This window comes from Neolamprologus multifasciatus, chromosome 12 (assembly GCF_963576455.1).
Source record: "Neolamprologus multifasciatus chromosome 12, fNeoMul1.2, whole genome shotgun sequence".
Lineage (NCBI taxonomy): Eukaryota > Metazoa > Chordata > Actinopteri > Cichliformes > Cichlidae > Neolamprologus > Neolamprologus multifasciatus.
The window spans coordinates 19,824,664-19,875,670 of record NC_140450.1 but is presented as its reverse complement, the minus strand read 5'-3'; the positions used below and the strand labels follow the sequence as shown (position 1 = coordinate 19,875,670).

The window sequence follows — 51,007 nt, the reverse complement described above, 5'->3', positions numbered from 1 at the left end:
TGATCTAAGGACGCAGCATGTTGCACTTAAATGACAGAGGTACTGGTGCAGCTGGTTATAACCCTGGTAAAATGTGAATCTGTTAATGCAAAACCCATGTAGGATTGCTGGTTGGGCCAGTCAAAGCAATAAATAAGTAAATTATTAATTTCCTGACACTATTAAGACTAGACTAATTGAAGGTGGTTTATTAATATCCTTATGGGGGGAAAAAGGGAGGGGAAAAGTCAGCTGCAAAATATAACAGAAAAAGGTGAACACACTCATAAAAAGTGTCGTAAAACTGATCCATGGTGGTAAATAGCTTCCAATGAGGAAGTTATATTGGAAGTAATAACTTCCAATGAGGAAGTTATTTACCACATAATAAGGTCGCAAAATTTAAGTAGTATGTTAAACTACAGTCAAGGTAAAGAGAAGTATGCCCTCAGTTAAGTTTTAACTTATTTTCAGAATATGAGAAAAATAACCTGGTCTTCCAGACAAATGACCTTGCATTTGACTCTGGAGTACTTTGATAGGAAGAGGAGCTCATGGTCAACTCAGTGACTCCAAGGTGTCCAGATCCATGCTTGATAGTTGCAGATATGGTGCGTTTCGTCTTCACCAAACACGGTCTCATCTGTCCAAAGGACATTGTTCTGTGATGATGAGATTTCTTTTTAGAGAGAAAATGCATTCTCATGGCAACCCTTCCAAAACAGCCTTTTTCTAAAAGAATAAACTGTCTGCTACTTAATCTTCTTAATTTCTATGGAAGTAATAAGGCTATACCACTGCTGTGTTTTCACTTGCTTGAGGTTGTATTTACCCAATTACATTTTTTTTCATTTAATTGTACTTTTGTATTATTATTTTTGCTTTGATAGTAAAACCCTGCAATTTATTGAGGGTGTACTTTCGTTTAACCTGAGATTCTGTAACTTTAACCTTTCTAGAAGCTTCTGGTGCGTTCTTCCTCGAGCCAAGAATGTGAGATCAAAAATAAAGATAGTTCTTAAAAAAACATCAGATAGCTGTAGGTATGTATGCCTACTCGGATCCTTTCAGCAGTCGGTCCGGAACACTGATAACAAAAGAGTCCCTTATCTCAAATTCAGTGGAGCCAAATATGAGACAACCAAAACCATCTCAGGAAGATTTGACTGGATTGTTTTCTGTTAAATATTTGTGATTTCAAGTAATGTTTTACATCATGGCATGATTGCACAGTCACTTTAAAAAAAAATCTTGTGCAGTCTTAGCTTAGTATTTTAACAGTTGTTTGTTTGTCATTTCTTTTCTTTGCTTTTGTCTAAAGATAATGTGCAGTTTTTTATTTTGCAAAAGTAACTACTACTAGAATGAGTTACTCTACATAAAGTGAAACTATCTAGAGGTGACAGAGTGTTTGTGATGCGGGTTTTGAAAAACAGCCCTGTGACTTTGTAATTACATAATTTTATATGATGTGGAACATGATTACTGTGACCTGAAATGACTGCTCTTGCTCATCTAATCTACTGAATATTTCCACAACATTTCCGGGTGTCTTTTAGTTGACAAATGAGTGTTTGTCAGTGTAATTGCACGGCATGATCTGAACATTAAAATCTTTTTATTTTAATGCACCGTTAACATGGCATGCACAAAAATGTATTTGCTTACCAAAAAAGAATCTTTACACCACATTATTAGGTACGCCTGTTCAGCTGCAATTTGAAGAAAATATCTAGTCACCCGATTATATAGCAGCATCTGCATGCAGGCATTTAGACATGGTCAAGATGATCTGCCGATGTTCAAAATAAGCAACAAAAAGAAGAAGAAAGGTGATTTAAGTGACTTTGAACATGGCATAGTTGTTGCTGCTAGACTGTAATTCAGTAATTCAGAAACTGCTGATCTACCCAGCCACCTGTGGGTTTTAGAGAGAATGGCCTAAAAAAGAGAAAATATACATTGAGTGGCAGTTCACTGCATAAAAATATTTTTATGCCAGAAGTCAGAGATGAATGGCAAGACTGGTTTGAGCTGATCAGAAGGAAAAAGTAAGTCAGATAAAACCAAGTATGCAGAAGAGCATCTCTGAATGTCAAACTCTGAAGCAGATGGGCTAGAGCAGCAGAAGACCACACCAGGTGTTGCTGCTGCAACATTCAGCTGGCAGGGTCACAATTTAGTGTAAACAACATGAAAGCATGAATCCATACTGCTTTGTATCAACAGTTCAGGCTGCTGATGGTGGTGCGATGGTGTGGGGGATCGTTTCTTGGCACAAATTGGATACCAAACGAGGATCGTTTTTAAACCCATAGCCCTACAGTTCACCAATCTTCTGATGGCTGATTATATCATTCCAACTGAGCACCTTAGGGACGTGGTGGAACAGGATATTCTCATTATGAATGTGCAGCTGACCAATCTGCAGCAATTATGTGATGGTATCATCTTAATATGGGCCAAAGTCTCAAAAGGAATGCTCCCTGTTGAATCTATGCTATCTTTGATTAAAGCAGTTCTGTCATTTTTATTGTTCAGTTTATTGAAAGGCTTTTAACATTTTATTTCATCTGCCTGTTCAGGGTAAAACCTCCCACAGCATCTGCTAACACCTTCTCATAAAAACACATTATAATTGCACCCTGACCATGTGTGTCATCTGAGTTCAGGAAGCCGCTCTCAGATCACTGCTTCCTTGTACTCTAGTGTAGAACAAAGAAATGCTAAAAATCCTTCATTCCCTCGGCTATAACACCTTCTTTGTTCAATTTTAGTTCATTTTATTCTATTTAATTATTGTATTGTTAATTTTTATTCTTTTTTAAACATTATTGTTTGTTGAGCTTTGCCTTGACATGCTACAGTATTTATTGCTTGGTGTTTAAGGACTCTAGATTATCTGAATCTGAAAATGGGGTTCAATCCAGTACTAGCAAGCTCTACCTAGTGACTGAGTGAAATATAGAATAGTTTTGTCTCTGTTACTCTACCTTATTAAATGTGCTAATTTGCCATTTAGAAATACAACAATTTAGACTGATCTGAAGAGCGGCAGTTTGGCAGGACTGCAGAACCCACTGTGTCTGTGCAGACCCCACAGGTCTGCACAGAAACTACACAGTGTTCTGTCAATTATGTAATGTGAGGCATGTTCACTATCTAACATCTGTGTAGCACAAAAGTTATCAAAAGAGCTGATGCAGCCGTGGAAAACTAGTTACATAATTGTCAATGAAAGTCCCCAGATACCAACATAAAGCTTCACATGTACAGTTCTTCATGAAAAACAACATATCACCATTATTCAGCAGTGATCTGACACCAAAAATGGCAGTTTAGACAAACACCCACATTAGATGACGAGTCTTTGCTATTGTCTCACTGAATGAGGACCTGCAACACCTGCATCCCCGTTTGGTGACATTTTACATTCTCAAAAGCTTTCAGCTACTTTCAGCATTTCTGCTGCTTTGATTTCCTCACCAACTGTCACTCAGCACTGGATCCTCACAGGGCTGCATTCTCAGCCCCTTGCAGTTTGCCCTGCACACATATGACTGTACACCAATCCAACCAACCAACACCATCTTCAAGTATGCCGATGACACCATCGTAGTTGGGCCCATCTCTGATGGAGATGAGACAGCATACAAGGTGGAGGTAGAGAATTTGTCCTGCTGGTGCTCAGAAAATGGCCTGAAGCTAAACGTCCGCAAAATGAAAGAACTCCTCATGGCATCATGGCAACACCATGGCCCTGGTAAAGAAGGCACAGCAGCACCTGCACCACCTGCACCGCTTCTGTGTCCATTCAGATCAAGTCATTTCTTCGCACTAATTACAAGCACTTCGCAACCCTTTCCTTTTAATGTGTGCCTTTTCTATTGTTTTGTGTATATTCCTATTGTTTTGTACATATACATATAATTTTGCATATATTCCTGTGGTTTGCTATTTATTCCTTCAGTATTACTATTTATATTTTATTCCTGCACAGTTGCTGTGGAACACTCACAAATTCATTGTACATATACAATGACAATAAAGAGGTATTTGTGAGAGGATAAGGCTCACTTGTTAAACATAAAAACAGTAGCAGTCACAAATTCATTCAAATTCTTCAGAAAAGAGCAACTGAGAAGAAAAACAAATAGATGCAGGTATTAAAGAACAGAAGTTTGGATAATTAGCAATAGTTTGAACGTGTCTGCTTGATAGACATCTGATCAGTTCGTTGTGTTGCACACGTCACTCACATTTCCGCATTCATAGATCATACAAGAGATCAGAGTTTATATAATGTTTTCTCATGAGTTATGTAATGTTTCGAAGTGCTGATTGAACTTATGTAACGCTGATCTGGTGACTGCGTCAGCCTCTCCTTGTCCTCAGTTGGGCGTCATAGGTCACAAGGTTGCTGTGCTTTTGAAAGAAAATGAAACATATGTGGTCATGTGACCTGATAGTTATCTTTGGTCTGCATCTGTGCATATGTTGAGTAAACAGAATGAGATGCTTTGATTGCACTTTATGTATCAAAACATCAAAAAAAAAAAAGTCACCTGGCCCGTCTGGGTCTTAGATTAGATTAAAACAACCTCAAACGAGCAACATTTTTACAGTGCTATTTTTTACATTATTTAATAAGCCAAAATGCAAAAGCAGTGTGTGAAACAAATAAGTGCGACCTCAGTGCTTCCATAGACATCGGGAGGGTAAAAAGCATCTAGGTTGAGCGTATCAACTGCCTCTATAAAAGCTTTTTCAGATGTGTGTTAACACAACGCCCAGAAAGAGATCAGAAGTGAACTTAGTGAAACAATTGTTGCTGCCCATCAATCTGAGGAGGGTTACAAGGCCATTTCCAAATATATAGATATAAGAAAGATTTTTCACAAGTGAAAAACATTCAAGACAATTTGCAGCCTTCCCAGCAGTGGTGTTCCAGCAAATTCACCCTAACGTCAGGCCTTACAATGCTCAGAGCAACTACATCTCACATTCTACAGGCCTTACTTAGTATGTTAAATGTTAAAGTTCATGACTGTGCAATTAGAAAAAGACTGAACGAGTCTGACTTGTTTAAAAGGGTTGCCATGACAAAGCATCTTTTGTCTAAAAAAGGACATGACAGCATGACCTAGGTTCACAGAGTTGCATAAGAAAAAAACAACGAGACTTCTGGAACAATTTCCCTCCTATAGAGGTGACCAACTTGGAGAGGTTTTTCCTACATGCACCGCAGCAATGTTGGTGAACCCAAACACAGCGTGTCAGCACAAAAACCTCATACTAAATATCAGCACGGTGGTGGAGGAATGATGATTTGGGCTTATTCTCCAGCCTCAGGATCTTGGCACTTTGCAGTTGACCATAAACTCCTCAGTATACCAAAATATTCTAGAGTCAAATGTTTGGTCATGTGTCTGACAGCTCAATTCCAACAACACCATGAGCCAGTCAAAGCTCGCAAACCTCAATGAATGAAGCAACGTTGTGTAGAAGAGTGGGCCAAAAATCCTCCACAATAATGTGAGACACTGACAAAGTCATACAGAAAACAATTACTACAGGTAATCGCTGCCAAAAATGGTTTTACACGCCACTAAACAACTGGGTGCACTTTTTGTGTCTTTGGGCTTGTTGGATGGATGGAAATAATGACACAGTGTGTGACATGTGTTCACCTGAAGTTGCATTTGTCTAATTGTTAGACTTGGTAATGGATGGATCATTTTTCATTATGTTCTGATATATAAAACCACAAAAATGACAGAAGCTGCATTTTATTTTTAACCATGACTGTATAACACAGAAATACTTCAAATCTAAAACTTTGCAGTAATAGCTGTTTTGTTTAAAACACTTAAGCTTCTTTTCATTTGTGGTATGAGTACTGCTGCATAGAGAACAAACTGGAACACTAGTAGCTTCAACACAAGCACTGTAGGTATGCAGATTTTACAGTCATGTGACCTGATTAACCTCAATCCTATCAAATTGGGTACACTGTCAAACCCGCATTTCACGTGTTCTTTATACTACCCTAAAATAAAATAAAAATACCTATAATTTGCGAGTTTGGGACCTATCCAGTTCAATCGGTATCACACAGTATATCGATATGCAAGGTACACCAAGCTTCGAAGAATGCTTGATTTAAAATAAAAATGACAACTGAAGTTTGAATGGCTGGATTTCTGTCAGTTCTTTTATACATGGAGCCAAACAACCAAACAGTCCTGCTTTACCTTCCCACTGTAAGGATCGGGCATCTGGGTTTTACATGAATACATCCAAACATAGTCAGTACCAGTATCAATCAATCTCGGACTGTAAGAGCATGAATTAGGGCCAGTAGAAACATTTACAGCAGAGCTATGATGGCCTCTGGTGGTGCAGCGGAGAAGTATCATTGATGACTTCCGGTTGTTTAAAGCTTCCAGGTTTCCAGGCTGCTCTAGTGCCTGCTGTTTTCATACTGCCATTTGTCTGCACATCAGAGAACATGCACTGACTCAGAAACCAATTAGATCAATGTTCTGTTCATCCACAAACCCTTCCTGGTCGCCGGGCAGACTTTAAGTTTGATTGTAAACAGATCTTATACTTTTCTTAATACTGAGCGAGCTTTAGTGTGATTTTATATTCTATTTGGATCTGTCCCTACATAACCCTAAACTGTGAGATTCTCTTTTACTTAAGTCATGTACGTAAGACTCAATGGTGCAAACTTATTTCATAGAGTTACTTTAATTAAATTCACTACGGCTGTCAGTGATGGTCTGAAGAGGCGTATTCACAGAAGGATGCACAGACGTCTTCAGGCTAGGCACCAGCACCCTGTCTGCCATTAGGTTTCAGGATGAAATCTTTTGATTGTCATAAAAACTTCTGAGTATCATTTGGTTTTGGTTGTTTGACTTTATGTAATGATTTGGTATCCTTTCATTACTAACACATTACCCAGTCCATATTTGCATAGATATTCAGCATACTTTTCTTTTTAACCACTGAGATCTGATGTGTTTTCGAAGTGTTTCTTAAACGTTTTTGAGCAGTATATAAACTATACAAACCTTTTGGAGGAAGAAAAAAAACCTTTATTATTTATATTTTTATTCAAATGAAGAGCAACAAAATGATAAAAGCATCTACAGCATTTCATTAATGTGCAACAAAAACAAAGACAGTCTGACTGGCTTTACTGCACATGTGGTCCTCTACCGTAGCCCTATCATCACACACTATGATTGCCAGGACTCTGACAGAAAATGAAACATGAAAATCAAACTCTCTGGCTGATGTAACAAGACAGTAAGGCCTTTCTAAACAGACAAAGGAAAATGAGCCAAAATCATCAGGAGGATAAAAATGCAAGGATTCCAAAATATTTCTGTAAAGTCATTATAGATATAATGGAATAAATAAAGGGGGAAACTTTACTGGTAAAATGTAACCAAATCGGTACCATCTCAGTTCTTCACAGTGCTCCGTACACCATCATTCTCACCTATTCACAGGAATAGTTGCATTCTCCGAAATAAAAAAGACCACCATTACCAGCAACTGTGCACAGACGCCTTCGTAACAACAGTCTGTACTACTGTTTGGACATTGCGTTTTTTTGTGGGGTTTTTTACATCAATGGAACAAACAATATTATGACCACCAAAAAAGAGATGCAGGCCTCCTGAATGTAATGATGATCACATTTCACCTGCCAATCATGGCAAGCAATAGAGTGAATAAGTACCGCTTTGGCTGAGGGTACAGCTGTACTTAAATAACATCTTGTTGCAAAACTGGAGGAGCTATCTCAAGACAATAAATAGTGAACATACAGAGGTGGTTAACACTGGACCAACTTTAAACTTTCTGCATTCCTATTTTTGGCTGACAAGTAACAGCTTACCGGGCAAACTATCAACATGGATTGTTCTTCTGTATACTTTGGATACTTAAATATGCACATTAGCCCTTAAAAACACAACATTCATGAGCAAATGACCTCAAGGTGTTGTCTCAAATCAAGAGATGCAGTAAAACACTCTAAGCAAGACTCCTGATCAGGTAGATGTGTACAGTTCCTCTTTTTACACACACACACACACACACACACACACACACACACACACACACACACACACACACACACACACACACACACACACACACACACACACACACACACACACACACACACACACACACACACACACACACACACACACACACACACACACACACACACACACACACACACACACACACACACACACACACACACACACACACACACACACACACACACACACACACACACACACACACACACACACACACACACACAAATTCTTAAAACGTTTAAAGTTAAGATGCTTAAAACGGTACATCCAAAACTGCAAGGGAAAAGGATCCAAAACTGCAAGGGAAAAGGCTTTGGGGTTGAGCATATTTACACTATAATTACAACTTTACAAGCACATAGAGCCAAAGAGTGAGTCTGTAAAGTGACTTCATTGCAGGCAAGTGATCCAAATTAAAAAATTAAATAAAAAAAAGCTTGTTGATTAAAGCTTGGCTGGGATTAAAGTTGGGGGAGAAAGAAAGGAAGGAAGAAATGAATGTTTAGCTCCAGTGTGCACTGCCTGCTCTCACCTAAGACACAATGGCTATTATTTTAAACCTGCACTATTTTTTGTACATCATCTACAGTACACAGTGGGATATTTTTTTCAGTACATTCATTCAATACCAACACACTGGCATCTACTCATCAACGAACAAATCTTGTAGCCCAACCATGACTAGTATAGCAAACACTTGGGATCGCATGAATAATTAGTACAGGCTGACAGGTAGATATTCTTCCAACAAAAAGACACGTGGTTACTTTAACTGTAAGGGTAATCCCATCTATCAAGTAACATTAATTTAAATTCATCATTGCTGAGAAATCCCTGACAGCTGCATCTTCACATACACAGTAATATTGACATTAATCATACTATTGAGTTTATTTTAAAGTGGCCGTTTTACAGCTCATGATGAAAGGTGCCTGAGAGGTGGTTGGGCCAAAGGAGTGTGGGTGAAAGCATGATTGTCTGCTCAGGCGTGAGGTTTAGATGAGAACTGCGGAAGAGGTTTGGTCAACAGCATAAAACATGAGGAGTGTGTATTGCATCTGACGACCCCCTGTCACAATCACACACACACAATCAGAGCCACCCTGAGCTATCATGTACAACTTACAGGACCAATCTCAAAAATTAAAAAAACCTGTCCAACCAGCTAGAGCACAACCACTGATTAGCGCTCTGGTCTGGATGAGGGGAGGTAAAGGACACAGTCCTAAGATAGTGCAAATACTGTTGTCTCAAAGAAACAGCCCAGTTGCTTGTTACTGGGGTGGAGACTTGTTGGAGCATCTGTGTTACAGCCATCTTCGGAGTGTAGGCAGGTTCCTGTCCATCCAGCGCTGATTCAGCTTTATGGTTTCCAAAGCTTCCTGTACGCTCCTCATCTGAGAGCCACGCTCCTTCAGACCAGAGAAGAAAGCCTGCACCTATAAGACGTCAAAACACACAAGCTCAGCTCACGAAACAAGTACACTGAGAGGCAAACAAATGCATTCTCATAAAAAATGACTTAAGGACATACTTTATTAAGTTGTGCCTGTGTGGAGGACTGGGAGGTAACAGATTTGATGATTGTCTGGATGGCAAAGGAGCCAATAGGGAACCTGCAGCCCAAAAGACAAAATTGTTGAATTTTCAGGTGAAATTATCTCAAAATGCTTTACCAGAGGAAACTCTGAGACTAACTTACTTCTCTATGAGGCGGTCCCAGTTCTCTTGTATGAAGTTCCAGGCAAACAAACAACCAGCAAAGCTCTGACACATAGTGCTGATAACCAAAGGCAACTCCTGAGTCTGAATGAGACTTCCGCTCAGACCAGACAACAGAATCCTAGAAAGAAACCAAGCGTGTCAAAATGACCCTGATTGTAACCACACAGCGTGGGGATCAAACAATCTTTAGTATAAAGAAGTACATTTTGAAAGCTTTAAGTTGGGATAGAGGAGAATTTTAAAAAACTGAAGCCATAAACCAAAGTGTAATGCTCTTTGCCACTCTCCCTTAAAAATGTGCCAGAAAACAGAACATAGTATTACTTCAAAATAACTGGGACGTCTGTGGTCATTACAATTCCCAGATCAAAGTGAAAATGCACAAAATCTTCATTTGCTGACTTCTTGTTGAAATCTAGAAACATTTTTTATACTTTCACTCCTGTATAATAATGCTGGTATTATCACAAAAGGCTTAACAATACATTCTATTGAAAATTCAGGGGAGTTAATGACTTTACTGTAAAGCCATCCAGTGGGTCGAATTGGACCCTTTGGTGTTTGACATACGTTTGACACCACTGCCGTACAGCTCAAAGGTTTATAACTATTATATTAAAAGGTTTTAAAACAAATAACTTCTAATAACCAAATCTCAACCTTTTAATAACAACATTTTCACGACTTGTTAAATATCCATGATAAATAAATGCAGATGTACAGAGAGACAGTGTCTGCAGTCTAGCAGATGCTGCGATTCACCAGTCACATCAATCTATGATCTATGTCCCTGCTCTCGCTTATGATCACAAGCTCTGAGTAGTGACCAAAAGAATAAGACCGATGCAAGCAGCAGAAATGATCTTTCTTTGAAGGCTGTCTGGGCTCTTCCATGGAGACAGGACTCAGTGTAGAGCTGCTACTCCTCTGTTTTGAAAGATGCCAGCAGAGGTGACTAGGATCCCTTCTGGGCCCCTTTTGGATGAGATGTTTTGTGCCTGTCCTACCAGTAAGAGCCCCTGGGGCAGACCAAGGACATGCTGGAGAGATTACATCTGGGAGCAACTGAGTTTACACCAGAAGAGCTGGTGGAGCAAGGTCTGTGCTTCTCTGCGTAGGCTGCTGTTTATTCACACCCGCATGGATGGAAATAAATGGATGGACTTACTGAAAAAGACATCAGCTACATTCTAACATAATCTAGCATCCCCAAAATACAGTCTAATCAACTTATTGAAGATCAGTTTATTTAGATGTGTGGGGCACCATTATACATTACAGTATAATGATGCCCCAAACGCAGAATAAGTTTGAAGTAATTTAATAACAGTTTTCCACCTGCTGAGTCAGTAAACATCAAGACTGCTTATGCCAGAAACAAAAAAACAAACTATAAATACTTCGCAGGGTCAGTAACAATTTTTACATGTAAACTACAGTAATATAACTACAGCACTGACAAGGTGAGTAACTGTGAGACCTTGAGTATGTCAAACTTTTGCTCTGGTGGAATCAAGTGAAGTCATTTTGGCATCGCAGGACTTTGACTTGCAGATGAAATTAATGGGCGGGGAAACGGAGTGTAGACTTTGTTAAAACAGCGCATAATTAACAAATGCAAAAACAAAAAAAAAACTTACTGTACTAAACGTTGTGGGTTCTGAGTGGATGCTAGGCCCTTTAGCATTTTCCGCTTCTCTGAATCGTACGTGGCATGCGCATATATGTTGAAAAGAGCGTCCCAGGTTTCATCAGACTGGCCAGCCACTGTAAATATAGTCTGCTGCAGATCACCGGGAATCCTATGACAATAAATACAAAAGAAACAGACTTTTACTTTTGCTACTCAATTCTAATTTTCTGATTCCATTAGGTCCCATCACCTTCCATAGAGATTGAAAATGTGGCGTAAAACCGCAAAGGATTCTGGGTACGAGTGGCAAGCGGTACTAGCACACGCAGGCTTTCACATGAAAACAGTCACACAGTGATAAGAAGAAACACAAAGAATGGCAAGATGCTGTTGTATTATTAACTGCAATAGCCGGTCGCATAACAGCCATGGGAAGCCGACGGGTAAAGAGATCGGTTGTTATTGGATTACGTCGTGGAAGAGAAATTGTTTAAGCCATGTTTCCGAAGTAACAACGAGCCGACGGATGGCCTGGATTGCAGCCATTCGAAGACCAAATATAACGTCCCAGAACACATGTTAGTCTGCTCCAAGCATTTCTACAAAAGTAAGTCTTCTGTTGTAGTTATTACGTAATTTATCATAACATAATTGTTGATGTAGGTTACAAATAAGTCTTATATTGATTTTAACTGAATTCGTTGCGCTATGCTGCTTTGTTCAATGTGGCTTTGCGGGCTAATGTTTGTTGTGTTTTGTAGGAAAATCAGCCTACAAAATGCTGGAATGCGATCCAGACTGGGCACCCTCTATCAACCTGAGTCATACTGAGTTTAAAGCTGCTACAACAGCCAGATTTGATCGGTTAAAAGAGAGAGCTCAAAACAGCCATGAAAAGTCCCAAATATATGTGCCCAAGTGTTGTATTGAAGCAATCAAGTGATGAATAACTGTTTTCCAGTATGTTGTTTTGATATGTTTTTTTGGCATTGTTGATTTGTTTTTCAGCGAAGCAGCTAATAAAGCATTATGGAATACAATGTTGTGTCTTTCCTGTAAGATTCTATAATAGAATGAAACAATAATGCCAGTTATAAATAAAGACAATGAATTGAATGAATTCTTATTTTATTTCTATTAGATCTGAAAATGTTGTGTAATACTACAACCTGAAACGACAAATAGATTGTGGTGGCCTGTACAGGAGATAAAGAAAAAATGTAACAGCTGTGAAATGATATAGTCCAAATCACCAAAGTAAACTGGACCTGGGTTTGTTGCAGGGATTTGAAGTTTTTAAACATTTTGTGAGTGCATACACTCACACTTAGGACCATATAATAATAAATATGTGCGTGATGAAAGTCGGGCAGCACACTAACATCCTTACTCCACTCTGTATGCTCGTATGGGTCTGACCCTTTCACTCCTTAGATTTTTTTCCTCTTACTTTTTTTTGCCTTTTCGTCAAGTCTGTCTTTGTACGGACCTGCCGTGTTCACCGTCGTTTTGTACACAACAGTTTTGGGGGAAAATAAAATGCAAGTAGGGATTAAAACCGCAGAATTAATGATTACCGGTGCTGGAAATACTAGCTCTTGATGCAGTGTTTTGATTTTGTTGCCACTCCTACCCACAATGCAATGCGCGAAAGTCACGTGGTCTGTCAATCTCTATTTCTAAAATGATGTTTGACTAATACTGTTCACAGTGTTACCAGCTTGAAACGAAGCAGAGTAAGACAATGAAATGTTTGTTGTGCTCTGGACGTACCTGAGGGTACCGTTTGACTGCATGTACTTTTTGAACAGGGACGTGGCCTGCTGGGTGCAGTTTTCATCATTCAGACTACAGGCCATCTCCAGCAGAGCAGAGCGCAGCTCCTGTTTGGACACATTCTCTTCTTCTTCCCATGTTTGATTGGCCATCAGATTACGAAATTTGATCATAATAAAATTCTGTCAAAAAAAAAAAACCAAACAAAACAAACCCCAAAACAAAACACATTCATTAGCATGATAAAGCCAAAACGCAGATGAACTAGGAAAAAGACATGCTCTGACCTTATCAAAGATACGTTATGTGTCAAATCAAAGTCTGATTTTTTTAGCAAATTAAAGTTTTATCACGTAATATGACGTAAAAAAAAAAAAGAAGAATTAATGTTAAAAGATGTACATTAATAGTAAAATTAAAGAACGTAATACTGGCCGTTTTGTGAAATGTAACAATTGTGTCAATCGTGTTGAAGTCACTGCTGCTAGAAGAAGCAGGAGGAATTGTGAAGTGTACAGGGCTATACTCTCTGCTCAGATCCAGAGAAATGCGGCAAAACTGATCAGAAAACTCTTAACAGTATAAATGGATGACAAACCAAAGTACATCGCAAAATCAGTCCAAGAAAAACGAGACATTCTTCAATGGCCAAGACATTCAGCTGATCTCAATCAAATAGAACAATTTTTCAGTCAAACTGAAAAAGAAGACAGAGCGACCCACAAATAAGCAGCGGCTGAAGGTGGCTGCAGTAAAGGCTTAGCAGAACATCTTAAGGGAGAAAACACACCAACTGGGGATACCTGTGAGTCCTAGACTTCAGGCAGGACTGCAAAGGACTTTTAGCCAAGTATTGAAAACTACCCTTAGATACAATTAATGTAAAGTGTTTTATTAAACCCCCTGAATTAAAGATTCAAGTCTGCACTTCAATCACATCTTGGCAGTTTGATTTAAAATCCATTGTTTGGGAGTCAGAAGCAAAACTTTAAAAATTCTGTCTTTACTGAAAATCGAATTTCTTGGGTGTGAGTTCAATACCTTCATGCGGGATGCAAGATTAGACTCCTGTCTTTTTTCAAGCTGTCGGTAGATATTATTGAGCTGTAAAAGGGCCTCTGTCACAGGAGAAGTCTCAGTGTCCGCTGAGACATATTTCAGTAGATTTAGGACCTGCCGGAAGGGCACACGTCCCAATCTAGTGACGACACGGGACAAACGAGGAACAGCGTAGCATCAAAGTGAAGCAGAAGAAATTAAAAAAAGACTTTCATCACTAAATACAATTAAAAGACTTTGATACCTGGAGAGAGCAAAGATGTTATGTATAAGTGAAGCACGGTCCTCGTGTGTAAGAACGCCGACATTTGAGATCAAAGCTTGAGTAAGAGCAGACCAACCATCCTTTCCATAGTCCACTATGTAGAAGCCTGTATTTTTGTAGTTCAACTTCAGCCAAGTTACATTTTTTGACAGCTTAAATGTGTCTGAAAATACAAAAAAACAAACAAACCCCAAAACAAAACAAATAAACACATGAATACACTTAAAACTTTTCATTCGAGAGCAGCTCAGCCAAGAACAATTAGAATAGGTTTCTGTTTTAGTCTTTTACCTGATTTATTTTTCAGAGTGAAAACTTGTCTGCACTCAGGGGCCAAACTACAGCTGTCGTTCACGTACGTCACTGGAATATTCCACAAGCTAAACAGAGTGCACACTACAGTTAGCACGGTGGTGTCCTTATGATTTATGTGTGTCTGTCTGTGTGTGTGGTAATGTGTAACCCACCTTGACGTATGCGTGGTATTGTCAGATGTGAGCAAGAAGTGCTCCTGTGTGAGTGTCACCTGGTTTCCCATGAGGTTTACAGTGACCAGTGGGAAGCCTTTCTGTGATGTCCATGATGTCATCATCTGCGATACATTCATGTGGTGCGTGGACTTATCGGTCTGAGGATAGGAAGGGGAATATTTGATCTGTGTGTGCAGCCAAATGTCACGCTTTCATTTTTTCCCCACACATGAGAATTAGTGTAGAAGGGGACTCATTGTTTGCAGCTATATTCTCAAAATTTGTGGAAACAATTACAATTTCTAGTATCCAAATGGCAACAAAGTGTACACTACTCACAGAATCTATCCAAAAACATCTATTTGATGAACAGATCAAAGATAAACTCTAAACTATGAGAGACTTGTTGATCAAGTTGTTAGCATTGTGGCAGACAATAAGATGACTAAGCAGATGAAAGCATCAACTTTAACTGAGGTCATTAGGTTGAAACACTCTTGTCACAATTATATAGTCTTTGCGTCTGTCTTGTGCTCTGCCATCAAAAGGGAATAAGCAAGAGAACAAGCAAGGGAACTATTCTATGTAGAGCATATTAGCTACATTTGAATTATAGGTTGACTGCAATACCTCAGCAAAGAGTAATCAGAATAAAAATATCTATTTAAAAAAAGAAGTTCTAAATAATCTCCACTATGAGACTATTTACCAAGTTAGAAAACAAGTTAATATAACATATCTATATTTAACAGGGCTATTTTCAAAAGGCCTTATAAGAGCCTACTCAGGACTCATATGTAATCATCTGTATCTTGCATAGTTGCAATGCTATCCACTAACAAAATCTTTCCTTATATGCAAAGACATAAACAATGTAAGTACAGATAAAGCACTTGTAGTTGCTGCTACAGTAGATTAGAGCCCAGCAGGCATTATCTATTTACTATTTTGATATCAGCAAGTATAATGTTGATAGATGACAAGTAAAAAAAGTAAAGCAGGGACATGAGAAACACTCTTTAACCAGGTTATGAGTGTTGGTGTTACATAGTTTGTTCACCAGAGGGCACTATGCATCTTCCTTTTGGTAACATGGGTGTTTGGAACTAGGATACATCCTGGTGACTAATTTTCTAGCCGTTTAAATGAGAGAGAAAAACTTTGTTTACTCAACGAGCCCAAAGGTCAGAACCTTCTTACAAATATTTCATTTGTATTTTAAGGGCTATATGAACCCATTAATCATATTTCTTATTAGAAAATCATGTTTTAAATGTTGCTTAAAGGTGCGGCACTTTACATTCTGTATAATGTAGTAAATATGCACAATATCAGATTAACATACAGCCTTTGGCTAGCCATAGCAGAACTAGCAGCAGTAGCCTCAGTTTCTTCCTGTCTAGCTTCTACACTCCAGTTTACTCCAGTTTATTCTGGCAAAGCCAACCTACAGCTGCTCATGCTTTACTATAAAGTACTACAGATAAGCGCAGGCAGCACTCTGGCAGCCATCTGTTTTATTTTCCCCTCGTTCATTTACAATTTCCTTTCACGGACACAAAGAGAGGTGTGTGCAGCCAACTGTAAAGGCTGCAGTCTGACAGTGCCCAGTGGTTGTGTAACATCTTTGACAATATCTTACGTTTAAAAAAATAAGAATGCGACATATAACCAACTCCTATTTCTAGCAGCAACGTTTGAACTTCTAGTCAAATAGTCATGCACATCTCTTAACACAACAACCAGCTGATCCAAGCAGATTTAGGGAGAGTGTAAATGAGTAAATAAATAGGTGTTGTGTGACAGAAAGAAAAAAAATCTGATTTTTAAATCAACAAATATTGGTATTGGTCTTAAAAATACTGTATTGGTCAGGCTCTATGGTAAATTTTACCAAGGCTACATTTTGCCACAATCACACTTCACAAAGGGAAAAAATAACCAGCCACTGTGTCAGTAAAAACACACATATGCATGAACATAAAATACACAACACTAATACCTGTGTGAGGCTGTTCCAGAGGTCATCAGTGTCTGTATTTAATCCACTGAACTGTTTGAGATATTCAATGATACCCTTTCTGAACTGTTGATCTCCAGGGAAGGAAGCATTCAGCATTAGAAGAATGGATGCACCCTGGAAGACAAAGAATAATAAACTAGCAATAAACTATTAAGAATTCATGTGAGGGTCACTATTTCCTTAAATAAACAGCTAGAAATCAAAGTTAAGTGAATTAATGAACAGCATGTGATGTACTTATAAGTCAGAGTTTACCTTTTCATAAGAGACAGAGTCAAACATCTCCTCTACTTGTTCTGTTGTATTAACATCTGTCGACACAGCGTGCGAGGAATTTAGTGCATCTTTGTCTAGGGCTCTGAACCGCACTGAGAGGAATAAATTACCCTGCAAACAAACAGGACATACTGCATATGTAGGAGCACACAACATTATCTGATTTAAAACTATGACAAATAATTTGGCAAGCTATACGGCAGAACGCACAGTTTCCAGGTCAGGCGACACTTCCTGCAGTGACATGTACTCCATGTAAGTGGCAAAGCCTTCGTTGAGCCACAGGTCATTCCACCATCTCATAGTCACCAGGTTTCCAAACCACTGCAAAACAAAAAAACATTGGACATGTGAACATATTCACTGTTTCTTTTCACAGATACAAACACAAACAAAAGTACCTGATGAGCAAGCTCATGTGCTATGACAGAAGCCACCACTTGTTTTTCCAGGAGAGAAGACTTTTTGCCCACTAACAAAGTGGTTTCCCGAAAAGTGATTAGCCCCCAGTTCTCCATGGCTCCTGCCAGGAAGTCAGGAATAGCTACCAAGTCTGACAACAGAGAAAGACAGCATATGGGGTTGTGTAAAAAAGGGACAGGGCGAGAACAGTTACATAGGATAAAGCACAGAGTGTGTATAATTAAATATCCATTGGTTTACTCACCTAGTTTTTTGAGAGGGTAATTAATGTCAAAGAAGTTATTGTAAAACTCCAGCAGTTTAGAGGTTATGGTCAGAGCATACTCAGTGTGCCCATTTTTCTCTGGTACAGAGTAGACTGACACCTAACACAAACAATAAAAGGTATTTATATTTATACACATATATATATATATAGTTTATCAACAACAGCACAGCCTCACTGAAAAATACATTAAAAAAAAAATATTTGCAGAGGCTGAACTGAAACAGAAAAATATTTCTCTGCTAGACCTACCTGGGTTTCTGAAACATTTTTGGTGTTAGGGGTGAAGTCAGCAACGATGAAGGCCACCAGGTAAGTGCTCATGTTAACACTGGTCTTTTCAAACTCATCCTGCACAAGGCCATTGGAGAGATTTGTGGATTTTGCCTGAAATACACAAAACAAGGATGTATTGAAGTCCTCTGCAATAAATCAGTATTGTTGACTTATTGTGGATGAATACAGCAGTGCAGCACACCATCTGGTAGTATTGACTGTACCCCCACCGTGACCTGAGAAGCCATAGTGGTTACAAGAATTACAAAGTCTTCAGGACAGGATATTATTATATTTATGCTTTGTAAACTGTGGTTACATAGTGACAAAGCACAATTTTAAGTTTACTGCAACTGACAGTATCTTAAGAAATCGAAACTCTGCGAACTCTGTAATACTGTAATACAGACAAACCCATCATGTAAGCCTCCTCAGAAGAAAGCATATTTCATTTTGTACATCCAAGCGGGTATGTAACAGCTGGCATTAATTTAAAATTGTCACCATTCGGCATCTGTACAAAAAAAGAAGAATCACTTCTTCAAAAGCCAAACCTATTAGGATGTTAAACTCTCATGCTACTGTAACCAAATGTAATTCAAACCTTGTGTCAGTTTTAACACATTTAAATCTAGTCAGATACTGCCAAAAATAACAAATGAACAAGTGAATTAAAATAATTCAGTAGAATGTTTCAACCATTAGTATCATAATGCAAAACTCATTAATTTTAAATTACCTTGGGCATGTTTGAAAGAGTCATGTAGGTTTTTTTTCTGCTGATTTTAATCAGGAATGTAGCTTTGAAAGCTGGTTCATCAAAACAAGGGAAGGCCTTCCTGGCCGACAGCGGCTCAAACTGTGTTGCTGCTAGGACCCTGGGGAAAAGAGGGGATGAACATGACCATGCTGGAAATGTTTAAACTCCATAAAACATTTTCTTTCTGTATTTGTTATTTTTAAAGCACTCATTTGTTAGACTGTGGCAATGAGCTGAGCTGACTCCATAGTCTGTACTTATGGCAGAACCAATTCAATTGTTCCTATATAGCACCAATTCACAACAATAGTCGCATTAATGCGAAGTATATTTTAACTGTAAGACCCTACAGTATTAGAAAAAAACTACAACAAGACATCCCCATGTGAGCAAACGCTTGACAACAGTAGGAAAGAAAAAACCCTTTTAACAGGAAGAAACCTCCAGCAGAACCAGGCTCGGGAAATGTCAACCATCTGCCACTCCAAGTTGAGAGTGAAGGGAAATGGTAGACAGCAGAGAGAAACAGGTCAAAAGAAAAACTATAAGAGAAAAGGCTGGAGTTTTATAAGTACTAATGATTAAATGCACTAGTAGTGTATAAACACACAGGGAGTGAAAAGAAATGAGTGAAGATGAACTTGTCAGTGCATCATGGGAAGCCCCCAGTAGCCTACGCTTAGTACAGTATGAGTCAGGGTCATTTGACCCAGGCTTGACTGTAATCTTTATCAAAAAAGAAAGCTTTGAACCTAATCTTAAAACCTAAAAGTAGAGTGGGAGAAGCCGTCTGTCTCTTCAAGTACAAACTGGGTGCTGGTTCCAAAATACACGGACCTGATCGATGAAGCCTCCGATTCTACTTTTAAAAACTGGAGGAACCAAAATTAAACCTTGAATCTGAGAGCAAAGTGCTCTAATGAGATGATATGGTCCTAAGAGGTCTTAAAGATAAGATGGGACCTGATTATTCATGATTTTGTATATAAGGAGAAAAATTTAAAATTAAATTCTGGTGCCAATAAGAGAAATACAGTCTTTCTTTCTAGTCTCACGGCAGCATTTAGAATCAAATGAAGGGTTTTCATTTACTTTTAAGGACAGCCTGATAACAATGCATTACAACAGTCCAGCCAGAAGTAATAAATGCATAAACTAGTTTTTCAGCATCATTCTGACAGGATGATTCTAATTTTAAAGATCTTGTGCACATTTGCTTGATGTGCACGCTGAAGGACATATCCTGGTCAAAATGACTCCAAGATGACTCACAGTGTTACTAAAGGTAACACTATGGTCCCAGCACAGAACTCCACGACTAACTAATTGGAAATCTATCCAACAGATATGACTCGGACCACTGCAGCACAGTTCCTCTAATACAAACAGTATGTTCTAATATCTGTAGTAAAATCTTGTGGTCAGTGGTAGCAAACACTGTACTGAGGTCTAACAGGACAAACGCAGATATGAGTTCATTGGTTCATTGCCAAAGGCCATTAGAAGATGTTTCATAACCTTCACTAATACTGTTTCAGTGCTATGATGCACTCTCAATCTTGATTGATTAACTAGTCTAGTTAACTAGTCTTTCAAGATTCTTTGAACTAAAAGGAAGATTAAAAACAGTCTATAATTAGTTACAACAGCTGAAACAAATAAGAAGTTTTTTAAGTAATGCCTTAATTACCGCCACCTTAAAAGCTTGTGGTAAGTAGCCTGCTAATAAACAGCCAATGAGCAAGGGGTACCTTTTGTTTCCATCCTCATCAATGTAGGAGCTGTTGTAGAAACCATCATATGCGTTTGAGAAGTTGGCAGAATATTCCATTGTCAAAACACAGTACTGGCCTGCTTTCAGCTCCTCTGAGAAATTAACAGCTAACTGCTGTCTGGGTTTGTATTCCAGTACAGTCACATCACTGGCCTGCCCATCACCCAACTGGAAGAGAGAAAGTGTTAGTCACAGACTAGCAGACAAAAAAAAAAGTAAATAATTTATTCATCAGAACACAAAAAATTCTCTTCAAACCCACTTTGAAGGTTGCTTTGGTAATGTTGATATTAGCACCATGGAATACAATGCGGTTTGTGCTGTGAAGTATAGACATGTTGATAACAGTTCTGCCCGTGAAGGTCATTTTGTCGAGGTCGGGGTTCAGGGTGAGATCATAGCTGAGAGGTTTTATGCTTTGAGGGAGTCGGAGCTGTGCCCATGGAAACAATTCACCATTTGTGGAGATGGGGTACACTGGCTCCATGGGATTGGTCTTGTTTGGCTTACGACAACCTGCCTGCAGAGGATAGAGTTGGAGTGAGCAATGAAGGTGTGACTGAGCATGGAGAAAAATAAAATGTTTTTGCTCTAAAGTTGATATTCTTGAAGACTAATTAATATTTTCCTTACTTTGGTAAAGGTGCAGCCAGGTAGGAAGTAGAATACCATGGTCACTGAGGCCACTATCACGAGGAATAACACACATACAACTATGGTACGTGATGAGGGTCGTGAACATGACCTGAAATCAAAGAGAGATTAACATTAGTTACACTAACTCATTTTAAATATGAAGAGGATCTCTCTGCTAACTCGATTGTCAAGTTTTGGTTAATGCGAGCTTTCATAACCGGCATTAAGACAGCGAGTATAAAAATGATCATCTTTCAGTATGAGACAGTTTGCCGGTGAAAGTTGAAGCCTCCACATGCGAAAGTTTATTATTATGTGACAGGATGTGGTATCTGAATACAGCTTTTTTTAACATTTACCTTATGTAGTCAATAACAGGACTTTGAGGTTAACCTGCACAATTATTTTAACTATGACTGTTGCTATATTTAATGGTTACTTTTTTGATCCGGAAGCACAACTCAAATTTAGACCATCTTAGCCTGTGTTGTCATTGCTGTCATTTCAATCTTGGCACAATGACATAATATAGTTTTAAAACAAAACTGGAATTGTAGCCACAAGGTTTCTGACAGGACTCCTAACAACAGGAGTGTAAGAGCATGTCTCTTCATAAATATATATTTGTTTTTCAACAGTACTAACAACTCTGCTGGGCAAACAGGGACTACCAATGTTGTTGTACATGCTGTACTTTTATCTTCCGACTCACTAAGTCAAAATTTGTTTTCCAAAAATACTCAGATCATATAATAATACTAAAGTATTTATGAAGCCCTATATGCCACAGAGAAAAAATCATTTTTTAAGTAAATTTGCTGCACATTATCCCATATGATGAACCCTACTTTACCTTGGTGGTGCCTGTCTGGTGTAAGGAGAAGAGTTGGATCTGTGAGCAGAGCTTCGGTTCATAAAAGACATGCCCAACAAACGTGCTGAAGACTCGCAGTCCTCCTCATCGTCATCCATGTCGTTTTCCCCCAGGCCTCGCACAAGTAACCGTGAACTACGGGGTTCATATGTCACTTCATCTGGATCAAGAGCAGGAAACGTCTGGAGAGAGCATATCCAGTAGGTTCTATTATCCTCTGGTTAAATCATGCAGATTCCTATTCACTGTATAGACTTTCCATGTAAGTTAGGACATTTTACCCCGTGCTAACTATGTAGAGGGGGTGACGAGACTGAGTGCAGAGGAATGAATGATAAAAACAATAATCAGATAAGAGAAGGGTCCAGATAACAGGTAATGAAAGAAGATGTGTTTTAATAATGATTGTAGCTGTCCTTTCTGCAGCTGCAAAAGGATTGAGGAGTTTTAAGAGAGGATTTGGTGACTATTAGAGAATGAGAAAGTGTAAAGACTTTATCTATAAGGCTGTATGATGCAGCATCACTGCGGTGACTGAAAACTAAAACTGCATATGAAGTATTACCATGATGAAGAGATAGCATTGTCAGACAGAAGCAGCTTACAAATACTTGCCCCAATTCGCTCACATTATCAACCCTGACATACTGACATACCGGAAAGGCTGTGGAGTCTTTGGCTAAATCCACAACATCGGGCTCTTCTTCAAACATGCTGTTCTCAATCATGTTCCTCGGCAGGCTGGCACGCTCTGTTTCACAAAGAGGAAGAGAAATCAGACAGATGCTGCTCAGAAAAAAGGGAAATGATTGAAAGGAGAGAGATGTAACAGAATAAAGATAAATTATATAGAATTACAGAGTAGCAGAAATGACTATCTGGCACAAAGAGCAATGTTGTCACTGAATGCGCTTTCAACACAAAGCCACGTTTCATAAAGTGCTCACAGAGTTTTTGCAATTTCCCGTTAAAACACCTTCTTCAGTATTTCCTGCTTCTTTTATCTACACAGAACAGGTTTATCAGGTTGTTGAAAGACTAAACTGCAGACATTACAAACCTGGAATAACTTCTTCTTCACAGGAAAAAGAAGTGAATAAAGTCCCCAAATAGGAAAACGCTAAAGCAAAGACTACTCATCACTAGACCATGTCACATGCAGTTTTTAAAGGCATGCATTTCCTCAAACTAACCTGCATATGCAGCTTTATGACAAGAGAAGGCCTTGTTTTACAAACTTTAAGTCACTGCCTGGAAGCCAGACTCTCCCCACAGTAATTCCTGAAACAATCAGAGGCATGTTCAACTTCCTAATTCAATAACTAAAGTATTAAAATGCTGAACTGTGCAGCTCTGCAGTTTCAGCCCCACAGTCCATTCATGGTTTTACAGCCTAAACAGTTTTCACTTTCCATTTCATGGCTGTAAGTGGAAAGCACAGAAAGACACTGAACACCTGAAGTGTTTACTCAAAAACAACTACAGCAAACAAAGATGAGCTTTAACTCCCAAAGAAAGTCAGCAGACCAGAAATGTCAGAGGTGAATTATTTTGCTCCTTGTGTGCTCGGTACAGTGTTTCTGATATGACAGCGTGGGTCGACAGTCTCTCTGTCTAGACCACATTGCTGCATGATGAATATCTATAAATAGGTTAGGAGCTAAGCAATGGGCAAAGTGGAAGGTCTACAAGGGTTTATAAGAATAGCAGCGACTAAACACGTTAAACAGATATTTCATATGAGCAAAATGACATTCTCAGAAGAGAGAAGTGGTTATGGTGATGGTTACGATTAAGCAGGATAAATGTAAAACACCCACAGGTCTGTGTGTAAATACACTAAAGCAGTTTATCTGCAAACTGGGGTTTTCCTGTTTATGCAAAACAGGTACAAACCCAACAGCAGACTCACAGAACTACAACTAAATATGTGCCTGTGTTTGGCAGGTGTATCCCCAAGTAATAAAACACAGAAAACACACTGCAAAATGGCTCACTGTTTAAAGTTTATAGGAAGGGAGAATCTGTAAACGTTTTAACATCATTGTCTGATGAAAATGTGATTGCGAAATACAAGTTTGGTCTCAGAAAATCACAAAGTCACAATCAAACCTCCTTACATGCACGCAAAGATACACAAAAACAGGAAGTCAAACTACAGTGATTTTTCTGCTGCTACTTTCCTCTGAGCTGTTATAGTGTGCACACAGCCCTCTCTTTTGTTTGCTCTAATAAAACAATGCACGTCCTGGGACCATAACAGAGGTTATAAACAACATGAGCGGCTGGGAGCGTGACTTATCGGCGCTCCACGTCAGGAGAAAACACAGCAGCTATCAAACCAAGCACACTTAAATCGAGCAAACAGTGCTGCTATGCTGTTACAGATAACTTGAAACGTAACAGGGTGCTTTGTTAACACAACCTCTGTTCTTAAGCTGTTAGAAATGTGTTTCATTATCTTTATTTCAGTTAAAATATTTAAGCAGCCCACTGATTGATGCATATGGGGAAATGAAACTCGTATGCAAATGTAAGTGTCACGTCACGGTAGGACTATCAACAATCAACAAGATTGATTCTGAGAGTAAAATTAAGGAAATTACGCAGCAAAGACAAAGCTGCTTTATTACAGTTTTTAAAAGTCAATCGCAGCATGTGTCCTCGGGTGAATGTCACTCCCAGCCAAATGTCCCGACAGTTATTAGCTGGCCTGCTGCTGTTAGCTTGCTCTTTTACTGTACCTTCTGCCCGTGTCTACTTACCTGAACTGTTACTGTCAAACAAATCCATGGCAAGATATCTCAAAAGATCTTGTCCCGTCCAAAACAAAAAAAATGGGAAACCTCTGCACTCTCAAAGACGCTAGACAGCCGAGATGATTTTATCGCTGGCAACAACCTACCGCAGGCTCCCTGACACCACACTAGCGGTAGCTAACTACGTAGTAGCTAGCCTGAAACTAGCCAACTTCTGACAATTGTAACCGACTGAAATACATTCAGTTAGCTAACGTTAGCCGCTTTCCATAACTTTATCGCCCATAGCTGTTTATTCAAGTTAAAAAGCGAGTAAGGGGCGGTTGTCCTTAACTAATACACCTTGAGCTAAAAACACATGAACTACTCTTGCTCGCTAAAACGCTCGGCAAACAACAAACACACGAGCAAATGACACTTTTCCTACTCTCCGATCAGTTGTTGACGACCTCCCGTCAAATTACAATACTCATATCTGATTGGATGTTCCCACCGGGAGGCGGGGCCACGTGCACTACGGATGAATGCGCTCCAACAAAAATAGTTTGGTTATCCTGAGAGGACGACGTTCGTGTATGTGGTAAATACAGCGTTTTTATATTCTATTTTTGATGTGTATGCATGTTTGTGTAAAGTGGGGGAAATAATTATTTCATTCCCTGCTGACTTCCAAAGAGATGACCAGTGCCTACATTTTATAATAGTTTCATTTTAATCGCGAGAGACATAATATTAAACTATAATCAAGAAAAACAGATACAAATTATACATTGATTTTCATGTCATTGAGGGGACTGTCTGATCCCAAGCAAAACAAACCCTTCTTGACAAGCACAGCAGTAAGATGTTTTTTGGAGTTGGTCACCAGGTTTGTTCCCTCTCCTTTGGGGTTCTTGGTTGCTGTTTTTCAGCTCCCTCCACAGACTTTCTGTAGGACTGAGGTCTAGAGACTGTCTAGGCAACAGCATGATCATAATTTGCTTCTTCTTTAGCCACTCCTTTGTGGACTTGGTGGTATGTTTTGTTTTGGTTTTATCATCCACGACCCATCTTTAGTATTCTGGCTGAGGGAAGGAGGTTTTCATCCAGTACATGGCACCGTCCATCAATCCTTCATTGTAGTTAAGTTGTCCTGTACCCTTAGCAGAAATGGCCCCAAGTCTTCTCTGGATCATTTAGATGTTCACTGGCAAGCTTAAGACGGTCTGTACTGTGCCCCTCTTGAGCAGGGAGACCTTGCAGGCACTGCAAGATTTCAGTCCATTACAGTGTAGTGTGTTACAGACAGTGTTCTCTGTGACTGTGATCCCAACTGCCTTCAGATCATTAACAAGCTCCACGTTTTGGACTATGTGTGTGTTTTTGTTGTTTTAGTACAATAACAACAAATAAAGATTTATGATAGGACAGAACTTAAATAGGAAGTTACGATGATGATTATTAGTTACTAAACAGTGGCGATGTGGTGGGAATAATAAGCTTATACTTCTTCCTACTCCTTTATTCTCTCCCTTGTTTTTGTCGTTAATCTATTTAAATTGTTTTACTTTCATTTACAGCCTAAACCCTAATGATAGGCATTAAGTATTTATACCAAGACCCTAACATAATATAGGCGTACACAAGCTACACTCAAGACATAAAGGATATGTTTCAGTTTATGCAACAAAAACGCAGATACAGGAGGTACAACAAACTCTTTTATTGTCCATGTAGTGAACCGTGTTGGAATCTGGCCATTTGTATAGATGTGGTCAGGGTGAAACTATTACTTACACTGTGGTGGCACTGTTGTGCATTCTTTTTCTCATGTGTGAAAATGTGGGGAAAACAATCTTCATTTAATTGCTTTTTCATGACATGGCTGTAATGTTTTCTTTCCACATGAGGGCATAATAAAAAATCTTGAAAATTTACAAAGTTTATTTCTTTTTATGTTGTCGATATATATAAAAAATTACAGCTTAAAGCAAACAGGTCATTGCATTTGATTTGAATACTGAGGAGCATAGCTGTACATTAACTGTTGTGTTTAATAATTTGATTTTTGTAAGTACTCATTTAACTGTTCGTGTTTAACTTCAAACCCATTTGTTTTGATTTTGATGTTTGTGAATGTGTAACAAGGCTTCTGTTTCATTATATGACTCCTTTAGATAACTGGCTTCTGCTCATTGTTCTTGTTCAGGCCTTAGTAACACATAAAGAATATGGTAAAGCCAGGAACTGTGCAGTGCATTGGGGGGCAGGAAGAACTCCATTCCTTAAAACATAATTTAACTACTGTTTGCTTTTAATAAGAGTCCAATCTTAGCTATATTTTTCCAGTTTATTTATTTATTTACTAAATTTGACAAACTTGTTTAACTCGTTTCCTCTTTTGGTTTAATGTCATGTGACCTGTCTTTCTCAAATTCTGCAGACTTGCCCCTTCTGATGCTGACATTGCTTTTTTCGTTGTTTGTTTTTTACCAACTTCTCAAATTTTACTTGCGTGTGGCTGATGTCAAAGTCTGTTTGTGTGAGAACAACTGTAGTGAAAAACTAAAAAAATATATAGTCCCAACTCAATGTGAATTCTGATTATATTTGTGGCTCCCTAATGACTTCATCACTGGTTGCAGTGAGTAGTCAGACTTTTGTCTGTTGTAGCCGTTGCCACCCCTGGCCACCCATGGGCTCCGCCCCTGATGGTGAAGAATCCATTTATGCTGTGTTTCTTGCCTCTTTGGAATGAATCTCTTTGTTTCACACACACTAAAAATAACACAAAACATATTCTTATACAAACCATTACCACTTAGCTGCCAGTAATTTTTAGTTCTTGTTTTAATGAACAAATTCCCTGAAATTCACATGTTTTGTATTTACAAGTCTGTCAACCCTTCAGTGATTTCAAGCATATACATTTCTGAATAAAAAACAAATAAAAAAAAACTGTGAGATAGTCCCTCTGTGGTATGTTAAAGCCACCACCTTTGTCCCTGCTGTCTTTCACTGCATCTGCTCATTCAGCCATTTTCTCAGCGTCTCCAGGTTCCTCTGAACCCAGCGGACATTTTTCAGTACATTGTCCAGGGCAATCTGAGTAGCTCTCAGCTGAGAAGCCTGTTCTTTGATGGACTCAAAGAATGACTGGACCTGGGGGCAAAAACACAACTATTTAAGTGAAAACAGAGAAAAAGTTCAAAGAAATCTACTCGTTCAGTTATAACTGCAACAAGGCTAGCACATATTAGTTATTTGACCTCTCAGAATAGCAATATACAGTACCAGCGTCTGGGTAGTTGTGACTGGAACTATACTTTCTTTTTAACATTTAACATCTAACTTTCTTTCTTTCTTTCCTTTGGGCATTGGAGTACAAATTCAAATACAAAATATAGGATTCTCTATTATAAAATACTGTTTGACATGTTTTAAATGCTTGGCCACAATACTTAGATTTTCTTTAAGTGCTTTGACGTACCACGAGGCATGTTTAGAAATAAATATTAAACATATAATCAACTTTTGAAAAACACTGTGAAGGTGAGCTAAATATTATGTCAGTATATTGCTGAGTATCTAAACTTCTTTGTGGAATATAAACCACGTTATTTACCTCAGTGAGTTCTTCTGGAGAGGAAAACTGACTTGTGGTGCCAATGATGATGTTTCTAATGCAAAATGAGCCCAGCTGGAACCTGCAGACCAGAAAGACAACAGACAAGAAGGTCAAGACAAATATATCTGAATATCCAGACTGTGGTGCTTGTATGATATGGTACTTTTAAACACTACAACGCAAATCGAAATGACAAGACCAGTTTGAGGGGAAAAAAAGATTTCACTGAATATGCTATAGTTAAAAATAGCATTAAAAACTGCATTTATATGGCACGCTTTTAGGACAGTCTCTGTTATACTGACTTCTGAACTAGTGTGTCCCAGTTCTTTTTCACAAAGTCCCATGCAAGGTAATGTCCTTTCGGATTTCTGGCTACCATCAGTATGAGAGTGGACAGATCCTGGGATCGAATCACCTTTCCCTCCAAACCCAGCTCCAACAGGCTGTAACAAAAACACAAACATGAACACAAAGACTACTGACTAAAATTTTCAGCTTACCATACACTTCAATAAGTAGGCTCAGACTTTGAGGTTACTAATCCATACATGCCTCCATGTTTACCACAAGGTGGCAGCATTTCTGCTATATTTTCCAACAACAGCATGAAGACAACATACCCTTCAAGTTTGCTGGTGTCTTTGCTGCTGGTCAAAGCATACAGGATCTTGTGCTTTTGTGCCTCAGAGAGGGAAATCTTGTATGTGTGTAAGAGCGAGGGCCAGCCGTGGTCATCCTGAGCTCCAACTGAATACACAGTCTCTGCCACATCAGTGGGCAGGCTGAAGTAAACACAAACACAGACGTGCATATTAGGGATATGATGACATATCAGATTATATGAGCTCTCTTAGCACAGGAAAGAGCAGTTGTTTATGTGAATCATATATGTGGTTGCTGACTGTGAATGAGTGTTGAAGTGTAGTTTAGATATACTTGAGGGTTCCATTGGACTGGAGCCAGTCGCTGAAGTGCTGACGTGCCCGCTTCACACAGGGAGGGTCATCCAAGTGACAAGCCAGTGACAGGACCTCAGTCCTAAGACGTCGCTCTGATACAGTGCCGCTGTCACTCCACGTCTGCTGGTCGATGACGGCACGGAAAAATCGCAAGATGTATGCCTGTAGAAACACAGGACAACAGAAACAACAACTCATATTAAACTAAGGCCATAATGACCTAAAAAAATCAAACTGCGTCCTGCGTTCTTACCCCCAGGTTATGTGTTAAAACTGACTCATCTCTTTTCTCAACCAGATGGTAAAAAGCTTCTAGATATCCCAGTCCTTGGAGGAGAGGCACTGTGTGCGTTTCCAGTAGCAGATAACCGATTAAGTCTAAGGCTTTATTGAGCGGCAGATGACCAGCGCTTTAGAAGAAATAAATATAAAGAGAAGATTATTGTTTTCTATTTTGCTTTTAGTAATCAAAGCTGTTTTCTTATACAGAAACCTCTTGCTAGCTCACGTAAACCACAAACAGTTACACACACAAACATATACTTACGTGACCAACTGAAAGGCGTTGTGTATCAAATGAGTTCTGTCTTTGTAGCTCAGAGCAGTGTGGTTTTCCCTCAGCAGTTTAGTCATCACATCCCAGCCACCATCCTCATAATGAACCATGTAATAGCCCGTCATATCGGAGTTTACCTTAACCCAGCTGGCTTCCTCTCCTATATGTATACTATCTGAATAAAACATATACAGTAAAAGATGGAGCAAAGATCAAGATAATGGCAAAGAAAAGTGAAAACATTTTATTCAGCTTTATTCAATTTTATATTCCCCTCTTACCTGTAGGTGATGTCATCAGGTGTCTGTGGATGATGCTGGAACTGTCTGTCTTATATGTCAGAGGAATATGCCAAAGGAAACTATACAAAAAAGAAATTTATACTCACAAAAGATACAAATCCTTCATCCATGACCATAAAGACATGGTAGTAATACATAGAGGAGTTACATGCAGAGTAAGTAACATAACAATGTGTTAAATAGTAGAAAATTTTAGAAAAGCATGTGCATATTTACCCCTTCTGCAAAGTGGACCACTGAGGGTCAGAGGGCAGCACTGTCCTCAGGAATCTGTCCTGTCTAAGCAGCAGACGAGCCCCCTTCCTCGTCACAGTTATCAGAGGGATACCTTTCTGCAGAGTCCACGTGTTCATCATGGCTGTTAGGTTCAAATGTTCCCCAGCAAACAGGTACTGTAGGAGACAGTCCACTGAAATCAACATGCAACCACAATCTTATAAACTATGTGACATTTATATGAGGTAAGCAGTGAAGACGACCCAGTGAGTTTATTTTTAAATGTTTGCTCACTGCATTTTTGGAGGCCTGGCTACTGCTGTAACAGTGTTTCCCTGAGATGAAGTCCTCCTCTGAGCAGGTCTGAAAAACAGAATGAAAGTGATGATTTTATGCTGCCTTTTCTTATAAAAGTCACATTAAATTTATGTTATAATCAGTGGTGAGCATTTTAAAGTAACAAACTACTGTAATCACATTACCTTAATCAGCAATGCAGTAATGTAACACATTACTGTACTAAATTCAGCAGTTGCATTACAGTTATAATTATTTTGTTACTTGCGCTACACAGATTCTTCACTTTTCTGCATGCTGGGCAAATAGAAAGGAAAAGACAAGCAGATGTGCATTTTTTCTTCCTGAATTTTTCTACAATCAGCTGATTTAAATTTGTGTGCAGGATGAGGAAAATTTTGGAGTGGTCTACGGCTTTTGAGCAAGGAGAAATTGACATTACTTTTATTTTTATTCAAAGAAAGGACAAGAGTGCAATGGTGAAATACCAACTGCGTATAGGGACAGAAAGAACTGCTTTATAGTGCTAACAGACCTTCGGCTCTTTGGAACCCAGAGCGATGTTAAGGCCGAATGCATGCTGACCCCAGTCCAGCAGCCAGAGCCGGAACGTCCACAGGTAACAAAACCAGTAATGAACAGAAAGGCTTGTAACATTGTAACCTCTGTTGCTACTTGTAAATGTCGCTACAGTAAATTCATCTTGGCATTCGCTTTAAGAACTCTTTCGGCTGGTTTTCAGCTTTGCTTTGTGTTGTTGTTTTTTTGTGTTCATTCAGGAAAACTAAAAGAAAGCTCTTGTGTGTATACTCATTAGGATCGGGATTTGTCTCGGTGTGTGGGACTGTAGCCTAAGAATTATATTGCTAACCAGTAATTATGTGACAATGCATTTCAGGTCATTTTACAGAGAATCATGAAAATAATGTAATGTAACGAGTAGTGTAACAATTTACTTTCTTCTGTGAGTAATTAAATAAAGTAACAAAGTAACAAGCAATGTTTATTAAATTACTTTTTTGAGTAACAATCCCAACACGGGTTATAATACACTACAGTCATGGTTCTTGTTATATATATATATATATATATATATATATATATATATATATATATATATATATATATATATATATATATGGGTTTTGTTGTCTCTGTAGGTGCTCAGTCATCCAACGCTTGATAGTCTTTAAGATGAAGGCAATTAGACTTAATTTTCACAAACAGTTGCCTTTATTTCAACTGCTTAAGACTGTGGGTTTTGTTGTCCCTGATCTTGTTCCAGACTCTGTGTGAGCGTTCATGTTTAGTTAGTTTTAATGTTTCATTAGTTATTAGCCTTCTTGGTTAACAACTTTTTTATTCTGGAAGTTTCACATTTTCTGGATTTACTTCCTATTATTTTTCTGCCATGCTAGACTGTTTTGCCCTATTTAGTTGTGTTTAATATCATCACCTGTCAGACTGTTTGTCCTTAATTTTTCTACCTCTTGTTTCTGGTTTTTCTTGAGCTGCTTTTTGATTCCTACCTTGTTTTTTTCTAGCCAATTAGACTTTCTGTATCTCAGCTTTTTTTGTTTATTTTTCTTTCCTTGTAAATTTGGGACCTCTCTCTAGCATATCCTGACATGTATTTCATTTAATTTTTGGATGTGATTGTTATAATGGGATTTTAAATTTGCTTGACATTGATAATCCATTACAGTGTACACTGTGATTGCTTTTTTTTGTCTCTTGTTATTTTTGCCTGGAAAGGCAATGCATTCTTTTTTTTTCAGTCAGTCTGCACTCATTACAGCTTTACCAGGCACGGACAAAACACTGACTGCAGTAAAAACAGATTTAATGTTCACTCTGTTTATTACTTTAGCTACTCTAAGCAACTTTAAAGTCTGAGCTAATCGATTTTTGCACCATGAAATGGAAAACCTTAGCTGTTTGGAACGAAAACAAATAACAACAAATCTATAACACTGCTGTTACCAGAAGTTTAAAATGCTTATTTGTAAAACCTACATTTTTATGGGCTACATTGAAAAAAAAACTAAAGACTATCATCTGATGGAGTCCCAGCTGTTACAGAAACCATTATAAGGGTAGTGTATTATTACTCAACAAACATTAACACATTAAAACAAATCTGAGACAGAGTCACGTACTCTGGGTCCCAGTATTGTCTCCTCTCCTCTACTTCATCCTGCCTCTTCTCAGCGATTATGGTTAAGACTACAAATCTTTTTATACTGAAACCTTTAAGCTTGTCTCTGCAACTAGAAAAAAATCCTTTTATATATTGAAATTCTGGATTCTCATCCCAAAATTTCAAGTCAATAACCCAAAGTTTAAAGTTATTTTCTCAATTCAATTTGGAGTTACTTTCTTAAAAGTTAGTGTTTGTATGTCAAGTGTTGTGTTAACATAACATAACTGTGGATCTGTCACGATCTGCTCTTTCATGATAACGTCAAGATGACAAACTATCATAAAAAGGTGAGTACGTATCTACCTGTAATCAAACTCTTGTGTCGCCTTTTTAGTTTCATCATCTACTAAAATAGTTTGGACCACATATGGGGAAAAAAAGCCAAATAATGTAAAATATATCTCTGTCAGGCTGCGTGTTACTTTGACCATCTCTCATAATTTACACAAAAGAAAACGGTGCCTCTTGACACAGTTAGTGTAATATGGGTTCTTACATTGGCCAGACTGTCCCACAGATCCTGATTGTGTGCATTTTTGTAGCTGTACTTGCGGAGGTATCGCACGATCCCTCTCTGAAACACTTCATCTGTCAGAAAGTGTCGCAGCATGTGCAGAACACAAGCGCCCTGGTAAGAAAGAGAGAAAAGGTCGGGACAAGTCCTGGAGGCTCAAAGGAGTGTTTACATCAAGCAAAAGGAAAAAAAAAAAGGTTTTGAAAAGATTTTCTGTCATAGAAACATTTTGAAACAGGCAAAGACAAAGACATACTTTGTCATAAGAGACTGTGTCAAACATCTCTTTGATCTGAGTGGGGTTCTCTGCTGGGCTAGATATTGGCCGAGAGGAGTTCAATGAATCGTGACCCACAGCTGCAAAGCAGGTGTGCAGCAGATATTCCTCCTGCAAGAGTGAGCACACAATATGAATATTAATCTTCTTTCTCGGGTTTAATATTAATCTGTCAATCAATGATTAAAGCACATACCACTTTGAGGTCCGGGTAAGTGGCTTCCACAGAAATGTACTCCATGTATCTGGCAAATCCTTCATTCAGCCAGATATCGTTCCACCACTCCATGGTCACCAGGTTGCCAAACCACTGCCAGCAAGAATTATAATTTTGACTCTTTCTGTAATAAAGTGATGGCCTGACAGCATTTAAACCTGCATGTCATTACTGTATGCATACACTGTCATAGTCCCACCTGATGGGCGAGCTCATGGCCAATGACCATTGTAACCCAGAGTTTATCAGAAACAGAGGATGTGAGGGGGTCGTAGAGAAGACTGGTCTCTCTGTAGGTGGTCAGACCCCAGTTTTCCATAGCACCAGACTGGAAGTCTGGAATGGCTATCAGATCTGAATGAAGAGCATATGGATAAGGATACTTATAGCTTATATTTCTGGCTTTGTTCTCAAAGCAAAAAAAAAAAAAAAAAATTACCTTGTTTGGGTAAAGGATAGCGGATGTTGAAAAACTCCTCATAGAAGTCTAGCATTTTAACAGCAACCTCCAGGGCATAGTGGGTTTGTTGCCACTTCTCTGGGGCTGCATAGATGGAAACCTGCAGTGAAAACACAAGAAACAGGCACTTAGACTGAGAAAGTAAGGAGGAAATGAAGGCATTTCATACGAGACATTATCATGTAGACCACACCTGCACCCCAGAAGATGTTGTTCCAGTGACAGACTTAAAGTCACAAATGACAAACGCCACGAGGTAAGTACTCATCTGTACAGTTGGAGCAAACTGGTCCTCAAGCAAGTCGCCGCTGACTTCAACTGTTTTGATCTGAAAACCACAAAAACTCAATTGAAGTGCTTTTGTTTTGTTTTGTTTTCATTTGAACATTTGTGACCACTGGCACATATGCAACACTTACTACTGGCATGTTGGACAGAGAAATGTACTCTGGACGTCTCCTAATTCGTACAGAGAAATTGGCTTTGAAGCTTGGCTCATCGAAACATGGGAATGCCATTCGAGCACTCGTAGGCTCAAAGTGAGTTGAAGCCAAGGTTCTAAGAATAGATATTATCAGATTTTTAGTAAAGACACTCGTAGGTATGTGTAAGATAGCTTACAATCCATGCTGTGGAATAGTACACCTGGTCTCACCTGGTCTCTCCTGTACTGGTTCTGTAGGTGCTCTTATAGAAGCCATAGAAACCTTCTGCAAGTTCTGCTCCAAACTCGATATACAGGAAATACTTCTGCCCACTGCTGAGCACTCTGGGAGAAAAAATGCCTATCTGCTCATGGGAAGGGTTATGAAGAACTGGGAGGACCTGGAACAGAAGGAGATTGATGGGTCTGATGTAGGCCACAATGACAAATGAGCTGATGTGCATTCACAACTACCTGTTCTGATAGATGAGCGAGGTTCTGGTCTAATATGGTGGCTTTGGAGATCTGAAGACCCTTGCTGTGTAATACGACCCAGTTTGTATTGTTCTGCACATCAATCTGAATCTGCACTGAGCCAGTGAAACTTAGACTTGTGAGGTTGGGGTGCAGGAGGAGGTGATAGTGAAGAGGAATGATGTACCTGAGATAAATTAAGACATTGACAAATATCCATCACCTTTCTTGTTATTGATTCATTTATTTTAATACAATAGCGAGTGCAGAACTTACTTTGGTAGGCGAAGACGACTCCAGGGGAAGGACAGGTTATCGATACTCAGAGATGGTTCCCCTGCAGGATGAGCAGGAGGGCTTGAAACCTGTTGTGAACTCTCGGTGGGCTGAGACCCAACCAGAGACGCACTAAAGAGGGACAGCACCAACAGCCTGGCAGAGACCATTGCAGACTAAATGAATTTCTACAACTGATTAGAAAGATGCCAAACTCTGACGTGACAGGCTGACAGATAGCGTTAATATCACTCTATCATATCCTGAACACAGGGAAAAAATAAGAGGGCGCTGAAGTGACTGTCAGACGATGATATCGAGGAAGCAAAAGTAAGAACAGCAAGCTCTTGGGACTTCTTTCCTTAAACCTGAAAGACACAAATGAAAGATCATGAACACATGAGTCTCTCGGATGAACCCTTTATTCTTCTTCTAATCTGTAGAGGTCTAAGAAAGTCCTCCTTCCAAATATGGCAAATGGTTTCAAAGGTGCATGCTGTAAAAATTGGACAAACTTTAATTTTTCAACACAGCAGGACTTATAGTGACTTCACTTGGAACCCCTGGTCTGATGTTAATTTCTCTTCATCGCACAGCGAAGCAGCAATTAGAGAAAGGGCTTACAGTAATGGTGTTATACTGAAGCACGCTGCTGGATGTTAGGCTACAACATGTCTTGTCCTGAAGGAGAATCCAACATGTGACAAAAAAGCCACATGACTTTCCATGTGGACAAAACAAAATAAGGACACAGCTATAACTGTAAGGTGACAACAGCTGCAGGAGCTGCAGTTCAAATCGGGTTACCGAGACATTAGTTGTGCTGTACCATAGTGAAAAGATAAGGCTGCTTGCTGCAACCTCTGAGCTCACCAGAAATGCACCAGACGGTGGAAGAGCGTTTAAATGTTGAAGTGTGCTAAAAAAGCCCCGTCTAAAGTCTGCTTCAGATGTAAAGTTTTAAAGAAATGTTAAAATGCGTTACCTCAGTCATTTTAGCTTCATCATGCTTCCTTTAAGGCCCTGCTGTAACTTTCACTTTCCCTTTTAAGTTTCCACCCGCTAGTGATGACACAAAACTCTTTGTGTGCGTGTGTGCGTGCGTATGTGTGTGTGTGTGTGTGTGCGCACGCGCGTGTGTGCGTGTGTGTGTGTGTGTGTGTGTGTGTGTGCAGGTGTAACCTACAAGAGTGTTGTCTAATGTTCTGGGTTTGGTGATATTATCAGTTTCTCACCTCAGATCTAACAGCTGCGAGCAGGTGTGTCTCTCCAGTTACTGCAGCTACTCTCTGCTGCTGTCCGAAATACTCTGTCCCGTTCTCTGTCCTGTCCTCTGCTTTGTCCTTTCTCTGTAAATGCAGATGGTGCTTTACATGTGCAAAGCTCACACAGTCCTCCTGTCTCTTTCTCTCTGTCCCTGTGTCTGTGTGTGCATGTGTTTGGGTTTTGTGCAGGCATTTGGGTGGGGGCAAGGGGGTTCCATTGTTAGTATAAGGTCACAACAATGAGACATGTGAGTCCCCCACAATGCAATGCTCCTGCCAAAGCCAAATGGCATGCCCCCATTTAGCACACACATACACAAGCCACACAAACACATACACTAACGCACAGAATGATCAGTAATCATAAAAGTCACTCTAACTGAAGCTGACATGACTGAGCCATCCAGGGGTCTCTTTTACCTTCCTATCATCTATTTGTGGACAGGTAAGAAGTTTAAATATATTTTAAAATATATCTTTTGAATCAATATGAAAGAATAATTAGTCTTAAATGATCACGTGAATCATAAATGTCCACAACACTGACTTTAAAGAAGGATTTCTAGGAGTTTGGTTTTAAGAGCTCTCCTCTGTAACTGTTGCAAGTCAATAAAAGTTAGTTTAATTATTCACACAGAAAATAGCAGGTAGGAATTAATTAATATTAGCTCCTGGAGTTACTACATCAAATTCATAAATACATGTAGTACATATAAACATATCACCACTTTGATTATAAAACATATATGTGTGATAAGAGCTCAGCAACGAGAATAATTCATCACTGCAAAGATTCGCACACATCCCTTGCACACGACTTACCTCTGTTTTTGATTTTTTTATTTGATCTTCTGTGCTCCACCTGAATCAGGAGGGGTAGAGGGCGATGTGCTGGCTTCACTGGCACCTCCAGTTCACCTGTCAGGGGAGAGGCTTGGTTGGACCCTGCTGGTGTGCATTGTGAATGACTTCAGGAGAGGCCACTTGGAGGTCAGCTGGAGCTCAGCGTCAGAGGGTCACATGCCCACCACGCCATACAGCATCGCGTTAACCAGGAAGCACCATGTCCCCAATGTGGTGGCTGTTATCACTGTGACAACCAGAGACTGGCCATCATACAGTTGCTTAGTAAGTCGCAAGAGACACTCAAAAAGCAAGAGGAGACGCCGCATCACCTCATCAGGTAAAGATGAGTTCATGTGACCATATCTGTAAATTTGGAGCTGGAATTTCACATTTTATCTTTTCAGATCATCAAGACAAACTGTGCCATGAAGAAGAAAAAATTAAAGGTAAAAATTTGTTGTTGCTCGAAAATGAAAAAAAAAAAAAAAAAACGCAATAAATTGACACACGAGGATATCTTATATTGGTCTGCATGGTTTGCTCTCAGGCATTGATGTGTGGACAAACACAGTGATTATCCTGGTTATGAGGCTGCTTCTCATGAAGATCCTCGCCTTTGACACTCTGATGACCATTTATGTTGTTATTAAGTGGTAAGAACCAAACACACCATCATGCAGTACACGGATGTACCTTTGCATGCAGGCATGTCATTGATTATTATAAGTCTGTAAATCTTCTTGTATTTCTATGAGTGTAATTCATTTGATTTTATTTAATTATGTAAGTCTGAACGGAGTATTTGACTTTTCAGATCGATGGAAATGGGTTTCTCATGCAACATATGACCTTGACAAGGAAACTAACCTAGAGAGGATAACTGTTTCTGGTCTGAAGTCTTCATAGAGGAGTTTTCTTCACTAGAAGATAATGAGTATGTTCCCACTCATGTGGTTTATTTTAAGGACGTGGTTTGACGGATTAAACGGGAAATGATCCATTGCCAGGATGACAGGAGTATGCTGTAACGCTTAAAGACGCGCCTTTTTCAGCCTTTTCACAGAGACATCCAGGTGTCGCTGCCTTTGGCAGTTGAAAACAGATCGTGTTTGTGAGGCCAAACCTGTTATCTGATCAAAAGCTAACCACAGACAGATGGCTTAATGCTTCTGTTAAATGTGTGTATGGGCTTCTGTGGGAAGGTGTGTGTACAGTCGCGCTCTTATTTAACTCTAAACTCCTGTGGGTGAATTTCAGCTCAAAGTTTGTTCATTTTTTTGTTTGTTTGTTTACTCATTAATACTGTTTTACTTTATTAGTATGTTCATTTTTCTTTTTATATTCCTGTGAATGTAAAATTAATAGACAGTAAAATCGAACTGTGTTGACTTTCATGTTTGTTCACTTTGTTAAATAAAACACTCACACAGTTTATTTCCTTTTTTTTTCCTTTTTTGAGAGCCTTGAGTAACACACTGACATATCAACAGATCACCACTAGGTGGCAGTACAATCCCATCTGACATTTTTTAAATTATTATTTAACAGCAAGAATATGGAGCTTAACTTCCTCTACGGGGCACTACGTTCATAAATAAGTTAAGTATTTCAACATTGATCAGTCACTCTTCACTCACACATGTTGTAAGAGACCACAATGCCAACCCCCCCCCCCCCCCCAAAAAAACTGAGATGAACCAATATCGTCAAACAAACTTGGCGTAATTACAGAGAATGTTACATGTTCAAAAGGCTCACAGGCTTTTTTTAAAGGTAGAAACTTCTACCAGGTATCAAATTCTTAAAACACAACGCTGATGCAGAAAACACAGCCTAGCGTGATAAGGTTTCTTCAGTAATTTGCACTGTTTTCTCTCCAGTATTTTACATGTATCCCAACAAGGAGCAGCTTGTCAGTTCCAACAAAACCAATCTACAGTAGTAAGTTTAAAAACTAGGGAGAAAAAGACTCCGAGAGGGTGGAGGGTGCTGGTTTGGTGTTGAGTTTTGATTTTCGCTGCACAAGAAACAAAAAAAAATTTAAAAAAAATCTGTCTTTGGCTCAAATAATAAAAAAAAGTAGACTGAGTAAAAAACACGAGCCTGAAAAGTCACAGCGTCTTGGCAAAAAGGCGGGACTTCTTCTAACGCGAATCAGCTGAAATGAAAACACTTTGACACATTAAAAGAAAAACACTGAAGCACCCACAAATACACAGACTCACACAAGCAGTCAAAGTCAGGCATGAGAAAAACAAAGTAGTACCGATGGCATTCGCTGTGACGATTTTCAAAATACATTCAACAGAACAGCTCACATTACTTAAAATAAAATGCTGAAGCAAATCAGCTAGTACTTGTTGCACTTAAAAATAAATGACATCTCCTATTGTTCTACTTACTTTTACTGTGAAAGGATCCAAAACCAAATCACAGAGCTCCAAAGTTTGAGCTAGTTTTAATGGAGGACATGAAGTGAAAGAAAACAAAAAAAACACTGATGTGGATTTGTGGAAAAAATTAAAATAAAGTGCATTTGTTAAAACAAACCTCATCATCTGAGGTATTCAAAAAAAATCACATCAAATGGCACAAAAACAAACTTGACTCCATTACACTGTGCACTGAAGACAAAATGAACTATTTACAGTCAATTTAAACACACAGAGACATTTGTGTCATTGTCAGGTGCGTTCTATCCAAAGCTGAAGACAGATTGTAGAAGCCGTCGTGCCGTCTTGTTTATTTTATTTTGCATTTTTTACCTCCAGAGAGCTGATTCTCTTATAGTTAGTGACACCAGCATGTACTGGGAGGTCTTTCACCTTTAAAAAAAATTAAAGTCCTAATAACTGTTCAGGCTGCTGGTTCCTCACTGCAAGAAACAGGTGCCAGTGTTAAGTATCAGTGCTCAGCAAAAAACTTCCAAACCATTTATTTGTAGTGCACACACATACCCAGACCTACACACATGCAGGCGCACACAAAGACTCCCGCTATTACATCAACACAGCGCTCAGAAAACATGGCAGGAGCAGGGCAAGCCGTTTGAAATTTTGAGAATCAAAGTGTAAAGAGGAGGTGGCAAAACTGCGGGGGTAGATCCTCCAGCTGTCCCGGTGTGGATGGAGACTCTCCATATCCTTCTGCGCACTGTATGCTGCCACTGTGAAGTTAGCATCCCCGGTGGTCAGGAGGTCAAACACACAGGAGTGGAAGTAAATGTCCTCTACCTCCAGTTGCTCCCTGCACCGCTCCCTCGCCCCCTCCACACCAAAGACCTGCGTGGAGCCGTAGGCGGATGTTTGTGTCTGTGAGGAGTAGCTTGGCCGACGTAGCTGCTGAAGCTGCAGGCCAAGCGCAGGAGGGGAGACGGGCAGGGGAAGATGCCCCGCCTGGTCGATGCGCTCTGCGCTGGGGCAGCCGTTCAGGCAGAGCTGCAGGTCCTGGGTGGCATCGTAGGCCTGAGCCAGCTCCTCTGGGATCCGCACCGCCAGGGTCAAGTAGCGCCCCAGTTGGCGAACAATTACAGTCACGCCGATGTAGCCAGCGTGCAGCTCCACGTGGCGCCCCGGGCTGCGCTCGGAGATCCACAGAGCCCGGACCTTCCTGCTTGCTCCGTCTGCACCAGCAGAATTGTGCATGGGGTCGCCACTGCTCACGGTTCCATCATCAAAAGCAGCCGGAAGGTTGTCCGTGACGGCCTGGTAGACCCTCTGGTCCGTACAGCCCTCGTAGGGTTTGAAGATGATGGTGATCTATAAAGCAGCAGAGCATCAGGTAACTTAGAGGAACACTTCAAATGTGTTCAGTTTACAGTTATTGAGACATTTCATTCATTTCATTTTACATGATAGACACAATTGTAATCAAAAAGATGAATAGAGCAAGTAAATTCAAAGTAAATTAATCACCAACTAATTTAATAATTTCCTAATGAATTTCAGTGGCTTTTGGAGCCTGTCAATGAAATATCTTTAGCAAGCAGACTGCTAGTTGAACAAAACAGAAAATATGAATATAGCTGCACTTTGGTTGATCAGGAAGACAGAAAATCCTAATAATATAAATCATAAAAATAATAATAAGCAGCAGTTCCAACTATCTGGTTAGTTTAAACCTTTTAAACAAATGTACTCTGGTGTTTGATACATTTCCCTTTTTTGTGTTGTAACTGAGCATCCTGGGGTTCCTAAAATTAAAGAGTCAATTTATTCAGTTTAGTTCATTTTATGCACTAAACTGTTAATAATCGAATCAAGAAAAAAACAATCTCATGACAAGCAGAAGAAATTTCCATCTGTCTGTTTTTCACAAATATCAACACTCACCCACTGCACAGGTCACCAACTCTCATCAGGCTACATTTGAGAAATGACTTAATGACTTTTTAACAAGTTGTAATTTGACACAGCTATGCAAACATGCTGACACATGCACGCACACGAACACACAGGCTGGCAGAAACACACACACACACACACACACACACACACACACACACACACACATACACACACAGGGATCCAGTGGTGAGTGGAAGCTGGAAGTGGTAGATGCAGGGTGTGGTGTGAGCATTACGGTTAGCACTAGCATCATAGTTCCGGTGAATGGCTGCTTTGTTCATATGACAGCCGTGAGGAATGAGACCTGGCAGGCCATTAAGCCTGGAGGGCCGTTAATGTGTGTGAAAGAGTGTGTATGTGTGCGTGTCTGTGTCCTTAATAATCATGACTAATAACTTGCCCCACCTCTGACACAAGGTCAAACTTACAGCTCCAAAGTGTAGCAGCTGTACTATTTGCTTAATGTGTGTGTGTTTCTGCGAGTGTGTGCGTGACTAAGTGTATGCACGGGTGTGTATGTCCTTTAATAATTAAAGCTATCGACTGTGCTAGAAAGTGCAGATGATCGCGGGGAAACAACATTGCTTCTTTAACACCACAAAGATCACCTTGTGTGGCTCGTCATCCATTTAGTGGCGTGCGCCTGCGTGTGTACTTGTGAGTGAGCGTCTTCTGCACTGTGTGTCCTCTAAGACACACAGTGCCGTAAGCAGAGCGCAAGGAGTGCCACTCGTGAACTTATGAGACACACGCACAAGTGCTTGCAGACACACACATAAGTAAACAGTGGGTCCTTTCACACATCTCATTCCATGTTATTAAAGGTCAGGCTGTACGCAGCCATTAACCAAGTTAGATTTCTAACACTGCTTCAGTCACAAGAGTTAAGAGTCACAAGATCGAGGCTGTTTGCCTTACACCTGTGAGTCTATGGGAGCGAGAAACACTCAGCATGAGAGTCAAGGAGAGCATGTTTTCCAGTTTGACTTTGATAAGATTTCTTATTCTGACGTGCATAAAAGTAGCTTGGACGTCATTATGGAAACCCAAACAAGAGATATATAACTAGACTGTTAACCCTGCTTGCACTTGTAAGAGTGTTTCAGCTTCAAAAATGGAAAAATAAGAGCCCAAAAGCCAGTTTCCAGTTCCTTACCTTATTGGTTGCTGTTGCACTGGAGCCAGGAACCACAGGAACATTAGTGACCTGCACTGAAAGGTAGTCGTTATCAATAAGAGGCCATGCTCCCTCCACTTTACAAGTCTGGAAGCTGTCCTTGAATGTCCTCAGGTGGGGGTCACCAAAGAGCCCACAAAACAGGTACCCAGCCCGAGAGTGGCCGTGGCTGTGGCTGTGAGTATGTGAGTGTGAGTGAGCGTGTGCATGGGATTGCGTGTGGGCATGCTGAGTGCGGCTGTGATAGTTGCATGGCTCAAAGGGAATCTCGGGGTGTGTGGGAGAAGTGGGGCCATCTCTGGAGCAGTTTCTCTGGCTCATTAGGTCTGAGATGCCCAGAACAGCCGAGTGGAAGACCAGGTTTCCACGGCAGGCCTTTGCTGTCCTCTGAGTGCAGGCCGAGTACGCACGCAAAGCCTTGCAAAATTCAGTGTGAAAGCCATCCACCGCAGGGTTCAGGTGGGAGGTCAGGGAGACAAAGTCGGTGGTGCACTTCTGGATACGACACTGAGGTGTGGCCACCTGGCACTGACCTGAAGAGGACACACAGATAGAGTCTGGAATATTAATATATAATACACACATGTCTGATAATTTAGGCGTGAACTAGACACAGTTATGTCTCAGTGGAAGTGAAAAGGTTGTGCAATCACACAAGACTACCAAGGTTACGTGTGAAGAAAGCTTGGATTTTACGCACGCAGTGATATGAGTCTTTTTACAGTCTAATAAAAACCTAATAAAACTAGAAAAAGAACCAGCTGTTGATTGAAAGTCTGGATCAATCATCAGTGCCGCTCTGTGAGCATAATAAACCTGAAGTGTAATAAACCAAAGAGCAACTGGAGAGAGGGAAGACGAAGCATGTTTTACCACAAGCAGTGAGATAAAAGTGCCCATACAGCCAAGGAGCACACAGCATATAGAGCATTATAGACAAAGGGAACAGGGCAAAGCAGCTGTGCTGTGAATACAAACACAACACAGTGACTTTTTGAAGCTAATAATCTTCGTCAGCAAGGTGCTGAATAATTGTATTAGTGATCCTGGGTGGCTTCTGCAGAGGAAAAACATAATCAAAAATGCGCCTCGTGTAGCCATCAGAAACAGATTTCCCTGATGTTTTATCTTTTTCTGCGTTTCTAAAAGTAACGAGGGTCAAAGTCGCCTTTTATATCATAGATCATCGGAGAGAGAGAGAAAGATCGAGCGAGAAAGAGATTAGAGACCAGACCTAATGCATTAGTCACAACGTGCTCCAATTAGATTAGGCCAGAGAGAGAGAGGCTCTGCAGTGTATGAGCAGCTACACACACACACACACACACACACAGCAATAGCTATCTTAGAAAGAATGCTGCTTGTACTTCCGTTAACCACACACAGTTGGTGATCTTTAGATGATGGTCTCTTAATGGCCAAGAAAAGGCCAAAAGTGCAAGAGTTTTTACAGAAACGATCACTCAAACGTTACTCCATCACTTAACCAGCTGGCAGCACACGTCCGCTATTCTCTGTCGATTTATCTGATTTTAGAGCATGAAGGAGTGTGATGCCACCAAATGGGGGCAGTAATGCTCTGAATTTTGCTATTCGGGGTGCAGGTATGGACCCTCACTCACACCGCGCTTTAGAATCTTTCTCCTAACTGTTAAATACTGACACCAACCCACAGACACACACACACACACACAGGCTGCCTCCTATGCCAACCACCGCTGCACAGACAGGTCTGAGTACTGAGGACACATTGTGTCTTTGACTGGTGCACCAACAGCCTCCTTCTTTCCCTCCAATCTAGCCTGCAGTATCCAAATGCGACTCCCAATCTAATCAGAGCACTTTGTTCTCTTTCAGAAGTTATCAGGATCATGAGCTGCTGCACAAAAAGCACTTATTCACTAATATTTTCTCCGAAGGATAACTTAGCGAGAAGCAAGCTGACCCTCTGACTGCAGGGCTCTCGCATTAAACCATCGATCTGCAAAACCTTACTGACGGAAAGCTTCTGTTGAAGTTTACACCACTGTGTCGCTCCCATGCTGGCCCTGCACTCTGACCTCTCGGGAATAAAAACTAGGATTTCCATATGATGCTTAATAATGTTTGTAATATTTACACGTTACATATTAAAGCACAATTTTCTTATTTGCTTCTGAAAACATTCATGTGATCTCCTTTGTAAACAGTTTCTCTAAATTAGCATATTTTTTGCCAAGTAAAGCCGAGGTGATGAATACTCCGGTGGCTGGCAAATACTATTAAGAGGGGAATACACAACTCCTCGTGTGTTTAAAATTGCCTTCAACATTCCTCCTTATCCTCTGTCTTCCTCGCATTCAATATAATCCCACAGGACTTGAATCTTCTTCTCTCTCATATCTTCAGTTTTCTCTCTTTTTTTCTCCTTTGTAGCTTCAATCACTTGCCTCCTTCAGCACTATTCTGCTTTCAGCCCCCTCAGCCTCATTCCCTGGCCAGCCTCACCTCCTTATTGCCTCTCTTCCTGAGGCACCTTCTCTACCATCAGACAGAGGTCATAAGATCAACCAGCTGAATCTCAATGGCTCGGTTTAGAATTTTTTTTTTTTTTTGCCTCCCAATCTCGCTGCCTTCAACTCCTTTGATCTCTGGAGATCAGGAAAGGATCTACTGGGATCATTTCTCAACCAAGGGAATAGCTCCAGAAGTGCTTATTGATCACCTTGTTGTGTGCACTCTCTCACACGCTGAGCTCAAATCACACAAACACCCTTTCCATAGCTTTAAGCTGCAAAGCTTTACAGGAGCTCACTCCAGCGTGCACTCTCTCTGTCGTCGGTCAGACACTGTGAACAATAGTCAGCAATTCAGACCCTCCTTCCTCCCTGCCTAAACAGACACATGGGGCTGACAACAAAGAAATGTATCTAAAATACCCCAAAACATGTACAAGTTTTAACAAATAAAACATTCTGTTTGGCTCGACAAACTAAAAAAAGAACAAACAAAAAAACACATTCTTTCCAGGTGACGCACGTGCAACATAGGTGCCAAGAGGGTCTTTAATGTGAAGTGGGTCTCTCTCCGTGTTCCCATTTTGTCCGAGTGCCTGCGCTGTGTTAAACTAATTACTGGAGGTGTGACTGCTCTACAGACAGCCGACCCCCTTCACAGACAAAAACACTCAGACTCAGCCAGATTTGATTTTTTTAAAATGTATTTTTTGCTGCCTTTTTGCACCAAATGTAAAATGCTTCTGTATCTTTACGAGACAGAAAATGACCAGCAAACAGTTTCACAAAAAAGTAAAGACCTCTGCAAAGCCACAGAAAACAGAAGTATGTCAAAACTGTCACATTTGAGTTTAGTGTCAGAAATCCTTGCAGACACCTTGTTAACGTCCAGTTAACAGGCTTTTCATTTATTAAATTCATTGGGGATTTTTGTTGTTGTTGTTTTTCTAACAAGCCTTGGATCATTGTAGGGGTTTTAAAAGATAAACGTCCACAAATATAAAGAGAAATATGTTGGACATTGAAGAATATGTTCTCAAATGAGATTATCTGATCCCGTTTCTTACAATAGACATTATTAATCAGCATCAGCTCAACATTACATGTTTATTTAGGTTTGGCCAGATTTAAATCACAGCACAACTTCTTTTTACATTTTATGATGTGCAGCGGTGGAATAGATTGCTTTGTTTGTTTGTTTTTTCTGTAAATGAGTGCACTAAAAGAATTGGTTTATATGGACAAGAGGAGAGGTAGCTCGCTCCTGCCTTCTCTCCCCCTCCTCCATGAGCCATTAAGAGGCAGACAGGAGAATGACGGCCCAGGAGAGAGGAGAAACTCGATCCGTGCTCAGACTGCTGCACTGCCGCTTTAGAGAGAGCCATTGTCAGGCAGCACTGGGCCCAACACAAGGATCAACCGCACAGTGATTACAAATGCTTAATAACTAACAAAGTGTTTCAATCACCATCAAGTGATGGCGACTGAAAAGAAATGTTGTTACTATGGTTATAGCTGATGGAGTCCGCAGTAATTAGTTCATCACTGAATATGAAAGTAGATAAATTACAGATCAGTTGCTACTGTGACCCAAAGAGACTCTGGGTGTTGCAGTGTTGCAAGTGTGATTAGTTACCTATGTGAGCACCGCAGCACAGAGCGATGATCAGCAGTAGAAGCGGCCGGAAGCGGCGCACCATAGACGGGGAGGTGAGGCGCTCAGCCCCGCGGCAACAGCATCCGGCTCTCCCCATCCCCGTCCATGCAGGGCCAGGAGGGGAGAGTGGACAGACCTCCAGAGGGCGAGGACGGGTGGTGTCCAGGCCTTCTCACTACTTCTTCTGCCCCTTCTTCTTCACTCTTCTCTCCTTCCTCTCCTCCACGGGTGCGCAGGGGCATTAAAACACAGCTGCTCCGCGGAATGCAGGGCGGAGGGGGAGGTGGAAAGGCACAGAGAGGAAAGAAAATACAAAGTACAACCAGAAGTCACTTCGTCGACACTTTTACTTTTTTCTCTCCTATACAAATCCAAACCCCACGTGATTGGAGTGCGCTCCCGCTGCAAGCCGGACTTTTGCCTTGATTACGATCACTCTCCTCTCTCGTCCAGAACACGCACAATCATATCCCTCCCTCCCTCACCGGCCAGGCGGAGGTTTCTCCTGCTCTCCTCCCATTTCACTTTCTCCTCCTCCTCCTCTCCCACCCCAGCAAATCAATAGAGAATCAACCAAACCCTGCTGGCGGAAAACCCGCCTATACCACATTGATAGAGAGAGAGAGAGAGAGAGAGAGAGAGAGAGAGAAAGAGAGAGAGTATATAAAATAGGACAAAAACAAATAAATAAAAATCTGATAAAAGTTATGAAGTCTAGGTAAAGCAGCACTGTATAAACTAAAATAATAATGAGCTTATTGATTTATTCAATTCACTATTTAATTGCGCACGAACAGCAATAACATTGGAACAAAACACAAAAGGACGTCGAACATTTGACGATGAACAAAAATGTTATTCAGAAAAAAATCTTAACTCGTGTTTAAAATGTAAAAGGAATAGAAATACTAATGAAAACATGTTGCAAAAATAAGCAATTAGTGACGTCAAGCAAACAACGTCAAATAAGTTTGCTAGACTTTTAACCTTTTCCTTCCTTGCAGCAGTTTCCTTTCACTCTCCGCATTTGAAACAAACTGAAAGATACATAAAATGTAAGTATTCGGTTATGTGAGAAGGGAGGCTATTCAGTAGCTGTGGAAATGTTAACGGATTTTACAAGGTGTAATTAGAATGGCATTCATTCACAGGTAAATAAGCCTCTTAAGAGTAATAATAAAATCACGTTTTATATTTTAGTACTGATAGGATTTATATCATTATTAGTACTTCTACAGTTTGCACAAATACAGATAAGTGCAAACAATTTCCCTTTTATTTTGTATGTCTATTGTTTCTCAAATCCCACATCAAATAAGTGTTTAAAAATTAACCATATTACACTCGAAATTCTCCAAAAGCATACCTCTTAATCTCATAAGACATATCCAGCCTACTCTATTCGTTCCCCATGGCTATGATAGAAATCATAAATCATATAAATCCACTTATTAAACTCGGGGATATACAGTATTGTGCAAAAGTCTGTCTCTATATTTTTCCAGGCTTTTTTGTGATTTTTTTATAAAGTGGTCTTGAGCAATGCTTCTCCAGGCTTTCTAAAGATCTTTCACAGTTTTGATTTGTTTTGGACATTTTCTGCTTTTTTACTTATTTTCACTTATTTTCAGGTATAGTCCTTACACCTGATCATTTGTTTGTTTGTTTGTTTGTTTGTTTGTTTGTTAACCAACTTAACACTGACCTATGAATCATTCAAGCACAAACTGGTATCTAACACCAGTGTAGTGTCTACACTTAAACTGTAACTTTAGACACTTGGAAACTAGCAGTTTGATTCAAAAACACAGCATTTGTTTTAATTTCTTTATTTGACATGATGTGCTGTGTGTCCTTAAATTTGGGGATTTTTTAAAATAAAACTGCACAAGTGAAAGACCTTAAAATTGATCTTCAGCAGACAAAAAGTATCTAAAGTCATGTCTTTAAGAAACAGGAACAAATCCAGCAAAGACCTGATACAGGACCTGACAAATGCATCTGACCCTGCACGCCATCCATTTACTGTTTGCTTAAGTCTCATCAGAAATGGATTCAGTGGAAGGGTGGCTGTCAAGAAGCTATTCTTAAGAAAGGGAAACCGAGAGAAAAGGCTGAGGTATGCCAAATTACACAAAAACTAAAGACTCAAGGCCTTTGCACAGTATTGTAATTAATAATTAATTAATCAGTGAAATCAGCTGGATGTTTTGTGTGCTGTTATTCAGTCTGTATTCACTGACACAGTGGCTTAGTCCATGCTTGAGTTTTTATTTTGTGCTTCCTAAGAATTAAACAAACTGAATGGAAAAACATGTAGCGTACATTAAACTTGATTTAATAAGTTTGTATCCTTCCTTACTGTATTGGAAAAAATAAAAAACAGACACAGAACTAAACACAATGCCCAGATGACGTCTGTAACACACCGTCCAAACATGTTCACATCGAAACCATCGTAATGCTGTAAAGTAAAAAGAACAAAACTGCCGAAAATTCAGGAGGGAGTGTAAACAGAGATAATGACAGCCACTAAATATATTCAAAGTAACTTGTGCCTTCCTATCTTTATTGTTCCAGCTGTAATTCATGAATGAATAACTTTCTGAAGGTTGTGGATTTAAGATCTTTAATAGCAACAAAAAAAGAAAAAAAATTGAAACTGAGCCAAGCCTGCTTTTTCACGTAAAGTTTACAGTTTACAGTTTACAAGCACCGAAGCATCTACAGTTAGATAATTTTTTACTAAGTCTGCAAATCTACCCTGTGTTTGTTCTCTGTCCGTACGTGCAGGGCTTCCTGGTGTAATCTTCTATTATCTATTACGTTCTGCCAAACTCTACAACCCTGGCTTCAACCTGTTTATATGGATGTGAGTATAAGCAAGCACTCATCAAATAACCCTGCTCTGTGGCTACTTTATGTGCTGTGTGTCAGAGCAGCTGTAGCATGAATTCAGTCACGGCCACTCTGAATGCGTCTCTAAACTAAACACAGAAGTCATGAAGATTTTACAGTGAGTGTGGTCAGGGCAGATAATGTGTGTCTGATTTTTATAACGTGCACGCTGCTGGTGAGGAAGGCTGTCTGAGATGACTGAGGAGATCTTGTAACATATTGCTTTGCAGTATGTGTATGTTCATACTTTTTAACTAATTTTGGCATACTACACAAAAGCATATGCATCTATGTGTAGTATGTGCATGCATATTTAAAGAAAAATTAAAGGGGAAAAAACAATGTAAAGTGTAAGAAGAAAAGCTTGAATTCACCTTGGAGTTGAGTCCAGAAGTCATACATTTCTGAGTCTCTGATCTTCCAAAAGATATTT

General features: G+C 39.7%; 4 protein-coding genes across 7 annotated transcripts; 1 reads left to right on the top strand and 3 right to left on the bottom strand.

The window, feature by feature from the left end:
• Positions 1 to 8,292: 8,292 nt before the first annotated feature.
• lnpep (leucyl/cystinyl aminopeptidase) lies at positions 8,293 to 25,564 on the bottom strand. 2 transcript variants are annotated; one of them, XM_085181229.1, is made up of 22 exons: positions 25,112 to 25,564; positions 23,003 to 23,097; positions 22,326 to 22,528; positions 21,470 to 21,581; positions 21,099 to 21,356; positions 20,814 to 21,004; positions 19,042 to 19,180; positions 18,279 to 18,413; positions 18,006 to 18,126; positions 17,740 to 17,891; positions 17,549 to 17,662; positions 17,318 to 17,449; positions 17,042 to 17,176; positions 15,037 to 15,197; positions 14,861 to 14,949; positions 14,549 to 14,732; positions 14,287 to 14,443; positions 13,243 to 13,427; positions 11,477 to 11,638; positions 9,814 to 9,954; positions 9,646 to 9,727; positions 8,293 to 9,550 (listed from the first exon to the last, which is right to left on the bottom strand). In XM_085181229.1, the coding sequence occupies exons 1-22, from the start codon at positions 25,137 to 25,139 to the stop codon at positions 9,419 to 9,421; spliced, it is 3,108 nt and encodes a 1,035-aa protein (XP_085037355.1). In that variant the 5' UTR covers positions 25,140 to 25,564; the 3' UTR covers positions 8,293 to 9,418. The 2 variants fall into 2 exon arrangements, with proteins under 2 accessions (XP_085037355.1, XP_085037356.1); XM_085181230.1 differs by lacking the exon at positions 25,112 to 25,564 and adding an exon at positions 23,540 to 25,102.
• Positions 25,565 to 26,041: 477 nt separating this feature from the next.
• Positions 26,042 to 37,295, bottom strand: erap2 (endoplasmic reticulum aminopeptidase 2). 2 transcript variants are annotated; one of them, XM_085181234.1, is made up of 21 exons: positions 37,126 to 37,295; positions 35,891 to 36,258; positions 35,615 to 35,801; positions 35,372 to 35,541; positions 35,136 to 35,274; positions 34,910 to 35,044; positions 34,696 to 34,816; positions 34,456 to 34,610; positions 34,236 to 34,349; positions 34,019 to 34,150; positions 33,745 to 33,876; positions 31,043 to 31,111; positions 30,749 to 30,924; positions 30,512 to 30,591; positions 30,222 to 30,405; positions 29,928 to 30,084; positions 29,652 to 29,836; positions 29,336 to 29,497; positions 29,018 to 29,158; positions 28,710 to 28,791; positions 26,042 to 28,246 (listed from the first exon to the last, which is right to left on the bottom strand). In XM_085181234.1, exons 2-21 carry the CDS (start codon positions 36,058 to 36,060, stop codon positions 28,100 to 28,102), a joined length of 2,838 nt encoding a protein of 945 aa, XP_085037360.1. In that variant the 5' UTR covers positions 36,061 to 36,258; positions 37,126 to 37,295; the 3' UTR covers positions 26,042 to 28,099. The 2 variants fall into 2 exon arrangements, with proteins under 2 accessions (XP_085037360.1, XP_085037359.1); XM_085181233.1 differs by lacking the exon at positions 37,126 to 37,295 and adding an exon at positions 36,876 to 37,007.
• Positions 37,296 to 37,530: 235 nt separating this feature from the next.
• Positions 37,531 to 39,665, top strand: LOC146506875 (uncharacterized). Of its 2 annotated transcripts, XM_085181247.1 has the most exons (4): positions 37,531 to 37,600; positions 38,027 to 38,338; positions 38,406 to 38,447; positions 38,549 to 38,710. In XM_085181247.1, exons 1-4 carry the CDS (start codon positions 37,546 to 37,548, stop codon positions 38,656 to 38,658), a joined length of 519 nt encoding a protein of 172 aa, XP_085037373.1. In that variant the 5' UTR covers positions 37,531 to 37,545; the 3' UTR covers positions 38,659 to 38,710. The 2 variants fall into 2 exon arrangements, 1 of the variants encoding a protein (XP_085037373.1); XR_014877348.1 differs by lacking the exon at positions 37,531 to 37,600 and adding an exon at positions 38,816 to 39,665 and having other exon boundaries at positions 38,214 to 38,447; positions 38,549 to 38,654.
• Positions 39,432 to 48,290, bottom strand: rgmb (repulsive guidance molecule BMP co-receptor b). Its single transcript, XM_085181240.1, has 3 exons — positions 47,656 to 48,290; positions 43,504 to 44,057; positions 39,432 to 41,759 (listed from the first exon to the last, which is right to left on the bottom strand). Exons 1-3 carry the CDS (start codon positions 47,771 to 47,773, stop codon positions 41,001 to 41,003), a joined length of 1,431 nt encoding a protein of 476 aa, XP_085037366.1. The 5' UTR covers positions 47,774 to 48,290; the 3' UTR covers positions 39,432 to 41,000.
• Between the last annotated feature and the right edge of the window lie 2,717 nt (positions 48,291 to 51,007).

Coding starts and splice junctions, on each gene's coding strand:
- LOC146506875 (XM_085181247.1), top strand. CDS start 37,546: ATGACTGAGCCATCCAGGGGTCTCTTTTACCTTCCTATCATCTATTTG. Junction 37,601..38,026: donor TATCATCTATTTGTGGACAG/GTAAGAAGTTTA, acceptor CACCTGAATCAG/GAGGGGTAGAGGGCGATGTG. Junction 38,448..38,548: donor TGAAGAAGAAAAAATTAAAG/GTAAAAATTTGT, acceptor GTTTGCTCTCAG/GCATTGATGTGTGGACAAAC.
- lnpep (XM_085181229.1), bottom strand. CDS start 25,139: ATGGATTTGTTTGACAGTAACAGTTCAG. Junction 21,357..21,469: donor CTGGCTGCACCTTTACCAAA/GTAAGGAAAATA, acceptor TATCCTCTGCAG/GCAGGTTGTCGTAAGCCAAA. Junction 14,733..14,860: donor CACTCTGAAAAATAAATCAG/GTAAAAGACTAA, acceptor TTGTATTTTCAG/ACACATTTAAGCTGTCAAAA.
- erap2 (XM_085181234.1), bottom strand. CDS start 36,060: ATGGTCTCTGCCAGGCTGTTGGTGCTGTCCCTCTTTAGTGCGTCTCTG. Junction 35,275..35,371: donor ACCAGTACAGGAGAGACCAG/GTGAGACCAGGT, acceptor ATCTATTCTTAG/AACCTTGGCTTCAACTCACT. Junction 31,112..33,744: donor TGTGGGACAGTCTGGCCAAT/GTAAGAACCCAT, acceptor TCTGTTTTTCAG/ACCTGCTCAGAGGAGGACTT.
- rgmb (XM_085181240.1), bottom strand. CDS start 47,773: ATGGGGAGAGCCGGATGCTGTTGCCGCGGGGCTGAGCGCCTCACCTCC. Junction 44,058..47,655: donor GTGCTGCGGTGCTCACATAG/GTAACTAATCAC, acceptor TGTCCTCTTCAG/GTCAGTGCCAGGTGGCCACA. Junction 41,760..43,503: donor GTGCAACAGCAACCAATAAG/GTAAGGAACTGG, acceptor GCTGCTTTATAG/ATCACCATCATCTTCAAACC.